General features: G+C 42.6%; 2 protein-coding genes, 1 long non-coding RNA gene and 1 other non-coding gene across 5 annotated transcripts; 2 read left to right on the top strand and 2 right to left on the bottom strand.

The window, feature by feature from the left end:
* Positions 1-20,874: 20,874 nt before the first annotated feature.
* On the bottom strand, positions 20,875-22,425 carry LOC121436599 (DNA-(apurinic or apyrimidinic site) endonuclease 2-like). The gene has a single exon (XM_041636630.1). It carries the CDS (start codon positions 22,423-22,425, stop codon positions 20,875-20,877), a length of 1,551 nt encoding a protein of 516 aa, XP_041492564.1.
* Positions 22,426-26,748: 4,323 nt separating this feature from the next.
* Positions 26,749-66,273, bottom strand: Cd38 (CD38 molecule). Of its 2 annotated transcripts, XM_041636216.1 has the most exons (9): positions 66,125-66,273; positions 65,684-65,950; positions 39,252-39,381; positions 37,935-38,070; positions 35,862-35,947; positions 33,463-33,536; positions 31,459-31,551; positions 31,059-31,145; positions 26,749-28,754 (listed from the first exon to the last, which is right to left on the bottom strand). In XM_041636216.1, the coding sequence occupies exons 2-9, from the start codon at positions 65,923-65,925 to the stop codon at positions 28,691-28,693; spliced, it is 912 nt and encodes a 303-aa protein (XP_041492150.1). In that variant the 5' UTR covers positions 65,926-65,950; positions 66,125-66,273; the 3' UTR covers positions 26,749-28,690. The 2 variants fall into 2 exon arrangements, with proteins under 2 accessions (XP_041492150.1, XP_041492149.1); XM_041636215.1 differs by having other exon boundaries at positions 65,684-66,273.
* Positions 30,097-30,200, top strand: LOC121436611. Its single transcript, XR_005972713.1, has one exon. It is a non-coding gene; the product is annotated as a U6 spliceosomal RNA (small nuclear RNA).
* LOC121436385 lies at positions 65,642-67,716 on the top strand. The gene is made up of 3 exons (XR_005972702.1): positions 65,642-65,755; positions 66,060-66,251; positions 67,391-67,716. It is a non-coding gene; the product is annotated as an uncharacterized LOC121436385 (long non-coding RNA).
* The last annotated feature ends 4,373 nt before the right edge of the window (positions 67,717-72,089 follow it).

The raw sequence follows: 72,089 nt of genomic DNA, 5'->3' as shown, positions 1-72,089 counted from the left end.
GAGTGTGGGCCTGCTGGCCCCGAGGTGTAAGTTCAGAAAAGAACTGCCGAGTCTCTAACTTTCCTACCCTGGGTGTTGCCGGCCCTCTCGTTATGTCTTCGCTCCTGTTTATTATTCCATCACACACTCATCAAACACATGTTGATTACTTCCTCTTCACAGAAATCTTAATGTAAGTAAGCCCTAGGAGAGCATATGGAAAGAACTCCCCGCCGGGCAGGCAAACAATCAGGAGATGTGTCCTCTGAGTTCAGGCTGTCCTCCAAAGAGAAGATCCATGTCTGGGTTACAATAGAGCAGGTCAGAAAAGGTCTTCACGGCACCAGGTGGTAAGAGAGTAAGAAAAGGCGTGGGAAAGACCTCCTCACCGTCATCTTGGTGGCCATGAGATGTAGCCCCAAGCTTCACCAGCCAGGGTTAGTACCCAAAGACCAACCCTCTTCCAGAGCAGGCCAAGTCACTGACTCTGGTGTTTGTGTGCACACCTAGCCTGTATCCGGAGTTGATCAGGGCTGTAGGTTCACAGTGGTCTTATGTAAGCAGGGGAAGCAGAGTTGCTGTCCCCTTGCGGGCTTCGATCTTTTGGAAGATGGGACTCTCTTTCCAGCTGACTCTGGGTTGTTTCAAGTCGACAGCTACCGCAGGGGCTTAGGTGTGGAAAGTGGCCATCAGATATGGCTGAAAGGCACGGTTAGAGTAAATGGAACTCATGACACTCCACCAGGGGACCAGAGAGACACCTGACAATAGTTGTATCAGAGGCTGAGCAAGGTGACGTCTTTCTCTAGTTGTGTACCCGTATTAAGTGTGTGAGTCCCTGGGTCTAGCCAAGACTGGGCTTGGATTCTCTGCAGGATCATGAGCCAAAGAATGTCATTGCCCTATTTTTCTTCCTATCGCTGTGATAAAATAGCCTGACAAAGGCACCTTAGGGGAGAAATGGTGTAATTTGGCTCTCAGTTCTCAGGACAGTCCGTCCTGGTGGCAGTCAAAGCAGCAGAACCTCGGCAGAGCTGGTCGCATTGCATCTGTCATGAGACAGAGAAGGGTGGATGCTTGCTTGCTAGTGCTTGCCCCAGTGGTGCACACCAGCAGCTGCTTCAGAGCACAGGTAGCAGCTTCCTCATCATTCCCAAGGGTTTGTCAACCCATGTGTCACTATCATAGAATCACAGTGCCCTGACATCTAAGGATGAGTCAAATGTCCCATTGGAGGTCTATTGTTCTATAGATGATTCTGAAGTTATGGAAACTTCCCTGTTCAGGAAATGCAGAGGGAAATACCAAGCGATCGAGCATATTGAATGTGTTTGAACATGAAGATGACTGACGGATTATCAAACCTCTGCCTACCGGGAAATTCAGTTTTGACTCACTGGTTCATCTAAGTTTCCCCATGTTGCACTGAAAACTTTGATGATTAAAGAAGTCCACTTGGACTGCGCATGGCACTACATACCTGCAGTCACAATACGTGGGAAACAGAGACAGGAGAATAGGAAGTACCAAATCAACCTTGCCCGCCTAGGGAGTTTTGAAGAGCTCAGAGGATAAAATTGCAAACCCAAAACACATTTTAGGAGGAAAATAAGGTTGTCAGTAGCTGTGAAGCTTTAGCAATCACTTTTTGCCCCAAAGGCAGACATCTCTGTACAGAGGGAAACTTTGAACAATCGTCTCCTGCCTCCCAGCTAAGCAGGCTTCCACCTAGGCAAAGGCTAGCTTCTAGCTATTGCCTTTATGGGACCCTCTGCGTTGTATTGCCTAAATTTTTAACCATCCTCCCAAGTGACTCTACTCTTGATCTTATATTCTTCCAGGGATAGCGAAAAGAGCTGTGTCAGCCACAGGTTTTTGCAAACATTCTCAGTTAACATCATAACTTCTTATAATCAAAAGCTGCAAACCTTAAAAATGTAGCATGACTTTAAGTCTGACCTCAAGGCTGTGGAAGCTCTTTGGCCCACAGCTGGTGCACAATTTTACTATAAGAGGCTCAGAACCTGCTTCCATTGTCACCGTGTCAGAAGCTCGAGCTCTGACCTGTGGCCCCAGTGCACCGGAAGCTGTTTGTGCCACATAATGATTGGAATAAAGTTTGTTTCTGGTCCCTAGACTTTGGTGGTCTGTTCCCAGTTATTTTGCTCGCTCCTGGGACCCAACATTTTGAGATCAGCCTGTGTTATATAGATAGGACCATGCTTCAAAACAAAAATACAAAATTAGCTTTTGTGCACCCAGATCAGCAGTGACAACTTTTCAGTATTGGCAATGAATTGAGTGGAGAACCCATTGTTCCACTCTTCAGAGTCAATCATTTGCTTGAGCCAGCAACTGGTGATACACTGGATATTGTATCATCATCATCATCATCACCACCATCATCATCATCCTGGTCCTCAATAAAAATCCCTTTTAGATCAATCTGGTTTCCCCCCCCCCAAGTTTCCTAAATACCCTTTGTCAATGTGTTGGTATTTTCATTCATTCATGCCTTCATTCATTCATTTGTCCGTTCGTTCATTAGCAAGCATTTACAGTTCTTATGTTATGACAACTGCACACATCCCTCTATCCTCGAAAGAACCGTTGAATGCTAATAAGCAATGGCTCGTGTCAGCACACAACAAACATCATGAAGGAGGAAGCGTCATCAGGAGGAGGGCTGGGTTGGAATAGCAAGTGTTCATTGTCACCCCAGAAAAAAACCTGGGGTGTGGAGGGTGATGGGAGGAAAGTGTATAGTTTCAGCCCTCTCCTCCCTGATGGCAACTGAACATCTCTTCAGGGATTTTAATTAAATTGGTTTCTGAAGTACTGGAGACGGTGACAGCAATACCAACAGGGAAAATTACAGTTCAGTGTTGCCTTACTCCCTACCCCAATGATGGAGAAGATGCAGAAGGTAAACCCCATCACCTTTCTATGCACTAGACACCAGTGTTAGTATTCAGGCATCTGCACTGGCCTGCACTGGGGTCCTGAGAGATATCTTCTCAGCTTTGGTCACTAAGAACACCTGCGTGCAGATTCACTAAGGTCCCTTTTAAAAGGGCACTGCCAGCCAGATAGGATGCCAGGGGTCCTTCCCTATCACTCTCACCCTTGAGACAGGGTCTTTCATTGAACTACGCGCTAGACTGGTAGCTAGCTAAACCCAGTGATTCTCCTGCCTCTGATCCCTGAGTGATGGGGTTAAAGGTGTATGCACAACCATACCAGTCTCTTTATGGGATTCTAACAACCCACTGAGCCAACTCTCAGCCATGAAATTTTATTGTTTAAATAAGAACTTAACAGGGAATGTGCAATTTTGGTGTATTTTCTTCTCACATCTCTTTTGGAAGGGGGTTCATGGGTCAATGTCGTAACTTGCATGAGAAAAAACAGGTGTTAGTCTTGTCATTCACCTTTTCCCTTCACAAGAAAAATTATATAACGATTCCAAAGTCCTTCAGAGCACCTGCGGGACTTTCCAAGAGTTCCGAAGATGCCTTTGTTCAACCATTTGGGTCTCCTAGTCACACTTGGTTGCGTGTGCTACTAGATCTTAACTTTACTCCAGTCTATCACCTAGAGTGTCCAACACCCCACTTTCTTGAAGACAGTAGAAGTCTCTGGTCTCTGAACCTGGGTAATTGATATAAAAAAAAACTTTTTTTCCCCTTTTGGCTCTTCATTCTGGAGGCTTGGGAAATTCAAGATCAGACAACCACAGCAAATGACGGCCCCATGTACCTTCAATGTATGTCAGAAAAAAAAGGAGAAGGAAGTGAGCCCATGAGGAGGAGGGTTGAGTTGAAGTTCCCACTCAGAGCCAGGCCCTTCTGTTGAAGCTTCTACAGACTGATGAACCAATTAGAGATCTGTAGTTGTGGAGAGTTTGGTTGGGATTCAAAACATCTTGGGGTATCATTAGCATCCCTAATAGTTATACATCATCAACTTCCATGACGGGCCTAACATCCTTCCAAGCCAAGGCCAGACCTTTAAATGTATTATCTCAGCAGAGCGCCAGCCTCCACCAATCCAGAGCTAAGGATGTCCTCAGAGGAGCTAGCAGACATCTCCCGGCATTGCTGCAACCTGCCTTCCTGAGGTCTTCCAGATGCATTTAGGAAATACACCGGTAAAGGCCCGTTGTTTGTTCTGTGACTTTCAAAGTTCACATAAGCTCTTGCATGTTGGACCATGGCATTCACTTTTAAAAAGGGTGCATGGATTTGTGAGGATCCAGAACCCACAACTCATACACCTCCGCTTACATGCCACTGCCTAACATTGTCCCAAGAACCAATCATATGTACTGTTGCATTCATGACTTAGCTTTGACACAGGTCTGAGGGAGCAAGTTATATTCAAATGATAACAGGAGAGAAAGAAAGGGAAAAGGACCAGAGGGAGGCTGGGGATAGCTTAGCTATTTCTTTCTTTTCTTTTTTTTTATTTATTCTTCTCTCATATAATACATCCTAACCGTGGCCTCCTCTTCTCCTTGTCCTCCCTATCTCCCTCTCCCCCAGATCCACTGCTCCTCCATTTCCCTTCCTGTCTAAAAAAAAGAAAACAACAACAACAGAAATAAGAAAAGGAAGAAAGAAAGAAAACTTATCTATTTCTTATAAAGCATTTCCCTTCTCATAGAAACTTGGGTCCATCCATCAATACATTGTGAACTGGTAGAATAAGGTCTACTAGTAGAAGAGCAGACAGTCTGTAGCCAGCCAGCAGTACCGCCAGAGTTGCTCACATTCACACTCCATCCACAGCCTCCGAGGTCTCTGCTGCCCGGGTTTCCTAGGCCTCCACGCCACTGCTCTGCCTTCTCAGGCCCTCTTCTTCCATGTGTGCCATCCACGCAATAAATCCTTAGGTATCATTAGGTTTTGTGTACGCCATAGACCAACTTTTCTTTTTTCTTTCATTCTTTTTTGTTTTTCGAGACAGGGTTTCTCTCTGTATCCCTGGCTACCTGGGAACTAGCTTTGTAGTTCAGTCTGTACTCAAACTCAGAGATCCGTTTACCTCTGCCTACAAAGTTCTAGGATTAAAGGCATGTACCACCATGGTTGGCTGTTTTTTTTTTCTTTTTCAAATGATTGAAGGACCTAATAGACTCATGAACTCTGATCAAATAAATTTGTAAGATATAAATAATTTTCATGCAGAATCCACTCAAAATGATGTGAATAAAAGTCAGACTGAGTATTTGTTCCATGGTCCTAGGACTTTCTAGTGAATTGTTTTCTGCAATGAAGACCATCTCCATCCCAGAAAACCAAAGTGTAATTGATATGTGGTTAGTTCTAACATGTGAGTGTTTTAACTGACTGATATAATATTGAGAGTCTGACAGACAAGCCAGCATTAACTGGGGCTTAACATAACAAGAAGAAGCAGGAATTAGCTCCTCCAATCATTAGATAGAAGATACTGAGCAAATCCTCTGATCTCCTTGGAACTAAGTTTGCATGGCTTTAAAATACATATTTGTAAGACCCTCTTTACTCACTTTTCAGAATGAAGACAAAAATGTAATGGAGGTTCCAGGATAATGAAAACTCTAGGAATGTGGAACATCTGATGAACGCCGCAGGAACTGAATGGGTATAACCTAATAGACAGGTCATCTGAGCTGAAAATAACAAGAGGACAGGGGCCAGAAAGACAAGGCCCATCGGAGCTCACAGCACGTGTCAGCCCTACCCCAGCTGGTGAACAGGGAGATACAGAATTTGGTGTTTGTCATTCTGGGTTTTGATCTTGACTTAGTCCAGTTTTTCCTTGTTTTTTTTTTCCTTCTCCCTATCCTTTTTAGAATAGAAATATTTACTTTTTGGCATTGTGTATTGGTTGATGACAAAAGTTTAAAAGAAATTTTTACAGGGTTTTACAAGTAAGAATCCCTGAAGCTCAGAGGAGACTTTGATGCTGGGTTTTCAAACAATATTAGAATTGAGTATGGAAACTCATGGGTCCAACGTGGAGGAGTAGGAAATGAAACCTGAGAGGCGCTGTGGCCTTGACACCCACTATAAGGCTCTCCGCTTTTACTTTTCAATTAATGGAAAATGGTCAATGGCTGAAGAAATGGTAGTACTTATTACCCTGATGAGATTATTTAATACTATATGCATGGATTGAATTTCCATAGGGTACTCTGTAAAATAAGCAAATAAAAATAATAAAAAAGCTCTAGAATGGGGTAAAACTATATTGTTCGAAATTCTCATCAAAGAATAAATGGAAAAGTATATATACATATGCATATATATATATATATGTAAAACCTAGTGTCTATGTGTCTATATTTTTTGTACCTGTGAGGCTGTGCTATGCTCCTTCATTTCTCTGGTATTAGTTTTCTTCTTCATGAAATTCAGTGTTCCAATCAGATTTTATTTAATGTTTATTGGCCTTAAAGTACCTTAACAACATTTGTCCTTTTATCCCTATAGTAGAAGGGGAAAAACACTAAATTATCCCTAAATTTAGAATCCTGTGCTAGTCCACAGTAATCTATACTGCTCAGCCTTTTAATCCTACAGATAATCCGGATTATATAAAATTAATGACAGAAATAAACATATTCTTGGTAACATCTATTTGCAAGATAAGCTGATTTCTTGCCAAAAATGAGGCGTTCCAAGAATGAAAACAAAATATCAACAAGACAAGCAGCCCTGGAGATGGGGGAGGACCCTGCCTCCACTCTTCTTATTTGGTCTTGAATTTGGAGGAAATAGTTGGTGCTTCATCTTCTGCCTCAGTAAGAAAAGTGAGATCTCAGTTCTCTTGGTTGAAAAAGCAATGTCACAAGACCTTGAGGTTTCTCCCCATCTTCCATATTGTTCTGCCTGAGACGGCTAGCTCTCTTCCAATTTTCTATGTCTTTCATTTCTCTGCTTTCCAGAATTTCAAAGTGCTGTACCTTGATCAATGCCCATTTCTTCTTCATCTGGGGTGGTAGCCTGTTCAGACTTTGGAGTCCATGTCCTTCTGTTCAGAAAACAAATGTTTGTCTTCTTTATTTGTGGTTCCTTCCTGCATCGTTTCCTGCAGCCTGGTTCATCAGCTGCAACCTTTTGGTTTGGTTCTCTCATTTTCTTTTCTGTCTCATTTCCAAGGCCTTTTCTTCCTGACTTAACTAAGGATCTTACACTCCTTCCACTGAATTTTTATACTTTTATAGTACTGTTTTTATTTACAACTCTGTTTTTTTCCTCTCAATATTTTTTTCTTTATAAAATTACCTGTGTCCAATGCTTTTCTCATGACAGTGACAAATCATTTCAAAAATGAAAAGGGATTAATTTTGACTCATCATTTAATGGACCACCCACCATAGTATCAGGAGTGTGAGGTGGTTGATTGTATTGTGTCCACAGTCAGGAAATAGAATGCCCAGGCTCAGCTCTCCTTCCAATTCTGGCTAGGACCCCAGCCCATGGAATGATACTGTTACCATTTAGGAAAGACCTTCTTGCCTCAAGTAAGTCAGTCTCCAAACTGGCTCACAGACGTGCCCAATGGTTTGTCTCTAGTGGTGATTCTGGGGCTTGACAAACTGACAAACAGCATTGACCATCACTGTAGTATCTTGTTATTGTTCCATTTTCCTATATCTAAATATATCAGCCTTCTGCTTAAGTTTTCATCTTTTGTTCATTGTCATTCAGGTATTTTCCTATTGGTTTGGGTATCTGGATTTTATTCTAGGGGGTCTCTTCATGTGTTTAGTGTGATCTCTGTCTATCTTGTTTACCCACAGGATGACTTGCTCAGGGTGCCTTCCAAAACAAACTAGAACCTTCAGCAGTTACTGTGTTCACTCATGGGGCACACCCCAACGCTGGTAAGGGTTTTGTTTTTGTTTGTGTTTGTTTGTTTGTTTCGTTTTTCAGCATCTTCTCTCAAGGACATAAGATGCTTTGTGTTCTGCATCAGCTCATGACTGTATGCTCTGAGAGGCAGGACAGCTCACACTGGCCCTCAGAGTCTCTTCTCTGGAGTGACAAGCATTGCCTTCTGCTAGCTATGGTCATGCCATTCTGTGAAGTTCCTGTTTTGGTTGAACTGTGATCATTTTTGAAAAATGAAACTAAATTGATTTTAAGAACTACAGTAATTCATTTCTAGATTCCTGCTCTATCTACAGTAATTCTTGTCTAGATTCCTGCTCTATCTACAGTAATTAATTTCCAGATCCTGCTCCTATCTCTATTGGCTGGAGAGCCAATAGTAGTAGATATCCAGGAGAGATTTTGATTGATCACCTACCATTCTGCAACGGAACACTCACTGGTTACCCCTAGCAAAGACCATCTTCTTCCCACTTGGCTTTCCATAGAAAATTGTAAGAAAAGATTCCCACTCCACCACATAGGGCTGAGCTCTCCCCAGAGCCCCTGACAGGCTGTTATGTCAGGAGTGTTAATGTCTACCTTAAAAGATCTCTTTTAAAAGGACAGTCCAGTGTTATCCATGATCTCTAAGCCCGAAACCTTTCATCTCTTCACATCTCACTCTGTGAGCAAGTTCCATGGGCTCCATATGACAGAGACACATATACTCCTCCCCTCAGGAAGAGGCATGGGAAATAACACTAACGTCTACCACATCTGCTCACGGTATAGAGTAAGGCCACTGGAATGTGACTTGAGAGTTTTCAGTATAGGTGGCAGAGAGTTGTTTTTGTTTTTTGTTTTTTTAATTTTTGAATCATGATGTCTCTGTGTAGCTCAGGCTATCCTCCAACCTCCAAAGTAAATGGAAGAACTGTTTTGTGTCAAAAAATGCTAGCTCCTGGGAGGGATACTTACTGAATGTGAGCTTCACTTTATTTTTTTTTTTGAAAGATTTATTGTATTTATTATGTATACAGGGTTCTGTCTGCAATTTAGGCCAGAAGAGGGCACCAGAATGCATTATAGATGCTTGTGAGTTACTGGGAATTGAACTCGGGACCTCTGGAAGAGCAGTCAGTGTATTTAACCTCTGAGCCATCTCTCCAGCCCCATGACTTGACTGGGCTGTTTATTGATGATACTTCTGATGTTCTGGGCTTCACAGATACTCTAGAGAAGACTCTTCCAGTCTCTTCTGAAGATGCTGTCATTATGAAACCATGTTTCAGTACTCTGATCACTGAGTGGGGGACAGAGGCCGAGAGTGTTGTCCCAGCATCCGGAGCATAAGTTTAACTTACTTCTTCATTTACTTCTTATCCAATAGCATGGCTTTCTTATGTGACTTTGACCCAAGTCTATGGAAGCATGTCTCAGTGCTTAGTTACTTTTTGCTGTGATACAATACCACGATCAAGAGCACGTAGGGAAGAGAGAGTTTATTTGAGTTTATGGCTGCAGAGGATTAGTCCTTAACATCAAGGAAGGCCTGGCAATAGGTAGCCATCCCAAGAAGCCCACAAAAAGCTGGAACTGGGGTGCGGTTATACATTCTCAAAGCCCACCCCCAGTGCTGTACCTCCTCCATCAAGGCTCCACATCCTAAGTTTCATAACTCTCCTGAGTAATGCTGTCTACTGGAATCAAGTGTTCAATTCATGAGCCTATGGGGATGTTTCTCACTGAAACCTTAACACAGGAAAAGAGTAGTAACTTCAGGGAGCCACTGTGAAAATTTCCGCTGATTCTTGTGAAGACTTCCACTCAGCTCTCTGTTTCCAGCAGTTCCCTCTGAGCAATTAGCAGTGCACTGCTCTCCAGGCCTACCATAACAAAGGACCGCAGAGTGGGTAACTATGATTCTGGAATAGAAGAGTCCAAACTTCTGGTTAGTAGGTTTGCTTTGCAGTTTTGTTTTTGTTTTTGTGTGTGTGTTTTGTGTTGGGTTGTTCTCTTTAAAGTATCCCCACCCCCCAAGCCTTCTGTCTGGGTTTTTACATGTCTATATACATCTGTGTCCTGATTGCCCCTTCTTATGAGAAGGCCATGCCCTTTGCACTAGCGACACCCATACAACATCACTTTAAGCTCCTCTTTAAAGGTGGATATATTAAAGACACACTTCCTTAATGGGTTGTGTCCTTCAGGATGGTCTTGAACTTACTATGTGGCCAATGATAAGCTTAAACTTGTGATTTTCCTGCCACGACCTCCTAAGGACTCTGGTGACAGACCATGCCCAGGTTATGCAGTGCTGAGGATCAGACCAGGGGCTTTGGACATGTTTTGCATCTGAAATAATGCCCAGGCCAAGAATTATGGACTGAAGAAGACTTTCTTGATATGCAGCCCCATTACAAACTCCAGAGGGGTATCTTTGTGAGACACGAGGAAAGGGCTGAAGACATTAACTTCTGTACAGGAGAAAGGGAGAATTGCATGGTAGAACCTGTGGTTTGTTTCAAGGTTTTGAAACCCAGTTCCATTCATGCATATTTATGAACTCAGGGGAAAAAGCCATAGCTGGTATTTTAAAAATCAAGCAGAAAATTGTGTATAGTAATTGCCTCAGTTTTGCAAAAATAATTTAAAAATTCACAGAAAATAATAATAAATACCAACAAAGGTCAGTTTACAATTAGTTTTATTTTCATTACACATTTCTGGATTTTTCATGGTAGTTAGTTCATAAAGAGAAAAAAGTTATTTTTTCCTTATGCTAAATAAAATATATTAAACCAAGATCATTGGGTAGAGACAACTATGGGTGTTTTTTCTCCATTGGTTTTCTCCAAGATTTACAATTAATTTGCTTTCTTGTTTTGTTTTGTGTGTGTGTGTGTGTGTGTGTGCGCGCGCGCGTGGGGAGGTGTTTGTTTGTTCGTTTGTTTTAGTAATAGGTTCTAGTGTTCCAAGAAATACCTTCCAGTCGAAAAATAGCGAAGGAAGTCAGGCAAGTGAAGAATAAACTGTCACCCTACAGCTGGTGTTCCAGGTTGAAAATCTACCAGATGTCCACTCAGCTTTGTACTGTGAGGACCACAGCCTTAGGGATCCTTCACACTCCTAAACGTGCAGAGAACCAACCTTGATAGAGAACTAACAAGGGCTGTTGTATCCCGTTGCTAAGTGACCGCTCACAATATTTAGCCTTGAGGCAATAAGAAATGGATCGTGGAAACTCTTGCTAAAGGGACTGCTTAGTAAGCTTGCATAAGTGATTGTTTAAGCACTAAACTGGAAGTGAAATCAAAGACTAGGAATGTAAGTGTGCATGATAGGTATCTGAGCACCGAAGAACATCTAGAACATTGTACAGATTTCTGAGCATCGTGTATTGTTGTCATGGGGATTTCTTAATCAGTGAGCATGCATATCTTACTGTTTCAAGACAAATATTTGAATTCCTAAAAAAGAAATGGGATTGAGGCCCAAGGAGAGACGTCTTAATACAAACCCGCAGAAGCTCTCTGCCCTTTCAATCTTTACTTTCAATGTTAGCAAACCAAATGCTGTATTCACTCAACTTAAAGGGATGCCCTTTAAATTGAACAGATTTCACTCTACACACCAAGACAAAAATCCATATATAACGACATTCCTTTATTTTGTGTTGTTAGTTTTTTGAGACAGGGTTTCTCCGTGTGATCTTGGCTGTCCTGGAACTCATTCTGTAGGTCAGGCTGGCCTTGAACTCAGGTCTCTACCAAGAATGTAGAGTCCAAGGAAGCAGAGGCCAGCCCCCATGGGGCTCCATGAAGAGCTCTTCACTTGCTTTTACATTTGAGTTACTACCAGCTTAACTCACAGCTGCTTGATGCCAAGAATAAGTCCCATACACTACTGAATGCATAGCTCGAGTACTAGGGCTGCATGTGTGAAGCACTCAGAATCTGATGGGTGAAATGTAGGCACAAATTAAAACTCTCCAAATGTAGGTATGCAGTTCCCTTATGCGGACACTGTTTCTGAGAGAGCAGCTCTGATATTGCAATCTAGGGAAATGGAATTTGGATTCTGATATTTCATTTGTAGAATGCTTGATGTTTGTCTACATGAGAGCCCTGGCTTCTGTAGCCCTTTGTAATTTTAGAATCTAACACAAACTTACTCTATTCTCTTTTTTTGTATATATATATATATATATATATATATATACAATATATATATTGTATATATATACACAATATATATATATATTGTATATATATATTATATATATATATATGGATGAGCATGTATGTGAAGGCCAGCAGTCAAAGTCAGGTGTCTTTTTCTATTGACCATCTTTTTGAATCAGGTTCTTGTATTTGGCTAGATTGGCTGGTAGGAAGCACCAGGAATTCTCCCCAGAACTGGAATTGTCAGTATTTGCCACCATTTGTGAATTTTTGCGAGATGTTAGTTATCCAACATTGTGTCTTTATGTTTGTGTAGCAAGCACTTTATAGACTAACCCATCTCCCCAGAACCTCATCAAAAGTAACATTAATTTCTACAATAATAAAGTATCAAAACTGCACAAATATGAGTTTCGAACTGTGGTAAATCCCAGCTTGTTCCTTCCTGGGTCTTTGTATAAATCATCCAACTTCATACACTTCCTCATCTCTAAGATAATAACAATAGTCTATGTTTTGGGGTCTTGACAAGAAGGAGATGGTGGGGTTTGATAGTGGGTTATGCTTTGGTGTCTGTTTGGTTGGGTCATAATGCCCACATATGTCAAACATTATCTTAGATGCTCTGAGTATGTGCTTTTATGAATAACATTTTATTTATGTGTGAATAGATGCACTCAGAATAAAGCATCTCCCATCATCTATATCTCACTTGGAACCTCCTACGGCTTTCTCTGAGTGGTAGACCAGAGCCCTTCCCAGAAGCATGGCCTTCCTTGATATCAGAAAGTAAAGGCGGATACGAATCACAGCACAAATTCTCCTTCCACCCCAGGCACAGTTCCCACATGCGATCCCCACAGCAGCTCCAGGACAGAGGGGCCATCTCCTCCCTGAGAAACCAGGTGACATTCCCAGATTATTACAACTAGCTAAAGGAAAATACACCGACCTCTGCCTTCGAGTGATGTGACTGTTTCACCTGACCAAAAGTGCTTTCTAAATATTGGACTATCGGTGCTAAACTATATCAGCTCTGAGAAAATTGGGACAGATGGGTGACCCTGTGTTTAGTACAGTGTTTTCTATCAGAAGCTCAAGATGAGGGCTTACAAGGGCTGCTGTTATAGAATAGCCTGATCATCTTCTCATTGCCAGTGATTTGGGGCAGGTACCTTAGATGCCTGGCCAGGGGTAATCGCTGCTTTCATGGTCCAGAATGTTTTTTCCAAGATCACATCTGTGATCCAAGTAGCAGGAAAGAGGAAAAGGAAGACAGAGAACCAAAGAATAATACTGCTTGTCTCTTGAGGAAACTACTTGAAAGTTTCCTGGGACATTTCTACTGACACCATTCACTAAAACTCATGTGAATTCACCCAGCCATAGAAGAGGTGATATGATGTTGTTTTGAACTAGATAAGCAAGACATTCTTTTAGACAGAGATGAAAATGGCTGTTGCTAGGTTAACAGGCTCCCGACTACCACAGAGTCCTCATTATTTAGTAAGTATACACAAATGCCTGTTAGCATCTTCATTATTACTATCCAGGTGCAGGCACTTGGCTCATATAGGGAACCACATATGAAAGGCTCTGGTTCAATCCTTAGGACAGAGATAGATAGATAGATAGATAGATAGATAGATAGATAGATAGATACATAGATAGATACATAGATAGATACATAGATAGATAGATAGATAGATAGATAGGCAGACAGATAGATAAAGATAAAATAGAGATATTACCATGAATTACTTCCCCAGGAGGACTTTGATCTGAGTCTTGTATTTATGAGGCAAGGTGTGTCCTACGAGGCATCCTCGTGAAGGAGTCTTCTAGGCATTTTAAATTATTTGAAGAATCAATAAAATTGTACTGTTGATAGCAACAGTCGAGGCATATACTCTTTGGAATGATATTTTTGGAGTAGAAACATTTGTGGTCTTTATGGCTTAAAATGGTTTGTCTTTTTAATTGAGTGAAAATTAGATGTTTCTGGGCTTTTTAACATGAGAGAGACATCAATGTTTCTTATATTAGTCAGTAACTATGATTTTTTTTTACATTATTTTACACTTGCATTTATTAACTCTTATTCAGATCCCAGGAACCCTTCAAAGTAAGCATTGTACAATGTTACAGTGAATGAAAAAAAAAAAAATCTTTGTCCTATCCAGCAGAAGCATTGGAATCCTCAAAGCTAACAAGGTGCCTCCTCCACAAGGTCCTCTGCTGCCCTCTCGTGCCTCTCTTCTCCCTCTCACCCTCATTTTCCCCACAGCATGACAGAATGAACTCTTGAAAATAATGACAATCAAAACCACCGTCTTCCAGTTCTTAGGGCCTGCATCATGTTCTGCTTAACAAAACTAAACACTAGAGAAGCTAAATACATTGGCCAACATCACCCTCATACAGATTAAATGGAATCCAAACCTGGTCTTACTTGACCAGTGACTGTCACTGCCAGACACGTGTGTGTCAGGCAGCGAGCACTGTGTGCTGAGGAACGACCACACTGAAGGAGTGAGATGATTGGTCAAGGAAGAATAAAATGAGGCACGAGCATGTGCTGCAAAGACAGGGAGGGCTGCAGGCTTCCTTCAGTTGTCACCGCTGGTCTTAGTCACTGTTCCTGATGTTCAGGAATGAGGGGATTTCTCATCCTACAAAGGAGAGCTGCCAAGCTGACCTTTCATGTTGCCAGAGTGGTCAGCCATGGTCAGGAGAGCAGGAACTGGGTTAGAAATGCCAAGGCGAGCAGCAGAAGTCCTCGTTGTCTTAAGGAATGAAAATAACAGATCTCAAATTCTTAGATGTGGGGTAGGACAGTTCTGTCTTTGTCTTTGTCAAAGGAGGAGGGATTTGGAAGGGATCTCACTTGAGATGGAGCCAACTGTAAAGAAAATCTTCTCAGAGAATAGCTGAATATTTCTCCCTTGGTTGGGAAAGTGTTAACCATTTAGCATGATTCAAAGCCAGTGAAAGATTGTAGCTGGTTTAACAGGAGCCTTAAAAGTTCTAGCCTTTAAGGCTTCCATTTAGGGCTTAATTAAAGACACCAGGCTAAGCTAAAGGAGGGTTAAATATTTGAGCATAAAGAAGTCTACTCACAAAAGATTCTGTCTGTTTCTTTATTCTTCTCTCTTCAATCCGTCATTCTTCATTGTTTCTTCTTGTTCTTCCTTGTTCTACCCATTACCAATGTTCCCAGTCATATATATCCTTAAAACCGACAATTCCTCAGCCCTAGCATGTATTGGGGTTGGAATTCTTTTGTCCTATAGAAAATCAGATAAGGGTTTTCACACACACAGAGATCTGTGCACATCCAGTAAACTCCTTAATGGAGAAAGTTAGCTAAGAAAGGAATCAAATCATCAGGGGGTCTAAAAGGGAAAGTTACATTTATAGATGGTAGATGCTTTCATCTTTTAAAAGGTTTATTTTCAGTAAAATTATGAATAAGGCACAGATTGTTTAAATTGGTATGCTGCTTTTTTCCTCCCAGCATGCTTAGGATTGGGTACCCAAGCAACCTACATAAATAGTCTCTTGATTGGATTAGCACATTCACCAGACACTGCAGTTTCTATGGGCCTAAGTCTAGAGTTAGACTTACTTCTCTAAGCAAGCAAGAGACCTAGACCTTTAAATTACCAGTTCCTGACTATGCTGTTATCAGCTGTTATTATTGTGGGTGTTGTTGGGTCTTTTTCTGGGTTGCAATTAATTGTCTTTTCTGCTGTCCCTGAGAGTAAAATACAAGCTGTAAATTTCCTGAATTAAAATCATCAGTAAACTGAGGCAAAGGTGAGTGTAAGGAGTTAAGAATCTTTAAGTGAGGTAAAACTAGAACAGCAGTTTGGATAGTAATTCTATGTCCTTGAAGATTTGTGAATATCTTAAATGGAATGTTTAATGCCTGGTCCCTAAGCACTGACCAAATGCCTGCTGATAAAGATAATTTCAGGAAGACAGATCTCTGCATTTATCTAGAAGAGAGGAAGAAGGCCTTGCAGTAGGAAACTGTTCTGAACTAGGGAATTAATTCCCAATTATGTAACAGAAAGGGAGTTAGCTACAATGAAAAATCTACAGCAATCTTTATTTATTCATTTATTTAGTCATTTATTCACAAAGCAATAATACCAAAAAGCCTTGCCTTTTTGTTTTAGCCTTTATCAGATCCCTTGGTTTTGGCAAGAGAATCAATCACTATTTTTCATTCCCACCCCACCCTTTAAGGTCCTAAGGTGGTGTGGAAAGTCCTTCTGTATATGTGTTGCTTTTATTGGTTAATGAATAAAGAAACTGCTTTGGCCTGTGATAGGGAAGAATAGAGCTAGGTGGGGAAAAACTAAACTGAATGCTGGGAGAAAGAAGGAGGAGTCAAGAGAAGCCATGTAGCCCCACTGGAGAAAGACACTGGATGGAACCTTGCTGGTAAGTCACTATGTGATGATACATAGATTAATAGAAATGGGTTAACCAAAGATATAAGAGATATCTATCAATATGCTTAAGAATTGGACAAGCAGCAATTTAAATAATATCATTTCAGTGTGATTATTTTGAGCCAGGGGGGTCAGGAAATGAATGAGTGGCCTCCTACTACAATGGGCACACCAATGTGGTCGACTATATCCACATAAAACCTGAGGAAGTTTAAAAAGGAATTTAACACAGCTTCTTCTGTTTCGTGGTGGTGTATCACAGCTCCTTTAAGAGAGGTCTTCCTGATTCAGTGGTAGAAAAAAAACAAAACCAAAATAAAATGTGGTTTCAAAACGGTGGCTTCCTAGGCCATGCTGCTAGCATAAACAACTCTGACTCCTTCAGGAAGTCTGGCTATAGAGCATTTAAACAGGGTCTGTGAGCAGAGTGCTACAACTTGCTTAATGGCAACATAGACCCACTGTGTGCCTAAAAATGGGGCAATGTATATGGTTCTCAGATGAAGCAAACATGCCTCTGCCATTTTGGACTGGGTGGAGCAAACAGGCAGGACCATATTGGCCCTAGTCATGCCCACTTAGCATTAAAAAAAGGTGCTTCTGGTCAAGGAGTAATTACAGATACACATTAAAAAGAGATTCAAAGAGATATAGACCTCTAAATGGGTCACAGTGTTGGATAAATGTAAGTAGGCTTGGGAGAGAGAAGAAAAAGAATATAGAGAGTTATAAATGAAAGTAAATGGTTTTAAAAAATAAGACAAAGTCTTTAAAGAGACAGTATAGATAGTCATAGATTAAAGAAGTAAAGACAATAAAATAAATATTAAAAGTAATAGAGTAAAAACAAATAAGTCATGTAAAGATAAAAAATACACAGAGTCTGGATTATGTATATTATTGTGTTTTCTTTGAATTTTTTGACTGTGAAGGAGTTAAGTATAAAAGACATTTCATTATATGAGCTGCTAAGTTAAACCAACATATATATTTTAAAGGTGAATTGACTCCAGAATTTGGGTATGAGAATTTGTTACTTTGGAGAAGAGGTTCTTCTTTTGTTTCCACAGAAGATGAGAACCTATGGATTTCTTCCAGACTAATGTGTTTTGATGAACTAAGGACCCCTGAAAAGTCACCGCAAACACCCCCAAAAATTACTTCACCCAACAAAAAGTAGGAAACAGTTTAGAAAGAACTATGCTCAATTCCCAAATATTGTTTATAAACATTTACATTTAAAGGGGGATATGATATAGAGATTAATATTTTGCATTGGTATGGATCTTGGTTTATTGATACAAATTTAAGATCAATTTTGTTATATGTGCATTTCTGCTCTTGGTTAAGGTTTGTGCAGCTCATTTGGAAATATAATGTATAGTTAAGAAATACAGGTTAATAGTCATCTATAATAATCAAGCTTGTAGTCATGTTAGTTAAGTTTTCTAGATACAGAGATATATTTCAGATGGATAGATATTCTTCAAATCTTTCAAAGACTAACAGAATATGGCACTTAAAATGTTTTAAGAACTTAGGACTTTTCATAACAATGAGACGCAATAGGCACCAATCTACTTCAAGAGAATGATGATCATTGAAGAGGCTCCTCATGGAGTTTGTTATTCATTTGGGCAAGAAACTGCTCTTGCTTGAACTGCTTGACTGGACTTGCAGGACCCACAGAGAGATGACTGCTGAACTTTCCTAAAGAAGGTGAGACAGTCCTTTGGGGTTCCTAGTTCATGAAAGAGTCTGCCAAACATTCTGCAGGACACAGAAGAAGATGACTGACAAACTGCCAATATAGGTGGAACTGTCTGTCTGATTTCCTGCTTCATGGGAAAGTCTTTTGGATACTATGGGCCTATAGGCTGAAGATGGATGCTCCAATGATAAAGAAGAACTTTGGGTGACTGTCTAGGCAGCATGATGTCTCTGTCCATTCTAGAGTTTTTGAAGTTGCTTACAATGCACTTCCTGCTAACTTAGGTAGTATTATATTCTTCTGTGGTCTTTGATGGAGTTGAAAAATAGATATCTATATAGTTATAGTTTTCCTTAGTTATGATAAAAGATAAAGTAGATATAAAGTTGTAACTGTAATTCTTATTTATTATTCTGTTTTGTTATATGTAATTTTACTATATTAAAGTTAAAACCTACCTTTTTATTTAAACAGAAAATGGGAAATTGTGTGGGAAGTCATCCTGCACTTGAGTTGCTTTTATTTGTTAGTGAATCAAGAAGCTGCTTTAGCTTGTGATAGAATATAGTAGAGCTAAGTGGGGAAAACTAAACTGAATGCTGGGAGAAAGAAGGTGGAGTCAAGAGAAGCCATGTAGCCCCACCAGAGACAGACACTGGATGGAACCTTGCTGGTAAGCCATAGCCATGTTATGATACACAGATTAATAGAATGGGTTAACCAAAGATATACGAGATATCTAGCAATATGCTTAAGTGATTGGCCAAGCAGCAATTTAAATAATGTAGTTTCAATGTGATTATTTTGAGTCAGAGAGTCAGGAAACAAATGAGCAGCCTCCTACTACACTAAGATATCAAGGTCTAATCTAAGCTTGCTTGATGAGGGATTTTCTCTAGAACAAACACAAGCACCAACACCCTTCTGAAAATCAGAACTGGTAAGTGTTTCCACAAGTGTCGATTAAGAAGTTCATAAAATTTTTACACATTTCTTCCTACATGTGATAGGGCATAGTAGAGCTAGGTGGGGAAAACTAAACTGAATGCTGGGAGAAACAATGGGATAAACAATGCAACAGGTAGACGTTCTACTTTCCTTTCTGTTGCTGTAATGAAATACTCTGGCCAAAAATGATTTGGGGGGGGGGGGGTTATTTTAGCTCACAGTTCCAGTCAGAGGGAGGTCAAGGCAGGAGCTCAAGGCAGGAACTTGCTATTCCAAGCAGCATTACCTTCAACAAAGGAACTCACTTCTCAGGCAAAGAGGTGTGGCAGGAGCCACATGGGACACTGCTTGCTAGCTGATAAACAGGTTTATGCTAAGTTACATTTTTTACATAGTTCAGGACCATCTGCACAGGAAATAGTGCTGCCCACAGGGGGTAGGCCTAATTATTGATTAAGACAATCCCCACAGATATACCTACAGCTCCTTGACTGAAGTTCTCCCCTCTCTTATATGACTATAGGCTGTGTCAAGTTTACACTTGAAGCTGACCATGATGTTGGGTATTACTGTGACTACCATTTTAAAAGGCAAATTAGAGCTTATTCTAAGAAGTAATTTATATCACGTCTTCACATCAGACAGATCTATGCAATGAGTTTGAGACTGAAATAGCAATCAAGTACCAGGACCGTCCATTGCATGCTGCTCAGCTCTTTTAATTCTATTTCCAGACATAGTCATTCTAGCACTGAAGGATCTTTCATTGTCTAGAAGGCAAACAAAGAATCTTTTCCTCACCCTTGCATAGTGGACTAACTGGGGATGATATCTTTGCCTGGGTGACTCCCAAAGCTGTTTCTTGACCTCCTGAAGAACCCTAAAATTCAAATAGCAGAAAGTTTATATTCACTCAAAGCATTCTGCTGTTGCAAAAGAGGTGCCTGACAGTTGCACTGTGTGCAGTGCCTAGTGCAATGACTGATCGTTTTCGCTTCTCTGGTGGTCTGCTCTTTGCATCAAGTGTTTAACTGTGGTCTCACATTTGTGTCACTTGGCAAGAAGTACACACGTTGTTATGTCATTGTACAATATCCTTAGAGGGGTGTAGGTGAGTTTTCTGCATAGAGAACAGATACACCATTGTTTGGTTCTCAAACCAAAGACACTTTTATTTGTACCACTGAAAAATAGCACAAACTTTGTTTATGAACAAATACACTGCACATCGAGGGCATCGGGGTTTAACATTACAACTTTCTGGGAGGTTGGTTATTGTATGGACAAAGAGGAAGGAAGGGAGGAGCGAGAAGAGGAATGTCTTAGGGGAGAAGAGAAGCTAGGGCAGGGAATGGAGAAAAGAAAGCAAAAGAAGGAAGGAAGGAAGGAAGGAAGGAGGAAGGAAGGAAGGAAGGAAGGAGGAAGGAAGGAGGAAGGAAGGAGGAAGGAAGGAAGGAAGGAGGAAGGAAGGAGGAAGGAGGAAGGAAGGAGGAAGGAAGGAAGGAAGAAGGAAGGAGGAAGGAAGGAGGAAGGAAGGAGGAAGGAAGGAGGAAGGAAGGAAGTAAGGAAGGAAGGAAGGAGGAAGGAAGGAGGAAGGAAGGAAGGAAGGAAGGAAGGAAGGAAGCAACCCACCCTCGGGGGAGAAGGCAACTTAGGAGGTGGAGACCTGGCATCAGAACCTGCGCATGGATGACCAGGCCAGACATCCCCAGGCCTCAGTTAGTTCAGCTGGTCCTGCTCCAGAGGAAGAAGTTGCAGCTTGATGAGGGGTCATTAGGAGGACCTTGTGGCCTGGCACACACATAGAAATGGCGGCCCAGGTTGGGTCCTGATTTTTTCACAATCCGCATCACACATGGCTCCCTGTGGCCTCTGCAGAGGGGTGCGGGTGAGGGCCCACTCAGCACAGATTTCCAGAACGAGGCCTGTACCTCCTTCTCGTCTTTGACCTTAGCATCCTTGGCTTGCTCATCCACCATGGTGGTTGTCATATCCTCTTCTGGAGACTTTGGGGTAAGAAGTCTGGTCACCAGAGGCAGCCTAGGTAGTTCTACATCAGAAGTTTGCGAAAGGCTAGCAGAAGGCTGAAAATAACTCATCAGGTCTTTCTGGAGTCTTCTGGAGCCACCTTGACGTTTTGGAGGCCTGGATGAATGCCTGTGGGCCTGTGTTTTTTGCTGTTTCTGGACCTGGGCTTGATGGTTGGTCTGCAGGACTGGCTGCCCCCACTTGAGCGCTTGTTCACGAGGAACTAGGAAGCCAAGAATCTTGAGCTGGGTACCTGCAAACTCAGGGAGGAAACGGGTGCACAGAGCTGGACACTGTTTTGCTGGTACACAGGACACATTCAAGACAGCTCCCACAGGGCAGTGGTCAGAGCCCATAACTTGAGGAAGCAGGAAGGCATCTTGGAAAGTGTCTACGATTAGAGTCCGGTCTCCCAGTATATAGTCAAGTCTGGTACCATAGTTGAGACGGCGGGCACCAGTGATCACTGACCAGCAGGTGAAGGCTCTCTCCTGTTTTGGATAGAAATAACGGTAGCTGTCTATAAAAGACCCTATATGGGACTCAGCCTGGTACTCCCCACCGACCAAGCCATCCATCCACCTACGCCCTGGGTCTTCTTCGAAGCACTCTAGATTTCCAGCATCACAGTGGTCAATGGAGCGGTGGGCTGTATTCAGGTCCCCCAGGATTATAACATGGCAGCCAGCAGCCAGGAGCGCTTCTGCCCTGATCTGCAGCAGGCGATAGAAACGCATCTTAAAGGTCAGCCGCTCAGGCCTCCCAGGATTCGCATATGGGCAGTACACGTTGATCAGGGTCAAGGGCTTCTCCTTCCCTTCCCATGTGCAGATCTTATGCTGCGTCAGGAGAGCCCGGCCCTCACTATCCAGAGCCCGGAGCTGCTCTTGGGTGAACTCAGTCATGTTTCCATAGCAACCAATATCCCCATTCAGAGTGGCAAACAGACCACTTAGGCCTTCTTCAGCAGCCACTGGGGTAGCACTGTCCTTACAGAAAGTGGCTACACCAGAATAGCCACTTGGGCCGCGGCTGAAGCTGAAATAGGAATTATAGCCCTCAATGACAGCCAGGGGCTCCATCAGTGCGTCTCTGGTCACTTTGGTCTCCTGGAGACAGACAATATCCGCATCTAGCTCTTCCAAAACGTGTCGCAAGACTGTTGAACAGTTACCGGGTACCTGGCATCCCAGATCATGCAGATGCCTCCGGATCCCGTTGATATTCCAGCTTACCACGCGCAACATTTTGGCAGACTGTACTGTTTCACAAACTGTATGTATAGGCATAGTCAGACTTTTATCCGGAAGTTAACTGGCTCCCACCTTCCTCGTGCATTTGCGCAGGTGTTCTTAGCCCCCAAAGTACCGGACTGCTTGCGGGGGCTTCAAGTTCAGTTCTGTTTGGTGAGAAATGAACTATGGTGAGAACAGATTCCAACGAGGAAGGAAAGCTGGGTTGTATAAGCTGGTGACGTCATCACTCAGAAAACTGACGCAGGGGTTTGCAAGTGTAAGACCTATCTGGGCTATGCAGCAAGACCATGTCCAAATTCCAGGGAAGAGTCAATGGCAAGAGGAACGTCTATGGTCCTTTTTTTCTGGCTGCACACAGGCCAGACTCCTGAGTCCCCGATTTCCTTCCTCCTCTACTCAAAAGTCCCTTTGATGCATCAGTTTACAATTGGCTTTCCAAAGACTATTACTAAAAAGCAAACAGTGTTCTTCCTAACATTTAACAATCAACCAAGCAGAGTCTTCCCAAGACACCCAAGTTACAAACATGAGAATTTCTTTTTGGGATACACCAGTCACTGAAGAGGCAGTCTTAGCGTGTAGTGTTGTCTTTTGTATCTGAGAGCATGCCGACTTGAGTTGGGCTGCTTTCACACAGTAGAAGAACAACATGGAGGGTAGCTGAGGCAAAGGTAAGGAAAATATGTACTTTGCCCAAATATTTGGTAGTTTTGCTTGTCAGGTAAGAATACTGATTCATATAATTAGTGTACATTGCCACAGACAAACACACACACGCACATACACACACCCTTTCAAGCACTCAGTCTACCACTTCAGAACTCTCTTTGAAACTATTCTTTTTTTAAAAAAAAAAATTTATTTATTTATTTATTATTTATACAATATTACAGAATAATACAGGCCAGAAGAGGGCACCAGACCCCATTACAGATGGTTGCGAGCCACCATGTGGTTACTGGGAATTGAACTCAGGACCTTTGGAGGAGCAGGCAATGCTCTTAACCTCTGAGCCATCTCTCTAGCCCGAAACTATTCTTCAAATACTGTAAAATCAGAAGTCACCACAGTAGGAAAAGGGTGAGCCTAAGGAAATTGGAAGAGGGACATGAGGTCTCAGGTTATTTCTCCACCCTTTGGCTTGCTATGATGAAAGACAAAGTAGGGGAAGTGAGAGAAGTTTATAAAGCAAAACAGAGTGTGGAGAGAGGAAACAGAAGGTCTGTGAGCAAACAGTCATCCATCAGTCACAAAGAAGAGGAACATGATCCCAAAAATTCTACCATGGATCTTTTACAACTCATAAACACTTTCAGTAACATAGCAGGATACAAGATAAACTCAAAAAAAAATAGTAGTCCTCCTTTACACAGATAATAAACAGACTGAGAAAGAAATCAGAGAAACATCACCCTTCACAATAGCCATAAATAGTATAAAATATATCAGAGTAACTCTAACCAAACAAGAGGAAGACTTGTATGATAAGAACTTTAACTCTTTGAAGACAGAAATTAAAGAAGACCAGAAAGTGGAAAGCTCTCCTATGCTCTTGGGTTGGTAGAATTAACATAGCAAAAATGGCAATCTTACTAAAAAGCAATCTACAGATTCAATGCAATGCCCAACAAATTCCCAGCAAAATTCTTCACAGACCTCAAAAGAATAGTACTCAACTTCATATAGAAAAGCAAAAAACCCAGGATATCAAAAATAACCCTGTACAATAAAAGAACTTCTGGAGGCATCACAGTTCCTTACTTCAAACTCTACTACAGAGCTACGGTACTGAAAACAGCCTGCTATTGGCATAAAAACACACAGGAGGACCAATGAAACCAAATTGAAGACTCAGATATTAATCCACACACCTATGAACACCTGATTTTTGACAAAGAAGCAAAAAAATATCAAATGGAAAAAAGAAAGCATATTTAACATGTGGTGCTGGCATAACTGGATATCAATATGTAGAAGAATGAAAATAGAATTATATCTATCACCATGCACAAAACTCAAGTCCAAATGGATCAAAGACCTCAATATAAAGCCAGTCACAATGAACCTTATAGAAGAAAAAGTGGAATGTATACTTGAACGCATTGGCACAGGAGACCACTTCCTAAATATAACCCCAGTAGCACAGACACTGAGAGAAACAATTAATAAATGTGATCTTTTGAAACTGAAAAGCTTCTGTAAAGCAAAGGACATGGTCAACAAGACAAAACAACAGCCTACAAAATGGAAAAAGATCTTCACTAACCCCACATTAGACAGAGGTCTGATCTCCAAAATATACAAAGAACTCAAGAAATTGGTCATCAAAAGAACAAATAATCCAATTAAAAAATGGAGTACAGACCTAAACAGAGAACTCTCAATAAAGGAATCTAAAATGGCTGAAAAACACATAAGGAAATGCTCAACATCCTTAGTCATCAGAGAAATGCAAATCAAAAGAACTCTGAGCTTCCATCTTACACCTGTAAGAATGGCCAAGATCAAAACCATTGATGACAACTTATGCTGGAGAGGATGTGGGGTAAAGGGAACACTTATGCAATGCATTGCATTGGGAATGCAAGCTTGTACATTCCCTTTGGACATCAATGTGGCAATTTCTCAGAAAATTAGGAAACAACCTTCCTCAAGACCCAGCAGCCGGGCTGTGGTGGCGCACGCCTTTAATCCCAGCACTCGGGAGGCAGAGGCAGGCGGATCTCTGTGAGTTCGAGGCCAGCCTGGTCTACAAGAGCTAGTTCCAGGAAAGGAACCAAAAGCTACAGAGAAACCCTGTCTCGAAAAATCAAAAAAAAAAAAAAAAGACCCAGCAATACCACTTTTTGGTATATATCCAAAGGATGCTCAATTTTACCACAAGGACATATGCTCAACTATGCTCATAGCATCATTGTTTGTCATAGCCAGAACCTGGAAACAACTTAAATGTCTCTCGACTGAAGAATGGGTAAGGAAAATATGGTACTTTTCCACAATGGAGTACCACACAGCAGAAAAAAATGATGACACCTTGAAATTTGCAGGCAAATGGATGGAGTTAGAAAACATCATATTAAGTGAAGTAACTCAGACCCAGAAAGACAATCATCACATGTACTCACTCATAAGTAGTTTTTAAACATAAAGCAAAGAAAACCAGCCTACAAATCACAATCCCAGAGAACCTAGACAACAATGAGGACCCTAAGAGAGACATACATGGATCTAATCTACATGGGAAGTAGAATAAGACAAGATCTCCTGAGTAAATTGGGAGCATGAGGACCTTGGGAGAAGGGGAGAGGAAAAGCAGGGAGAGGAGCAGAGGAAAATGTAGAGCTCAATAAAATCAATTTAAAGAAAAAGAAGAGGAACACAGAATATTTTTGTGCATGTAGGTCATCAAGCCCTTAGGGCTGGAAATAGCTGCAGGGTCAATGGTCTAGATGCTCAAAGTTAGAACTACAGAGAGAACAGATTCAGGGTTCTGTGCTATGGTGATGAAAGGTGGGGTAAGAAGAAGGAACACCCTAGCCCCAAGCCATCTCTGTGCCTCCGCCCTAAGGGCCCTCTTCAGCACCATATGAAAACCTTGTGATTTGTCTCCTCTGAGATTTCCACTGGCTTAAAACTTGACCTCAGAGGAGTCTCCATGGGCTTGCCTTACAAGTTTATTTCTACACTATACATGTCATCTTGGAGGGGATGTGAAGGCCAAGTAGTTCCTGACACAAGCAGCCACTTGCAAAGTATGTTCGTGAGCAAGAACATTAGTGAACCCTGAATCTGGTAACCACCTTCACAGTAAAGCAGAAGAGTCTAGTGTAAAAGCTCTAGGCTGCAGGCTTCACTGTCACGGATCTGGTTCTGAGGACATTCTGTCATAGGAGCTACTTGAAAGCTGGGACCAATGTGAATGTTGGACTATCTGAACCACAGCCTGTAAGCCAAGCAAATAAATCGTGTGTGTGTGTGTGTGTGTGTGTGTGTGTGTGTGTGTTGGTGAGTTCGTATGGGATTTACGAGAATGTATGTATCCTGACTAATGCAATACAAATTTGTCAAGGCTTTATGACATATTGCCAATTTTCATTATACAGGTTATTACCATACTTCTTCTCTCTTTCTCCCTCTCTGTGTATGTGTGCCGGTTCACATGTATTCATACATGAAAAGGCTACAGAAAGAACTCAATTGTCTTCCCTTAGATACCTTCTACCTTGATTTTTGAGAGATTCTCTCTTTGGGACTTGGGCAGTGCCTGTCTCCAACATGTATGCTATTTTCAATAAACCAAGGAAATTCTTTGAGGCTGTAACAATTTAGTTTTATTAATATCTACAAAACACACTTATTTTTAAAGACAAACTAAAAATATTCTCTGGATGTTGAGAAGTAAATAACGCGTTTCTAAATCACAGTGGAACCAGGAACGATTTTAAACTGAATGGCAACCAATACAGGCATACAGAGAACTTCAGTGCTGCAGCAAAAGCGGGACTCAGAGGAAACCGCCAGCACTAAAATACATGTGTAAGAAAAGAAAACAGGCTGCGATATCAATGATCTGAGCATCTGTCTCAAAACAGTTGAACAAAGATATCCAAGGAAGCTAGAAGAAATAAGACATTTTTATATTTCTAAAAATAGAGAAAAAAAAGCACAATTAGATAAAATAAAGAAAGAAAGCTAAAGATTGTAGGTTTGAAAACAGCAGCAACAATTGGTAATCCCAAAGCAAGGCTGATCTAAGAGAAAAAGGATAGAAAACAAATCGCCAATATCAGCAACAAATGTAGTTTAACTCAAATTTAACTCAATATTTTTTTGTTTCGTTTTGTTTTTTGGGTTTGTTTGTTTGTTTGTTTTTGTTTTTCTGTTTTGTTTTGTTCTTTTGAGACAGGGTTTCTGTGTGTAATAGTCCTGGCTGTTCTAGAACTCACTATGTAGACCAGTAGACCTGCAACTCAGAGATCTGCCTGCCTCTGCCTTCCAAGTGCTGGGATTACAAGTATGTGCTACCAACATCTGGCTCACTAACTCAATATTTCAACAAAAATATTTTACTACCTATAAAGGGTACCAAGTATGAGCAGGAAAGGAAATAGGATGCAATGAATTAGTTTTGAAAGTGTCCATAAAATTCACATTTCAGGCTGGGCAGTGGTGGCACACGCCTTTAATCTATCTCAGCACTCGAGAGGCAGAGGCACGCATATCTCTGTGAGTTCAATGCCGGCCTGGTCTTCAGAGTGAGTTTCAGGACAGCCATGACTGTTACACAGAGAAGCCCTGTCCCAAGAAACAAAAGAAAACAATCACATTTCCAATTCCATTACATTCAATTTAGCGCAACAACATTCTCTGGACAATAATACAGGCTACTATCAATTTGGTGATAAAGGCCTAGAAAAGAAGAAATATCATATGTTGTGAAGTTTGAAAGACCAGAGTCAGCACCAGCTCTAATCACGATCCCCAGAATGTGACTTCAGGAACGTTTATAACCTCTCTAAGCTCCATTATCTCATTTTTTTTTTAAAAAAAAGGAAAACAATAGTCAAACTTATTGGCACATGTTGGAAGGGTGAAAGATTAAAACAGCAAGCATGTTCAAGTTCCCACAGAACACCTTCCCCGTAATAACCCATGACCTCAGGTTTACCATTTGAATATTTGTAGGAAAAAGAAACATTGAAAAAAAATAAGGCCATTCATTTGAAAAGCTTGACGTTTCATTTTCTTTGTCCCTTTTGACAGGGAGGTTTGATTGCCTATTTATTTATTATTTATTCTCATTCCACAGTCCTCCCACCCACTCCTCCTGCTCCCCCATGGATTGTCAGTTGTTCAATAAAAATGATATTACCAGCTGTGCTGAGGATGGAGCTCAATGGTATTCAGGCTTAACTACCATGTGTGAAAATTTTCGGGTTTGCTTTTCAGTTTCATTAAAAGAGGGGAAAAAAAGAGAGTTAACAATATATGAACAAAATACAGCACCACATGAGAAAGTTAAAGTGAAATAACAATATACAAGTTTAGCTCTGTTTCATGGCGTAGTTTTTTTCTTGAGTAGTAAACAGTAAGAACTAAACCGATCGTGTAACGCTGCCCAACTTTGTTGGGAAGTCCTTCCATCTTGAGTGCTGGCGTTATACAAGAGCGCGCTCTCTGATAGCTCCGGCTGTGTGCCCGTGTAGTTTCTGAGTGACTCTCATCTTGACCAGCAACAGGGGGTCTAGGATCCAAATCACATGCCAGAACGGCATGACGAATGCTCAGGGTTCTTCACACACTGAACAAACCTGACAGGCCTGTGGGAGAGAAGTAAGAAAGGAAATCAAGGGACAGGTTGAGGACTGGCAAGATGGGTCATGGGGTAAAGGGACTCACTGCCATGCCATGCCCGATGACCGGAGAGCTTGATCTCCAGAGTTCATGTGGTGGAACAAAGCCCTGATTCCTACAAGTTGTCTTCAGATGCTCACATGAAAGCTATGGTATGTGCACACATGTGCAGATGTACATACATACAGTAAATAAACATAAATGTAACAAAAATTTAAGAGGAAAGAGACTGAACGATGTACCTTATGGTCCAACTCATCAATGAAAGAAGACCTTTTGGCAACCAAAGGAAAACGGACCACTGACCATCTACACACATGCCTCTCCTCAGCATCAACACAGAGAACTGCTTAGCCCAGGAGTAAACGACTTGAAAAGGTGCCTCATACGGGTGCAGTTCACTTGTAAGGCCACAGAAATCAATGCCAAGGACGGAGTGTGATGGAAATATATGGAGGTGAAAAGTGAACCTCTGGTTCAAATGTGTCACAAATCTTTGACAGCTGCTGATCACAAGATAGCAGATGTGGCCACAGAGAGCAGGCCCACCCACATTCTTGAGGATTCTGCCTTCCCCAGTTAGGGAGCTTCCTGATGACTTCTGGGGGAAAACAAGAGACAGCACAGAACTCAGGGACTGTCCTTAAGAGGTATGGATGCGGTCAGAGGGCAACGCTTCCTCTACACGTAGCACACTTTAGTATCTAACTGGTAAATTTAAAGGACTGTCATTTTCATAAATGTGAGCTCACAAAACCACTGAGTCTATGTTCCGCAACCTCCTCCAGCCTGCCAGCACTCTTTCCCGTTCAAAACGTCTTTGCATCTTCGCCTCATCAGCTGTCTATGGAGTTTCTTTTATAGCTGGTCTTTTCTTCTGCTTTTTTTTTTTCATTTAACTTCTGCAGCATGTTGATTTTTTTTCCTGGCAGTTTCCAAAGAAGAGCCAGCTTGATTGATGGAAAATTAAGGTCATCTGGGAAATGAGCCACCCATCCTTTAAATCTGCCTTTGAGGTATGGTAGGCAACGTAAAGAGGCATAAAATTACTCTGCCTCTTCAGCCAGTGCATACGTCACAGAGCCTTTTCTCTGGGCTTTGGTCTTGGTTGAAGCTGCTCCTCATGGGAAAGCTTCAAAAGTCCTGCTCACTCTGTAGAAAGTGGCTGGCTGTCCCTGTCTAAATCATTGGCCATAACTGGTCAAAAACAATAAGGGGACCGCCCCCCCCCCCCCAGTTACAGGTGACTTTAAAGATATATGCCAGTCCATAGGTTAATGCTAAGTTCTTGTTAAGAATTTACATTAGGTGCTCACTTCGGTAGCACTGACACTAAAATTGGAACAATACAGAGAAGATTAGTATGACCCTCGCAGGAGGATGACACACAAATTGTGACGCATTCAATTAAAAAAAAGAATTTACATTGGTTTTGATTTTTATCTAGAAAAGATAAGTCTTTGTAGACTGCCGGGTGAAAATTTACCAAAAAAAATAGGCATTTACATTTGAATCTAACCAAGGAGATTTCACATGCAAATTTATAGCCAGTCACGGAATCTTAAAACTTGGGAGAAAAGTCTTGGCGAGGCATGTTTCTGTTCCCCTGAAGCCCAGTAGGAAAGCAGGAAGTGTGTCCTCCGAGCATCAGTCAGCGTCTGGGGCAAGTCACTGCTTAGGGCTGGCACGAACGGAGGAAGAGGATGAATGGCCAGGCAGCCAGAGTGAAGCCATTGGCTAGGGAGACAAGCTAGGTTTGGTGGCACAGCAGAAGCTATCACATATCATATGCCACCAAGGCCTGAGAGGCATCGCTGAAGCCTGCTCAGGTCACACAGCTGCTTTGTTCACAAGAGATCATTTACTGGCCTGGATACATGGCTCGGTGATTAAGAGCACTGACTGGTCTTCCAGAGGATCCATGTTCAATGTCAGACTCTCACATGGTGAGTCACAAATGTAATTCCAGCTCTGGGGACCTGGAGGCCCTCTTCGGCCTCCAGGCACAAATGTCATGCACAGACATGGATGCAAGCAAAATACTCATATATTAAAAGATAAAATATTTAGAGGGTTGGATAGATAGCTCAGAGGTTAAGAGCACTGGCTGCTCTTACAGAGGTCCTGAGTTCAATTCTCACAAGCCACATGGTGGCTCACATCTATCTCTCGTAAGATCGGGCTCCCTCTTCTGGCCTGCAGACACACATGCCGGCAAAATACTGTTTACATTAATAAACAAATCTTAAAAAATAAAAGAAATCAATTACCTGTAGTTATCCTGGCAGGAAAATGCAATATTCCTTTTTTGCACAATCAGCTTCAGTTCATTTATGGAGGATCCTGAGCATGAGTTACTAGGGAAGAAAGAAAATATTCAAGTAATATGATCTTTCAAAGACCCTCTGAGTGTCTGACTTCCTCTGCATAACTGCTCCTGGGAACAGCAATGAGTAGAGGTGGAACAGAGGTCCACCTCTTGGGTTCTCAGGTCAGCGGGAGCAGAGGTGGGAAGCCGACACTGTCCTTTGTGAAGACAGAATTAAGACATTGGAAGGAGGACTCAGAGCAGAGTGAGCACGCAGGTCTGTCCCCGCTGCGCTCTCGTGACCTTGCATTTCTTCACAGGCTGACTCAGAGACTATCAGTCTGCTACAGACAGTGGCATACCTGGAACGTGCTTCGATGTTATGCATCACCCAGGCCTGGAGTTTATGAACCTTATTTGGGTCCAGATTAAGGACTTCCACACTTCCAAAGGTACTAAAACAGAAGAGATAAAGAACATCCTTGATCCCAGGTCAGCTGTCAGAACTCACCCAGCTGGACACCATTGAGCAGAACATATCTTGCCTCCTACCTTTCCCCATTTGACATGACTCTTGGTTTCCAAATTTAAAGATAAGATTTTTTTTTCAAGACAGGGTTTCTCTGTGTTACAACTCTGGCTGTCCTGGAACTCACCAAGATCACCTGCCTCTGCCTCCCATGCTAGGATCGAAGGCTTGCAGTGGAGACTGCCCAGCCCAGATGAGATTTTAACTATACTTCGGTGCTGATTAATACATATGAGATACTTAATGTAGCACTACCAGAGAGCCGCTTGCAACCACAGAATCTCTGCTCACCGATGCCTTTTTAGATTAGTCCTTGTTAGTGTGGACAGCTACCTTCCCTGTGGCAGGGACTTAGCTCTCTAATATCAGATGACAAGATTCTGAATGCTAGCTAGCATCTTCACCCAGAACCCATAGGAAACGAGGGTCAGAAGAAGACAAAAGAGTTAATGTTGCTTTGTAAAATTAAATATTGAAACAGGAGAGAGGAACAATTAACAAGGGGTACCTAGAGTGCCCAGAAAAAAATTAATACATGCTTCCATCTTCAGAAGTATTATTTTTGATTTTTTGAGACAGGGTTTCTCCGTAGCTTTTTGGTTCCTGTCCTGGAACTAGCTCTTGTAGACCAGGCTGGCCTCGAACTCATAGAGATCCTCCTGCCTCTGCCTCCGAGTGCTGGGATTAAAGGCGTGCGCCACCAACGCCCAGCTCTCCAGAAGTATTTTTATCAGAGAAAAATTAGAGAACAAAGGCCATTGACATGATAGAAACAAAGACGAGAAGGAGGCCTGGGACGGGAGGCTTGAGGGTGGACCAATTCAGTCTTGAGGAATAAATGAGAAAATAATAGCTGATATGCCCTGGGGAGTTTTCATTAGACATGGAACTCTCTCTTGGTTTAGCTCTATAACATCCTCGCCTTATCACTTATGCATACAGGGACTCCCAGAGGTTAGCTGTCTGCCCAAGGTCACACAGGGTGTGTGCGATGACCTCTGGTGTCCACCCTGTTAAATCATTAGTGCTTTGCTGACAGTACTGCCATTAGACAGTGAAGAGCAGAGCCCAGCATGGCTTCTGATGCCCCAGGACACCTCTGCTGCTGAACTGGAGAGACAAGTGAGCCATTATTCCTGAATGGTGGGGATGCAGACAGGGAGAAGTGGGGAGGCAAGCCAGACAGTATGGGTAAAATGGGAGGACAGAATGCATGGGGGAAAGAGAGCTGAGAAGACTAGGTGAGACCTCAGAAAGTGAAGAGCAGTAGCTGCTAACCATATAATGGTCCTTAGGAACGGTGGAGGATTTCAGACAAAGGAGAAAACAGAGAAAACATTAACCCAGGAAGAGAAACATCTTCCAAGAATACAAAACACTCCTTTTTTAAGATCAGCTTACTCAGAGACAGATATTGGGGTTCAACCTGAAGACAGAAAAGTAAAGCAGCCAGCCACTGGGACTTATCTCAAACCTCTGTCCAAAAATGGTGATCCTGCTTCTAGGAGACCTCAGATTGAGACTGAAACTGAGGACTGTCTCCTCTGGTTTTATAACCCTCTCTACGTCTTGGATTAAGGATGTGTACCACTACCACCTGGTTTCTATGGCGAGCTAGTGTAGCTACTGAGGTTAAAGGTGTATGTCATTGTGGCTACTGGGATTAAAGGTGTGTGTCATTGCTGCCTGGTCCGTAAGACTGGCCAGGGTGGCTGTTTTACTTTTCTGATCCTCAGGCAATCTTTATTTATTAAACTACAAATGAAACACGACTATAACTATGGTAACTGTGATAACTAACCCTTGTAAACAGGCTACAAGGAAAGGAAAGAAGTACCTGTTTTTGTAAAATGGCTCACTGAGAGACCCATTGAGCATCACTTGGACCACACCACAGGCAGTTTCTGCAAACTTAAAAAAAGAAGTCCATCATTATTCTCCAGTAATTCCATTCAAAAGAGTACGTATATTAGCTAGGAGGGAGAAAATAGCCCCTACACTTCCAGCCCAGGAATGGTGAATCTATCCAATAGTCTAACACATTGAGAATATTTTCTTTGCATGAGTTCTTGATGCAGCCTTGCTAGTCTGTAAGTGATGTGGAAGTTGAAAGTCTAGAGTGAGAAACAGAGGATCTCTAGAGGAAGGAAATGAAGGTACTCAACTACTGTCATGTACTGTAGAGGCTACGCCTTATTTAGCCGAAGCAAGATGGACAATTTAGGGGCAAGGGAAATGGAACACTGTGGAAAGAGAAACTTAGGTAAGAGCCAATGACCCCAAGGCTCTAGAAAAGACACCAAGAGAAAAAGAAGATGGCCTGAAGAACCCCCTCTGTAGACCAGGCTGGCCTTTGAATAGAGAGAGTTTTATTTCCTCAAGCAACCAACTTTCATCTGGAAAATTCGTTAAGAACTGGAGCGAACCATGTGAATGTTCTGGAACCTGGGTCTCCTTCCGTGACATTTGTGCACAGTACCTAATACATTTCATTGTAGCGATGGGTGGAACAGCTTTAGCCATCAATTATGAAGAGCTCCGTGAGAAACGAGAGCTTGGCTTCCCAGGATCTTGTAGAGTCTTTAGTGATCTATACCTGGTACATGGCAGAGGGGAAGTTTTGCTCAGTAAAATTCCAAGGAAAGAAAAGATGGCAGGAAAAAAAGACGATACTTTGTACTAGCGATTAGGAAAGAACGAGGAAGCGCCGTATAGGAGACAAAATCCTTGTCCCAAAGACTAGGTGGGATTCAAATGAAGATGTGACAGGAAAGGGCTGTAGGTTTCAGAAAGCAGTGGTGTTTATCTGGGAAGCATCAGTGGATGCTGTAAAGTCAGTTCACGGAAGGCCATGTATGCAGCTGAGGAAATTGACATTATTCTGCAGGTGACTTCTACACTGCTGAGTGATCTGGAGTGGAATTATGAAGTCCATTGGTGCTTGTCTTGCTACAGAGGGAGATTAGCAGATGGGCAACCCTAACACTGATGAATCATCATTAAACTCTGACCCAGAAGAGCACTGGACCTCACAAGGTAGAATTTTCATGAGTCCCCTGACACAAGGAAAGCTTGGCTCAGTTGACCTCAAGGTCACATGACTTAGCAGCAAGATGACCTGAAGATTCAAACCTGTAAGAAGAACCATCTTTACTGTCAAAGATAGGGACTAGACTTTTTGCCTTCTTCCATGAGGCCAGGATCAAGGTGCTCATGCTGCAGTGTCTCAGAAGTCAGGGTGTCTTCAGTCGCCCTCACCATTTAACTCTTAGTACCAAGGGTTGAAATGGGAGTACAAGAAAGCAATACATATATATATATCACATGACCTGCTGTAGAAAGTTTTAATGATGGTGTGGCTGTAAAACATATCCCAGAGTTGATGGCATAAATGAAAAGCATTCTCTTAAAAAGCAATAAAAAAAATACAGTGTCTCTGAGTGCTCAAAACATGTAGTAAGTGTTCAACAATACTAGGCCAACCAGCTATAATTAATGTAGACCTCTGTGTGTTTCTTTGGGACTGAACAGCTGTGGAATCTGGTGGGATAGAAATCTCTGTCAACAAATATGTTTGGATTTTTTCTTTTCCTTTCACTGTTTTTCTTGATCATTTTCATTTTTCCCCCATTGGTCTACTTACAAAGGAATTTTTATTACTGAGGCACAACTAATGGGTAAAAAAGTAAATATGCTTATGCAATTTCAAGTGAAGTTATCTGTATGGTGTGAGGTGAGGGAGCTAGTGTTTCTCAGCCCAGACTCGAGATCTGGAATCAACTAGTAGCTTCCATGATTGCTTGCACCTCCATGGTGCTGCTCCAAACTGGCCATGGTATTCATGATATTTTATTTGGCTATTGTGAAGACAGAGCTCTTAACTCCTGCAAAGAGTTGGGAACATATTAAGTGGTCCAAAAACTCAAATTATTAAAACTTTCCCAGAAATCCAGCCAAAGCCTGGGTCCCAAGATTAAACCAAACCTAGCTTCCTGATAGACATGGCCAATGAATATTATGCACTCGTTGGGGGTAGGGATTCTTTTTCTGAGCTTGCAAAGTTTCTGTGGGTGGGAAAGTCATCTAGCATGTATCTCTGAGCTTTTGTTCTCAGAAAAGGTTTCCACACTTTCACACCTACAAAGATCTGTGACCCAAAAAGGGTCCAAATCAACCAACCATTGACCAGACAGTGCCTTCAGTCAAAACTCTGGAACTGAACTACTTGGAGCTTACCTTTAGGGAAATCTCTTTCCAGAACACCGTGACAGGATTGTTGGGACAGTTTTCACTCCAGTGTGGGCAAGAGTCATAGTTCAGGTCTAAAACACATAGTTTATAGGAAATAGTTAAAGTGGAAATGGAAATGTACCTTTGGGCTCGTTCTTGGCTGACAATGACAGTGGGAGTGTTTTCCAATGACATCTTTGCCAAGGCTGAGGCTGGAGAATGGACATATCTTGACCCAATTTGACTAAGTGTCCCCTGAATTCCTTCCAACTGCTTGCCTTCCCTTCCAGATCCCAGACAGGAACAGTGTGATGGGTTTTGACTCATCATTCTGGGAAATGACAATAAAAATTTGCCCTAAAGAGACCAACCCCCATCACTCCCCTGGAGTCCAGGAACACTTAGAGAGAGAGAAGGCCAGGCCTTTGCTGGAAGAAGATATATCCGTAAGAACACTTCTCTGGTTTCTGGCAGTTCTCTCTGTGGAGAGTTTCCTTCTCAACCCCCAGAAGTTTGGGGGCTCAGGTGGTCTCGGGTTTTCTACAGGCAGCCCCATAAGAATAGATTCAGCCCTTAGGGCTGTACAAAGCCTAGAGTGTGGCTACATGGTTTCTATGACACTGTAGGCAAGGTTATCTACCTTAGTATATAAACATTTGCTGAGGGTTAGCATCTGGAGATAGAGGGTTGAATCAGTGGGAGCCCTGCCTCCTACAGCACGTCATGTAGCAAAGACCAATACCCAGAGAAAGATTAACTTCTGCTGTGCAACATTACCAGAAAAATTCAGGTTGAATTTTTGCCTTGGACAAGAATCACTTTAGACAGACTCTAAAGAGGAGGAGGGTACCTTTTGCAGATGGCACATGCAGAGGCAAAGAGCTGTGCTGGGCTCTGATCAGAAAAGGGGAACGATAAAAGATGATGCCCCTGATATACAGAAGCCATGCCAACATAAGGAACTTAGACCATTAGTCTAGAGGTGAGGAGAGAAAATTAGGTTTTCAAAGGAGATAGACACGGTCAGATGTTTACTGTAAGGAAACCTCTGTGGTGTCAGATCTCACGGAGACTGATCCAGAGGGGTAAAGAGTCTTCAGTGCAGCACTCCCAGCAAGAGTGGGTGCCAGTGTGCTGGACTCAGACAGTGTGAGCAGAGATGAAGAACAGATGGGTTTCTGGGCACATAGATTGCTTTGCTATGAAGAGAAAAGAAGGGGTGATCACAATAAAGAATGGGGATGATACCTTAAGATTCTCATGCTAAATATTTCAATATAATAATCAGTTCACTATGTCTATTTATAACCAAACATTCCACTGCACACCTTTAAGTATATATAATTTCAGTTTCAAAATGACTTTAAAAGTGACTCATAGTTATGTTCAAGAATGCATGATTCAGAATGCATTAAGATATACAGGTTAAGGAGGCCACTACTTGTAAAAAAAATGAGAAGAGAAAGAGGAGAGGGAAGGAGTGGATAAGGGAGGAGAGCAGGAGGGACAGGGAAAGGAAGGAGTAGGAAGGAGAACTGGATTTGGGGATGTCTGACCTCAACAGCATTATAAACTAGGACTGTGCTTTGATACAGCTTGGCTTGCCAACACTCACATTACCTTAATTCTCTATTGTAATGTGTTGAGTTGATGGGACCTCTTAGAGGAGTTGGGATCATGAGGAAATCTACCCTCATGAATGGATTAATGACTGCTATGGAGATTGGGTTGATTTCCTCTAGACTGTATTAGATCTCATGGAACTGTCACAAAAATAAATAATAACTAATGTCTTTCTCAGCTCTCTCTCTCTCTGGCTTCCTCCCTTATGGGAGGATTTCTGATCAGTCATCTCCTCCACATGTACTACTTCCCATCCCTCAGAGGCCAACAGCAGTCCTAAGCTCTGAAGCTGATATTTCCAGAGGACAGGGATTGCTGTTCTCTAAGAGCCTGACTTGCCATTAAGGGTACCAATGGCATTAGGGCATGTGCCTATTGACCTTTCAAGGTCTATTTCCCAGCTCAAAGATCCATTCTTCTGCACCCTGAGCCACCCCAGGTGATTGAGATCCTTACCAGAAGTGCTGGGGTCTCCACACCAACTGAGATCATCAGCAATGTAGCCCAGCAGTGTGTCCTCCAGGGTAAACATCTTCCCCTGGACCGAGGTATACTGATGAGCCAGGTGTTTGGATTTGCTCCAAAAGAGAGTCTGAGAAAGAATAAACACACAATTAAGTAGGTCCAAGAATAAATCCATGGGTTGGGGATGTGGCTCAGCAGTGGAATGACTGCTAGCACAAACGAGGTTCTGGGTTCCATCCGCAGAACAGCAGTCAATCGATCATTCCATCAATCAACCTTCTCTAAATAAAACTATCAAAGTAAATCACACCCACTACCTATTCAGAGAAGTCAGTTTGGTTATTGTCTGCCCTCCACGTCCTCTGTTCAGAGCAATGCACTTGGTACTCCTGGGGTAGGAGACACAGCAATCTCCAGGTCACTTAAAAATGGGACAGGTGGTGATAACCATGAGTGGGTTGAGGGCTTTACTTAGCTTCAGACATGAGCAATTTTGCTTTTAACGCAGACTTTGAAAGAGTTGTACTCATAAGAGACCTTACCCAGAATATTCAAAGGACTGGAAACCAGGCTTCTAGGTCTCCAGGGCTTGTTCTATTTACATTTCAGTGGGTTTACGTTTTTTTGTTTTGTTTTGTTTTTTGTTTGATAGTTTTGTTTTTTAAGACAGAGTTTTTCTGTGTAGCTTTTGGGGCCTGTCCTGGAACTCTTTCTGTAGACTAGGCTGGCCTTGAACTCACAAAGATCCACCAAAGTCTGCCTCCCAGATGCTGGGATTAAAGGCATGTGCCACCACAATCTGGCCTTCAGCTGGTTTACATTTCTTATACCTGGGCAATTTCTTTTCACCAAGCCTGAGATTCCTCACTGGTGATAAAAGACTGATCTCTGGCTTGCCTACTCCATAGGATGGCTCTGAAGAACTAAGAAGGTGAGGGCTAGGAGAGTAAAAATCACTCTTCAAATGCAAATTGGCCTTGTGTTACCATCTACTTGTCTATTCTATCATAATCCAGGAGAAGTTCCATAAGTATGTAAGTCTGGGTTACTTTTGTTCTTATGGGGTGGGGTTGATGTTAGATTCTTTTCTCTGTTCCTATCTCCTCTCTCTTACCCTCCTTCCCCAGATAGCCTAAACCCTGAGGGTCTCCTAGTTCTCCAAAGCCCACCCTCTACCAATACTACCCCACCAACTGTATCAAATGATGCCCAATGCCAAGATTGCCTCTCTTTCTGCATCCTAACTCTGGTCCTGGGACCTCTTCCCTTTGGCTTTTATTCTCAAATGCGAAAGGAATAGCTTGTTACCTTGTTACATGGTACGGTCTGAGTGACCAACTTAATTAGTGGCTCATAGTCTTCTCCTGTGATGTTGCATGGATTCTTGGAAACAAATGCTCTTTTGAATGTACTCAGTATCTTCTTGCAGTCGTGATCGCTATAAAAGGAAATGTGGAAAACAGATTTTTCACTGGGTTTGGTCCTCAGCACCTACACAGTGGCTCACAACTGTGTGTTCAGTTCCAGAGGACACGACACCTTCATCTGGCCTCCATGGGCACTGCACACACACACAGGCAAAACAACAAGACACATAAAACAAAAATAAGTCTTAGAAATATTTTTGGAGCATAAATAATAGCAAGAAATGCTCCTCCTCTGCAAACCATGCACCTAGGGCAGTCAGCCTTGTCCATCATCCTACCAGATGTGTACCGTATCCTCCCGGATGGAAATCAACCTCCATGCAGAGGCTCACTGAGGGTAAAATGGCCCAAGTGCTGAATAAAATTAAGAAGAAAATATGAAGAAAACTGGTTTTGTTTGTTCTTATCCTACATCTTATATAAAATCACTTATGGTTTCTTAATGCCTTCAGATAGGACAAGATTTCAAAATGCCTAGCAGAGAGGACTAGACGTTCTCAACACAGAGAAGTCATAAATGCTGAGGTGATAAACATGTGCCAATCACTCTAATCTGATCATTATATAGTAGTGTATATGTGGGCCAAAATGCCATGTTGTGCCCATAAATATATCCAATACTATGTGTCAATTAAAACTTCAAATAAGTAGGGCTATTGCAGTTGGACTTGATAACGTAGGACAGGGTTCAATGGTCTGTGCTCCCACGGCTTCCCTTGCCCCCAGGCAATGCTGGCCCCAGTTATGTTTGAGAATCAGTGGACACAAATGAAAATGTAAGGTTCAATAATATTTCTATCCAAAGTCTAGACCAGAGTAGTTTAAGTCCATCAGCACCTGCCTTTGAAAACTATGCCAGGAAAACATTAGTTTTTACACACACAAACAGAAAAAGTTATGATGTTATGTACTTTAATGTCAATCAAAATTTATGGGGTACTATCATGGGCAATTTAGAAAATAGACGTTTGGCGGCTACTTTGCTTTCAGTAGGGTTTATGTTTTAATTCCAGCAATTGCTGCAGTGGCCTTCTCAAGAACTCTCTGTTCTAAGTTCCAGCTGTTGTAGAACCCCTCTATTTTCCCCCTTGGGAACATCTACAGCCCTTGAGGCCGAATAAGACAGGAGACAGAGGCAGAAGAAGACGCAAGGCTGAGAGTGTTTCCCACTTTGAAGAAGGCCTGGTGGAAAGGGAAGTTATCAGCATTGAGAACCTGCCACACATCAGAATTCCTCATCAGCAAGCTCTTACTTAATCAGCAAAACTCACAATGTTCCCCAAATTATTCTTATATGCATCTCTTAGGTCTTATACTCCAGTTCAAATTACAGTAAAGATTGGAGCAACCCGGGGCTAAAACCTGAGTTCTCTTTTTAGGAGTGGAAACTGGAGCAATACTGCTGGATCTGACATGAAAGAGTTGATTCTGCTTGGAAGAATTTGTATTTCAAAGAGAAAAACAAAAGCATCATCTTGCATATATCATAAAAATCGTTTTCAAAATCTTTTTACCCACTCTTTTCAAAAAAAATTGTAGCCAAATAGAAATATGTTAGGATTTAAGTTTTAGGGGAAAACCCCTAAGAAACACACTTTCAAAGTGTCCTTTCCTTTACTGCTAAAACCTTTTGTTGTTTCTCTCTCTCTCTCTCTCTCTCTCTCTCTCTCTCTCTCCCTATCTAATCTATCTATCTATCTATCTATCTATCTATCTATCTATCTATAAAACTGAGGTTGCCCAGAGGTGTTACTGGCTGCCATATTTATCATTCAAGCCAAGCATGACCAGAAGTGCTCCTGTCCGCCATTTTAATCCCACAAACATATGCTTCACAGTCTTTACTTAAGCATGCCCCCAGACTTGTGCACCATCTTTTTCCTTCTTGAACCTGCTCTCTATCGTAAATCTTTCCCAACCTTATTTCTCAACTATGCTTGTCTTTAGTTTGTACTCATCAAGACACAATCTCCTCTTTTCTTATAATAACAAAATTTCGGAGTAGCTGGGACTACAGACACACAACACCATGACAGTGGTGGCATTGGGTGATTTCACTTTGGTTTTTGTAGTGCTAGGAACTAAACTCCCTGCACCACACATGCTGGGCAAGTGCTCTACCACTGAGATTCACTTTCCAGTCCATCCTGACTGTTTTTACACATACAGATAAATAGAGTCATTACACTTTGCAACCCATTAGCATTAACACCCTGACCTTCCTCTACCCTACCCTTGGCTACAATTCTTTCTGTTTCATTTTAACTATGCTAGGTACCTCATGCAACTGGAATCTTTATATATGTCTTACTTTACTTAGCATGATGTTCTTAGGATATTCATGCTGTATTATATCTTAATTAGAGTTAGTATTGTTATGATAAAACCATGACGAAAACAGATTATAAAAGAAAGCTGTTAACTGGGGCTGGCTTAGAGCTTCAGACTGAGTCAGTCCATGAGCATCATGGCGGGAAGCATGGTGGCAGATGGGCAGGCTCAGTGTTGGAGCAGTAGCTGAGAGCTTACATCCTGATCTGCAAGCAGAAGGCAGAGAGAGCAAGAACGAGTCTGGCATTGATCTTTTGAAACCATAAAGCTTCCTCACAGTGGCATATCTCCAATAAGGCCACACCTCCAAATCATTCCTAAGCAGTTCAACTAGGAACCAACTGTTCAAATATACAAGTCTATGGGGGCCATTCCCATTCAAAACACCACATAGTATGTATTGACTCTTCTCCCCTTGGAAGGCTGGACAATACCCCATTGTGTAATGTATCAATTTGTCTTCAGTCAATGGGCATGTAGGTTGTTTCTTCTATATGTTCTTTCATTTCATATTTTCTTAGGGGCTGCCGTAAGTTCTACAATGTGTCCCAGCTGGTATCAAGAAAGATAAGCATATCTGTCCATGGGACACTTAAACATACACAAGAAAAACACTACTCAGTATTGGAGCAAATATGCATGGTCCTGACCTGAATGTTAGCTCTCGCCACAGGGTTTTTGGTTCCAGAACCCATAATCTTTTCACATGCATTATCCGGTTAAGGAGCACAGAATCAGCTAATACGGCATCCCTCATCCTGGACCTCAAGGATGTGAACTCTGGGGTAAGGAAAGTAACCTGCAGACCTGTTTATGCAATGAACTTTTCCCTCCAGCTTTAAAATACTCCCTTGTTAAATCACACACGAAACACAGGTGGACTCCAAGGCCAGACTTTGTCAACAAGGTCAAGGAGATGGGTAATAAAAAATCTCAGACAAAACACAGAAAAGATGGCCACTCTGCTAAGTCCCCTGAGTTTCCCTTTCTATCCTGCCTATGGCACATGCTTTTTAGACCGGAATAGAAGGTAAGATCATGTGGTTCTTCGTTAGCTAGAAGGACGTGGTTCAATTTCATTCCCCTAGAGGTCTTCATTTTGTGTGACTTTTCTGAAAGCCATACCTTACAGATTCTGAATATGTTTCCTGGAAATGATGCTAGAAGCATAATACACTCAAGGGCATTCTGCTAAGGGTCTAAAAATAATAAGGTTCTCTTCTGGGTGCTATGGTCAGTCTATCTACCCAGGGTCCATATGACAAGGAAACTGGTCAAGTTCCCAGGTTTCTTTCTTTCCCTTGGGAACACTTCTTCCCAGACTGAGTCACTAATGATAAGCTAGTTGCCTTAGCTGCTCCTCCCCTGGACAGGAAATGCATAGGTTGTTTGTGAAGATATTGGGGAGAAGGGGGAAATGAAGAAGAAACGGCTCTGAATTCAGAGAGGTGGAGCAATGTGACCTCATACCTAAACCACATCTTAAGTTTCTTCAGTTCATCTCAAGCAATTCTACAGAACACCAGCATCAGACAAAGCGATGGTAGATTGTAATTCAAATGCAGACAGAAAGAAATCACACACATGAGGAAACGATGTAGAACGATCTTTGCACATGGCTGATAGAAGTGACAGCCACTTCTTAACCTGTACCGACCTGAGCTTCATGCTTCCAGCCTGGTGGAGAGAATTCATCAAGATTTCATATCAAAGAATTCAGATGCAGCCTGTCATCTCCCTAACATTGCACAGGTAAAGCCAGTCTCCTTGAATCTTCCCTTGAACCGCAAAACCAAGTCAGACCCCACATGTTTCCTGGAAACCACACCTGCCTGCCCCTCCCCCCCTTCATGATGAGTATTTTGCCTTTCACAGAGGGCAATAAACCCAACTCACACAATCCTAGAATGTTCCCAGTGGTCCTGGGTTAAGGTCTAGACAGTAATGAACCATCTTGGGGTACCAGAGAATCTAAAAGCGTATGACAGCTGGAATGCCTTGGTGCATGTGTGAGCTGAACAGAAGTTCCACAAGAAACCCCAGGCAGCCTTTTGACTTGCTGGAAGGAAGGTTTTCTGGTGGAGGAGAATCTTGGTCTAAGGGCAGTTTTTTCCCCTCTCTTTCAAGCTGGAGGCTTGGAGGCTTGGCATGGAGTAAGTTAGCCTGCATGTCAGGCCTTGAGGTCAATGATGGGTACTCCCCTTTGCTACCCCTCTGCTCCTGTCAATGGCCCTTCACTCTACTGCTCCCACCTCCATGGACCACTTCTTATAGTCTACCCTCGCTCCTTCCCTCTCCACTAAGTTACTCAGGGTTGGTTGATTCCAGGTGGCCGAAGTTAGAAAGCAGCAATAGAGAAAAAGGGTGGCAGTCGTGACCATACTATAATGATCCTGTGAGCCGGATGCTGCTCAAGATCCCATGGCTCATGCTTCCATCAGAATCTCCCACCAGCCACCGAGGGGCACTCTAGTCTCTTAGAAGAGATTGGAGCTCAGAGCCACTTAGGCCCTGCCCAAGGGCAACTAGCCAGCAACAGAACTGCTTTGCAGGTCAAATGTTCTCTCTTTTCTAATTGTTTTTAGAATTAGAAAAAAAGCTATACATTTCTCTTCACTCCTCTTCTTTCCTCCCCTCTTCACTTCTACCCTCTCCCATGACCCCAATCTTCTCTTTTTTTTCCTTCCTGTGTAGATCCTTGTATGTCTCTGTTAAGGTCCTCTTTGTTATTTAGGTTCTCTGAGGCTGTGGACTGTAGGTTGGTTTTTCTTTGTTTTAAGTCTTTCTTATTTGTCTTTCTGAGTCTGGGTTACCCCACTCAATAAGGTGTTTTTCTAGATCCATCCATTGCCTGCAAATTTCAAGATGTCATTATTTTCTACCTCTGACTAATACTCCATTCTGTAAATGTACCATTTTCTTTATCCATTTTTTTTTTTTTTGGTTGAGGGACATCTAGGTTGTTTCCAGGTTCTGGCTATTCATATCACAAGGACATGTGTGCAGCTATGTTCACAGCAGCAGATCTTCTCTTTTTGATAGACAATGCTGCCTCCCACAGGAAAAATAAAATTATGCATCTATGTTTAAAATAGGCTTCTAGAAGAAAAAGTTATGATTCCCAGGGGAGTTGTGTCTCTAGACCATAGGAGATAGTCAAGAATAGAACTGGGTAGTCATTTCTAGATGCTAGAATAACATGAGTTTGGAAGGAAAAGGTAAAGGGTTATGCTGAGGGGAGACACATATATGTGTGTGATTGTTAAACCCGGTTTTTATGTGGACAGCCTGCACTGGGTATCCATCTCTATTCTAAATGTAAACCACTTCCATAATAATGGCATTTCCACCTCCATTAGGTGCCACTCCTGTGGGAGGCTTTGACACCTACGCCCCCATTCCTTCAACACATTTAGCTCTCGAGGGGGTAGGGATACACGTTTTATGAACTCTTCAGCTGTCAAGCTGTCTGCCCAAAGAAAACAAACACGGTCACTAAGGCCACTCCAGCCTGAATTTAATGGAAAGACTGCCACCTTGTGGGCGAAGTGAATGATTGGCGAGACGCAGAAAGCAATGAGGAATTTCTAAACAGGGTCTCAAGAAAAACAGCTCTTTATTTATGGCTAGAAACCAATTATGAGCGAGTACATCCCATATTCATCTTTTTGGGTCTGGGTTACCTCACTCAGGATAGTGTTTTCTATTTCCATCCATTTGCATGCAAAATTCACGAAGTCATTGTTTTTTACCGCAGCGTAGTACTCTAATATGTATATATTCCACACTTTCTTCATCCATTCTTCCATTGAAGGGCATCTAGGTTGTTTCCAGGTTTTGGCTATTACAAATAATGCTGCTATGAACATAGTTGAACAAATGCTTTTGTCATATGATAGGGCATCTCTTGGGTATATTCCCAAGAGTGGTATTACTGGATCTTGGGGTAGGTTGATCCCAAATTTCCTGAGAAATCGCCACACTGATTGCCAAAGTAGTTGCACAAGTTGGCATTCCCACCAGCAATGGATGAGTGTGCCCCTTACTCCACAAATAAAGGACATTGCGCATATAATTTGTGATCCTAGAGAAGCTAAATAAGAAAGTGAACCCATAGAAAAACATATAGTCATCCGCCGGGATATGGGAAGTAGACAAGATTGCCGGGCAAAAACTGGGAACTTGGTGGTGAGGTGGCATGGGGCTAAGGGGAAATGGGGTGAGAAACGTGAGAAGAGGAGGATGGGGGGGCAGTTTGGGGGAATGGGATGGTTGTGATAAAGGAAGGGTGGATACGGGAGCAGAGAAATATATATCCTAATCAAGGGAGACATCTTAGGGTTGGGAAGAGACTTGACTCTAGAGGGGCTCACAGGTGTCCAGGGAGATGTCCCCAGATAGTACCTTGGGCAACTGAGGAGAGGGAACCTGAAATGACCCTATCCTATAGCCATACTGATGAATATCTTGCATATCACCTTAGAACCTTCATCTGGCGATGGGTCAAGATAGAGACAGAGACCCAAATTGGAGCACTGGACTGAGCTCAAGATCCAAATGAGGAGCAAAAGGAGGGAGAACATGAGCAAGGAAGTCAGGACCACGAGGGGTGCACCCAACCACTGTGAGGAACTGATCTATTGGGAGCTCACCAAGGCCAGCAGGACTGGGACTGAATAAGCATGGGATGAAACTGGACTTTCTGAACATGGCGGACAATGAAGGCTGATGAGAAGCCAAGGATAATGGCACTAGGTTTCAATCCTAATACATGAGCTGGCTTTGTGGGAGCCTAGCCTGTTTGGATTCTCACCTTCCTGGACCTGGATAGAAGTGGGAGGACCTTGAACTTCTTGCAGGGCAGGGAATATGAACTGCTCTTCATTCTCGTGAGGGAGGGGGAATGGAGTGGGGGGGGAGGGGGAGAGGGGGAGGGGAGTGGGGGGAGGAGCGATGTGTGGGAGGAGGGGGAGGGAAATGGGAAACGGGGAGGAGGCAGAAATATTTTTTTCAACAACTAAAAAAACAAAAAAATAAAAATAAATAAATTTCAAAAAAAAAAGAAAAGAAAAATGTAGAGTTAAGCCCAGCCTTAGGGGGCGTGTTCGCCTCGGGCTAATGTTTACCTATAAATCTGCTGGGGTGTGCCAAGCCGCCCCTTCTGCTTCCTGTTCTCCCCGGGAACCTTGGTACTGTAAGTCTATTTCCCCATTAAAGCTGTATATATTTTTTACAATCTGTCTGCATTCATTTACGCCACAACAGAAAAAAGAAAAACAGCTCACCGAATCAATTAACCAGGGCTCAGAGTGCTCAGAAAAACTCGACTATCAAACAGAGATCCTGTATGGGTCTGACCCAGGTCTTCTGTATATACGTCATGGTTATGTAGCTTAGTGTTCTTATGGAACTCCTAACAGAGGGAGTGGGGACTGTCTCTAACTCTTTTGTCTGCTTTCAGTATCCTTTTCCTCCTACTGGGTTGCCTCATCCAGTCTTAATATGAGGGGATGTGCCTAGTCTTATTAATATAACTAGATAAGCCATGCTTGTTTGATATCAATCCCTGTGAGGCCAGCCTTTTTCTGAAGGGAAAGGAGGAGGAATGGATCTGGGGGTGATGGGAGGTGTGGGGGGGGGGAGGCTAAGAGGAGAAGAGGGAGGAGAAACTTTGATTAGGATGTAATATATGGGAAAATTTTTTTTAAAAAAAAGGAAACTCCAGTTTGAAGGGGTTCCTGGAAATGGCCAAATCAGAAATCTTGAAAATACTTAGTTAAAATTTTCCATGTGTGAAATGCAGAGGGAAAATCAGAGAATGAGATAAAGACCGTGAAAGTCATAAAGCGCGTTAGAAAGCCATGGGACGGACAGAAGCTTAGAGCACTGACATCTGCAGGAAGAATGTTCTAGAAAGAAGGTCCTAATAGTTGATGTGTGGAAAGGAACCTTTTGGCTGGAGCAAAGCAAGCAGGGAGGAACTGATGGAAACAAGGAAGAAATGCAAATTTGACCTTCACTGTGGACTTCTCCTTAGGGCAGAGTTATGGCGACAGAAGACTTCCTGCACAGGAAGTAGAAGAGATAACGTAAGTTCAAAAGAATTCCCTGCCCTTTTTGCTGGCGGGATTCTGAGAGAAGGTGGGGGCAGAGGCAGGAAGATCAGAACTCCTGACAAGAAGGGCCAACTTTGCACTGTGGTGGGGTAAGGGAGGATATCTGGTCAGGATGGAAAAAGCAGTCCGGACATAGTGATACATACTTTTAATCCCAGTACTCAGGAGACAGAGGCAAGAAAATCTCTGAGTTCAAGGCCGGCCTGGTCTACAGAGTAAGTTCCAGGACAGCCAGAGCTAACACAAAGGGGAAAGGAGAGGAAAAGAAAAAAAAATGATAGATTCTAAGTTCACTGTGGATTTCTAGTGGACGAAGTATACGTGAGCATAAGGTGTTGGACGAGTTTTCGGGTCAGTAACTAGAGGGCTGGTGACTGAGGTATTAGAAGGATAGAGAGGCCATCAATTGGAAGAGAGTTTCCAGCAGAAGTGGCCTTGAAATGGATTCAATTTGGGAGGGCTGGAGCTTGAAATGCCCATAAGATGTTCACAGGAAGTCATAGACCAGAGAAAGGGGCTTGTGAGAAGGACAAAGAAGAGAAGATGGTGGTGGTGGTGGTGGTGGTGGTGGTGGTGGTGGTAGTGGTGGTGGGCTCAATAGAAGGACTGAGCTTTCGGGCTTGCCAACGTGAAGACTGTGGAAGATAAAACATGCACGCCATCAAAAAGCAAAATGAAGAGTTGTGAAAAATGCTTAGTGAACACAATGTGTCAAGCTGAAGGAAGGGCTTCACAGTGACAGGTCCACCTGATACCAAAGGAAGAGGAAGACTGAGACAAGATCGTTTCAAGTACTGGAAAGAAAGTTGTGCCAAGAACTGCGTGGCTTCTACATGTAGTGCAGGGGAGGCACAGAGATGATCTGTTTCTTTGCTTATATCATATACTGTATCTTGAGAATTTATTTGGGAGGACACTACTTTCACTTAAATATAACGTACATGTGTCATGAAGAAAGCAACATGTACAAACACACCTTCCATGTCCTCATTTTCCTTGCCCATTTCAAAGCTTAGCATATTTTCTTTTAGGATAATAACTAAACTTCCTTATCAGTCATCGGTTTGGTTAGAAATTTTCCTGAAAGTGTAAATCAGAATGATACATCAAAAAATTTTAGGCTTAGCAATTCTGCAACAGTCATTTGTAACCTCTTTAAATTCCTGTATTCCTGAAAACCTACTTATCATTCTCTCTGAAAAGTTTCCAATGTCTTGTGGGCAGTGGTAGCACATGCCTTTAATCCCAGTCCTCTGGAGGCAGAGACAGGTGGATATCAGTGAGTTTGAGGCTAGCCTGGTCTACAGAGTGAGTTTAAGGACACCCAAGGCTACTGAAAAACCCTGTCTTGAAAAAACAAACAGCAACAACAGTTTCCCAATGTCACGAGAGCAAATTTATACTTATACTTTATCAGTACAGTATAACTTGATTGTTTTTAATGTGGAAGAGATCACATCCTGATCAAGGAGCCCGTAAAGAGCCCCTTTCCCATTTCTCTTCTTGTTTTAGAGGCAGTATCTCATGTATCTCAGGCTGGCGTTGAATTCATGGTGTAACTGGGGATGCTCTCTTACTACTGATTCTCCTGCCTCAACCTTCCAAGTGTTGTGATTATCGCATATCAAGTTTTATAGAGTGTTAAAAATAGAACCCAGGGCTTAGTACATGTTAGATAAGCCTCTACTTAAAGAGCTACATCCCCAGCCCTTAGTCTTGTTCTTTCCATAACCCCGTCTTAGGGACTAACCCTCCACAGGAGATGCGCACAGTCTCTTCTATGAGCCTAATGACTTTGTCACTTCCACTTGGCCCTGCCCCCTGAAGGTTTTCCCACCTCTTACATCACCACAGTGCGGACTAAGCTGTGAACACATGCTCTTGAGCAATGTACGCAAACCTTATCTATCCCTTCCAAAACATTATCCTTTAAAACTGTGTCCATACCTTTAACACTATCCCAGCACCATTGAAGACAGTTTGGTGGTTTCTTAAGAAGTTAAACAGTCTATTGCCATTTGGTCCAACTCTTTACTTCTGGATGTTTGCCACCTCCAAATGAAACTATATGTCCATACAATAATTTACACATTAATGTCTAGAACACCTTCTTTTATCATATTCAAAATGTCAAGTGTCCGCCATCCAGTAAGTTGATAAACAAATTATGGTATACACATACAGTTGACTTAGTGATAAAAAGTAACCAAATATTAAAATAAAGTGTACATGTGCAAGTTTGGTGTATGTATATATGAAGTATATGCACATGTGTGCAGATGCATACACTTTTTAAAAAGATTTATTTATTTATTTATTTATTTATTTATTTATTATATATACAACATTCTGCCTCCATGTATGCCCGCATGCCAGAAGAGGGCACCAGATCTTGTTACAGATAGTTGTGAGCCACCATGTGGTTGCTGGAAATTGAACTCAGGACCTCTGGAAGAGCAGCCAGTGCTCTTAACCACTGAGTCATCTCTCCAGCCCCGATGCATACACTTTTGCACACACTCACAGAGGCTCAAGGAGGACAAGGTGTCCTGCCCCATGACCCTTCACTTTATTCCCTTGAGATAGGGTCTCTTACTGACCTGGGGCTAAGCTTATGGCCAGCAAACCTCAATGATCCCCTGTCTCCACTCCCCACAGCTTTGGATGACAGGCCTTAGTGCAGCTACATCTAGCTTCTCACATATGTGCTGGGATTTTAGCTCAAATAGGCAGTGGAGGTGGCATTACCAACTCTGGGTCACGTGAAATATTCAATGAATAGCATTCGTATAACTGATTATCTACCTGAAGGTGGGGATGGAATTATTTTTCTAATTTCACAATACACAAAGATAAAGATAGCTAAGGGACTTCACTGCAAAAAGTAGCAGCTTGTCATTTTTAAAGTCATACCACTCTTTATAATGTCACATTAAAAATATCTATTCTTGAGTAAGATACAGAGGCACAGCCATAAGAGAAAACATAATTGCAACAACATTTAGGTTTTCAGGATAAAGGGTACTGTAGTGATGAGGTGAGCAGGCCTGCTTTTCATCCCGCCCGGCTCCTGCACGGCTAGCTTTACCCAAAATAATTACACGGAAACTGTATTCTTTTAAACACTGTTTGGCACATTAGTTCTAGCCTCTTATTGGCTAACTCTCACATCTTGATTAACCCATTTCTAATAATCTGTGTAGCACCACAAGGTGGTGGCTTACTGGGAAAGATTCAGCATGTCTGACCTGGCGGCTGGCTCCATGGCGTCTAACTCACTTTCCTTCTTCCCAGCATTCTGTTCTGTCTACTCCGCTCACCTAATTTTCTTCCCTATTAAAAGGCCAAAGCAGTCTCTTTATTAACCAAAGAAAGTAACACATAGACAGATGACCCTCCTATATCAGGGTACCAAAGATAAAGTCAAGAATGAAGCCACAGATTGGGAGACTATGTTGACCATCCATATATTTGACAAGAGATTAGATGTTGAATGTAGAAAGATGGGCAAAGCAAAAGAAGTCTGGATGACCAATGGATGCATAAAAGATGATCAGTTGACATAATTGATCAGGGAAATGAAACCAAAATTCAGCACCACAATTCCAAAGAAAGTTCAGAGCAATCATACAGAGGCTTGATTCTGAAAGTTTGGAGTATACATGTCAATATTGCGTCGCCATGTGATGTGGCAGATACAATTGGTCCTGGTCAAACAGATTTCCTTTACCTTCTTCTCTGGATAGCATGTCTCCAATGAAGATTTCAAAACATTTCTCAAACTTCCTTACACACTGGTCTAGCCAAGTGGGTCACTTCTGGCCAATGAAATTTAAGAAGAGATCAGAAGCATGAAGGAAGGATTCTGAGAAAAATATTCTTATCTGATGAGAAGCATCCTGAAATCAAGCCCAGCCTCCCTGACCTTTGCTCCTTAGATGTGATTATGGGAGGACACAATGGCTACAATTGCTGAAACCGTTCTCTGACAAGAAGCTTGAGGATAAAATCACATCTCAGGATACAAGACTAGAAAGGAAGGGTCTGACTCTTACTGACTGTGGGGTCAATTCACTACTTCACTTCTGGGTATCTCATTGTGTGTGTGTGTGTGTGTGTGTGTGTGTGTGTGTATGTGTGTGTGTGTGTGTGTACCACAAAGTTGTTGTTGAAACCTTCACCTAGTATTTCTGAATGTATCCTTATTTAGGAAGAAGAGCTTTGTAGAATACACACACACAACACAGAATACACACACACACATTTTTTTTGAGTACATTTAATGTGGTTTGGGACTACATTATTTCAGGACTGGCCACCTTGTGCTGGATAACCAACTGGGGCCACATTTAAGGGAGAGGTTAATTCATTCAAAGAGGCCTTCAACTGGAGAGGGAATATTAGAGGAGGAACATGGGAGGAGATGGAGGGAAGAAAGGTAAGAAAAATATGATGTGGTGATATTTTACTTCTAATAATTTTTTAAAAATTAAAAAGCTAAAAACCATCTTTGTAGATGATCAATTTTATATTAAGTCACTGGGGAAGTTCCACATCCCATATCTCTGGGCTGATGTAGAAAAGAAGAAACTGGGGCTGGAGAAACGGCTCCGTGGGTAAAGCACATGTAGTGCCTGAGACGCTGGGCATGCGTGTCAAAGTTAGGCACAGGAGCATAAGGAAAGCAGAGACAAAGAACCCCAGCCTCCAGTGGCCAGCCAGTCTACCCAAAACCCAGGTTCAGTGTGAGCATTTGTCTCACAAAATAAAATGAATAACAATAGAAAAAAATACCCAGCCTTGTTCGCTGGTCTACGCATGGGCACGCACGCACACACATACCCAGTAAGAGTTAGATGTAGAAATAGACATGTACAGAGAAATACAGTATAAAGACCCACCTCCCACCTTCCAGGGAAGCCTTTCCACTCAGCCAAGGATGTCTATAGATCCCAGGACTTGGTAGAAGGGCATGGGACAGAGTCCCGCAGAGCCACCCTGCATCGATCTCCTCTTTTGACTTCCGACCTCCAGACTGTCAGATAGTAGTACATTTCTGTTGTTAAGGCCATCCGTGTAGTAAATACCTTGTTAGGGCGGCTCTAGCAATTTAAGAAGCCAGTGAAAGTAACCATGGCACGTTCTGTGACTCATATTTGTACACAGATAAATGCCATCAAAATTGTAAAATACCCTTCATTGGAAAACACAGTTAACCCCATCGAACCATAGTGTGCAATAAACACAAAATAAGAACAGCCTGGAGGCGGTACCTTTTCTCATTGTACTGGTGATCAGCAAGCTAAAGACACCTGACAGAGTTGGGGGGTGTGAGGAAATGGAAACACCCGCTGTGTCAAGAAGGGAACCACCCCAAGAAGAGAAATTGGGCATTTTTTTTAATTAAAAAATAATGTATGTCTTAATTTAGCAAACTTATTCCTAGGATTTTCTATCTTACACACACACACACACACACACACACACACACATTTTATCCTAGCATTTCTTAGGAACTGTTACAAATATTAAAGCACTGAAAATGCCCCCGTGTAAATCTAGTGTACAGAGAATTCATCAAGTGTGACTCCTTTAACTGTGGAAATGAGAACCAGCTGGGCTCATCGACAAGAACCCTGTTCAGTGCAGAGGAAGAGGAAAGTGAGGCACAGAGAGAAAACATGTTGAAAACAAGAGTCTGTGCTGCCTTGTGCTGGGAGCATTTCTCGAGAGCTCTGAGAAGAAACAAATGGCAGGGTTGGCCTCTGAGAAAAGGGGAAAGAAATGGAGAGAGGTGTTTTGTGAGCTGTGTCTGCAACCAGCTACTTTTTAAAAAACTGAAAGAATGCTATGACACGGTATGGCATTTTTTTCTATTGTGTTATTGATCAAAAAGGGAACTTCCTAATATCCCATGGACATCTCAATGTGTTTAAAATATTCACGACTTAACTTCCTTAGCTTTAAGACATTGACAGAAGATTGTGGTTGAGGCGCATGAAATTGGGAGTGAATCCTTTGGTGTACTAAGAGTGAGGAAAAGCTAACTTGGTAAAGGAGAAACACACTTCTTGGTGGGAAGTGATCTGCTCCAACCCTGAGATTACATAATGCCTTTGAAAAAAAGGGTTACAGCAAGAAAGTAGGTCTCAAACTCCTACTATCTGCCCTTACCTCTGTCTGAGCATCCTTTGAAATCTCTACCAATTGTGTGTGTTTTCTGTCTGTGTCCTTGAAGGACTTCCAAGGAGATTTCATCACTGGCGGCTTAGATACCTCGACAGATGACAGATAATTCAACTTGTAATAAACAACTGCTCCCAGGAACCGAGATGACCTGCTTTACTATGAATTTCATCCCATTTAACCTATGAATGAAGAGATGACTTCATAATATTTGTTTGACAGTCATAATAAGAGGAGGGAGGGAGAGGGGGGAAGAAGACAAAGAGGAAGAAGAAGGGAGGGAGGGAGGGAGGGAGGGAGGGAGGGAGGGAGGGAGAGAGGGAGGGAGAGAGCGAGCATTTGAACAGTGCAGGGAGAATCTGGTGGTAGCCATGAGAGGATATCCCTTTCGTATACCTTGAGTGAAATTCTTTCTTCAAACTCAATTAGAGTAATCATTGCTAAAGACTCCACGCTCGTTGTGCTTGTGAATTTTGATCAACTTGACACATGCTATCCATACCTGGGAGGAGGGAAGTTTAGCTAAGGAATTGCCTCCATTAGATTGGGCCTGTGGGAACATCTGGGGGACATTTACTCAATTGCCAATTGATGTGTTTCAGATCACTGTGGACAGTCCCACCCTGGGCTGATGGGTCTGGGCTATATAAGAAAGATAGCAGAGCAAGTCAGAGTCCAAGTCAGTAAGGAGTGTTCCTCGATGGCTCTGCTTCATTTCCTGCCTTGATGTCCCTCTCTGAGTTCCTGTCTCCTTCAGTACTGGGCTGTGACCTGGAAGAGCAAATATTCTCCTTTTCTCACTAGGCTGGTTTTGGTCATGGTGATTATCACAGTAACAGAAAACAGACCAGGACAGTAATATATGTAAAGTCAAACTTCTCCCGTGTGTGTATACCACATCTGACATGTTCTGGTAAGGAGAACACACCATACAATTAAAAATTAATTCATTACAAAATATTTTAAGTGCAGTGTGTAAACTACTCGATGTGGAAGCCATCTATCTGGTTAAGCTGCCATGGACTGCTTTTGTCCTTCATTTTAAACTTTATTCATTTTTTAAGTGGTAGGGCCACCCACTATTTAGGATTCTAACTGGGGGTTAATTTTAAATTTTTAAGCAAGCATTCTATAGCGGGCATGCTTCCTTTTCATTGTTTGAGAAAAATAAGTCCTTAAGGGGAATAAAAATATTAGTCTCTTGCTTGGCTGACTCCATATTTCTGACTCAGCTGTCACTCTCCTGTTTCCTCATCGCCTCTCTCAGAGTGAGTACCTATTGGCAAAAACTATCTCTGCGTCCATCCATATCAGCGTATGAATATAACCACCTTTCTCTTTCTGACCCTTCCTAACACATGTGCACAGGAAACCAATTCTTTATCTTTCACTCGGTTTCCTGTTTTGTTGTTTTCTCAATGTCTTAAATCTATTCTTGCCACCCACTTCTCCTTTGAGAAAGCTGATCTTTTCAATATCCTGACACAATCAGTTTCCAAGTAGTTTCTCAAAGAACGATACTCATAGCTGTTCAGTTCTCGAGTCGTTTTGCCAGAAAACCATGTCCACACCAATTCAGTAACTGAAACCCTCTCCACTCCAGGTTGCTTTGGGTCATGGCGTTTATCCCAGCAACAGAAAGCAAAGGAGGGCAGTCATAGATGTAGTACCACCTTTCCCATGTGGCTATTCCTGGTCTGATACTTTCTCTGTAAAAGAAGCTGTCTTCACCTCAATTCCCAGACACCTCTGGAGCACAGGCAAGAACTTCTGTTCCCACCAACTTGGATGCGTATTTACCTTTTTGTAAATACGTTTGTGCTTTGTATTTTTAATTATATAATTCTATTAAATTGTATGTAAGTAAATTAGGTAAGAGAAAATTAAAAATAATACTTCCTATGAAAATTAAGTGCTTGTTTCAGAAAATAATGACCTGTGTGAGTCCATTGAAAAAGTGCTGCGTTTGGCATAGAAATGCCAATTGTAATGACTGTTGGACATTATGGATTTCTGGAGGCCTTCCTCACTTAGATGACTTCTTAACCTACTTAAAAGGCTCTGCCTCTCCAGTAACTCCTCAGTTTCTTCCAATTTGCATACCAGCTGTTCTGTTAGCTATTTTTGTTCTTCCCAAAGAAATGCAGTTGCAAGAGTACTATGATTTGGAGAGAGAGCGGCAGATGTAGTGAGAAGTGGATATACTCTGGGTACATTTGGTACAGGGAACAGACAAGACTCATGCCCAGGCTGTTCTCAAACTCACCATATAACACAGGCTAACCTTAAACAGCAGTCCTCGGCTTCTTAATGATGGGATGAACAAATGCACCCACACCAACCTGAATATATTTAACACTAGAACCATTTCATTAAGTGTGTGAATGTATATGGAATGTGGAGGGGAAAAAGGAGAGAAAAGTGATGTCAAGATATTTTTAGTTGAGCTACTGGAAAATAAGTTGCTATTTCAAATAGGGAAAGAACAGAGTAGAACAAATTGAGAAATGCAACAGAGATTTGGATTTGTACAAATGAGTTTTGTAACTCCCACTGCTGTCCAAGTGGGGATTTTTCAATAGGAAGTTGGGTTGTGTCAGTCTTGAGGCTGTGAAGTTTTGGGTGAAGCTACGAATTTGAAAGTAAACTGTTAAGAGATAAGGAAGAAAATGTTTCACAAGGAGGGTGTGAAGTCAACTTTGTCTAGTGATTCTGATTGGTCAAGTGAGATGAAGGCAGGCGACTAAGAGCAGATTGATGAATCTGTTAAGACTGGCTTGAGTAGTAGCGTTACCGAAATGAACTAAAGAAAAATTAATAAGAGCCTCTGGATGACTTTCTTAGTTCCATTCTTGTCTTGCTACTGTCTATTCAAAGTTGGTGTGGGACAACTGTCTTCTGTCAATTATATTTTAAATAAACACTGATTGATCAGTAGCCAGGCATGAAGTATAGGTGGGACAACTGGACAGGAAGTAGAGGCAGGTCAATAATAGCAGGAGTATTCTGGAAGAAGGAAGCTCTTTCTGCAGTTGTGAGCCAGCCACAGAAGAAGCAAGATATGACTGCCAAGCTAAAAAAAGGTACCGAACCATGTGGCTAACATACTAGAATAACGGGCTATATAAGTTATAAGAGTTAATAAGAAGCCTGAGCTAATGGGCCAATCAGTTTATAGTTAATGTAGACTTCTGTGTGATTTCTTTGGGACTTAATGACGGCAGGAACTAGGCAGGACAGAAAACTCAGTCAACACTAAGTGAGACAGCCAACATGGTTTTTCTTTACTTAAACAGTGATATGCCAGTACAGAGTACTTTCAACACACAACACTAGTGGCATTTATCTTGTCTGGGAAGGTCAAAAAATAGCGTTGACAATAGCTCACGTCACTTAAAATACAGAGTGCTTACAAGAACGATGATGACATGAGCGTAAAACAAATGTATACCAATTAGATGTTGCATAGCCAGAGATAAAGCAAATACACAATTATGTTGTCACTAGGAGCTACGATTTTCAGTATAAGAGAAGTAAAACACAAACATAAAATTAATAATATCAAAGCCTTGTACTCTTGTTCTGAATTGAGGTTATAGATATGAACTCATAACGTTTATGTCTCTCCTGTCTTCTAGTGACCAAAGGGATGACTCAGCTGTTAGAGCAGGCACTGCTTTTCCAGGGGACTTGAGTTTGGCTCCCAGCACCCATATCAGGCAACTCAAAACTGCCTGTAACTCCACCTTCAGGGGATCCAGTACTCTTTTGTGGCCTCCACGAGCACTGGACTCATGAGCACAAACACACATACACACATACACACATGTATATAACTTCAAAAATAAAATATTAAAAATACTATCTTCTAGAACTAGCCACTAAAGTCCAGAAAACCCAAGCCAGATGGCAGGGAGTAGCCCTGACACACTCTCTAAGTTTTGTTTCTACCAGCAGCGGGCATGGTTCCACAGAATAGTAGACAGTCCCGTCTCTAGGGCAGGATAGTTACAAGGTATGTTTAGGACACTGAGGATTAAGCATTGGTTCTTGCCCTGAGAATGCTCTCCTGCCTTGTATATCAGTGGTTCAGGATCTACGGCCTTGGGAGTCCAGGCTTTATACCAGTAGTTGTAGCCAGATCGATCCTCTGGAATTTGGTCTGAGATTGTGTCACATCATTGGCTACTCTGGTTCTAAGGCCTCAGATGTGGGACCGAGTAATTCTGCTGGCATCCTTTGGTCACCAGCCTGCAAAGGTCTATTTGAGACTTCCCAGTCATTAGAATTACACAAGCCAGTTCTACTAGCAAATTTTTCTCTTGTCTCCCCATCTACATCTTTTCACTGGCTCTGTTTCTACGAAAAGTCCTGACTAATAGATTTGCCATCCGACTAACAAGGAGAAAGAATCACGTACTTACCAGTCTTTTTTTTTTTTTTATGAACTCTCTTTCAAGACAACTAATGGTGAAAGCTCTCTCCTCAGAAGAAATAAAGTAAATAAATGTCAAAGGACTCTCCCAGTTAGAAAATAGTGAACTGCTAACCCTGTGGAACTGGTCAACCTTGGCCATGATCATCAGATGCTACCAAACTAATGGGGTGAAAAGTCACTGTGGAACTTGAGAACAGATGGCCCAGGTGTACTATGGGACAATATGACATTATGGGTCTTTGGATGTGATGTTGCAAGGGAAGCTACCTCTGTGAAATATTCCTGCTCCATCCCCAAACCTAACTGACTCTAACATGGCTGTGGGCTCACAGGCAACACTGCTTCCGAAGAGCATGCTAACCAGCAGCACTCGCTGGGCTGCAGCGAGGTGACGCAGCAGATCACAGCGCTGTCTGCACAAGCTTGACAGCCCGAGTGTATTCCATGGCACCCACATGAAGGTGGAAGGAGAAAACTGACCTCCACACACGCTCCATGATACCTGTGTGCCCATGCACATACATATGCGCTCACACACTTCATACACATATAGGCAATAACAATAAATCAAATTAAAGTATAGAAATAAGCAAAGAGCAACACCATAATGCAAGCATCCAAATGCAAGGTAAGAACCAGTGACCGAATGCTTTACTTTTCTAATCTTCAGGTTGAACCCCAATTTCTGTCTCTGAGTTTTTATTAGTCATGCTACATAAAAGATAGATAGCATTTGTTTGCAGTGTCATATTATAATTTGCCATAGTTTGGATATGGTCTGTGTCTGCACCCCAACAGTTTTCATACTGGGAGCCTGGTCCACCATGTGGCGATGTTGAGTTTGTGGAACCTTTAAGAGATGGGACCTCATAGAAGGTGCCTAGGTCATGGGTAATCACTCTCTGAATAAATGAATCCTGTTCTGAATGTGGGAGTTGATTCTGATGAGGATTGCGTGGTCCTTCTCTAGTCTCTGACTTCCTGGATGACGGAGCCATATCTTCTGCAGTTCTCATCATCATGAGGCCGCCTACCATGCTATGATGTAGCCAGAAGGCTGCCATCAGAGCCCAGGAGCTGCAGCTCTATGTTCTTAGACTTGTGAAATTGTGAGCTCAACTTATCTTTCCTTCATCTGTTTCCAAACATCCTGTACTTTATTATACCAGAGTCAAAGGACTAAGACAGGTACTGTTGGAAAGACTTACTCAAAAAACTCTTGCCTAGCGGAATGTGGTTTTCATGTGAAGTTATAGCTCCAACCTTTTACATTAGATGGTAGTTTGTCATTCTTGTCTGTTAGAGATACAAATAATTTCTGTGCATCAATGAGAAAATCTCAGAGTTTCTGCTTTGCACTGCCTTCTAGAACATTAGCTAGCTTTTGCCTAACCTATTCCTCTAAGTCTAATATTCCTTTCAAATACTAGCAGATATAAAGTGCTTCACAATATTCCTTGTAGAGAATTTTCACTTTATTGACCTCCCCGTAAATGAATATTTAAAGTCAGGTCTTTCTGACTCCAAGTACTGTTCTTGTTACATTTTACCTGGTCACATCCAAGCCTGTCACAAATAAATAATAGATCTCTAACGTGTGTAGCTCTCTGAGCTATGAATGTCACTTTCTTGTAGAAACTTACACTTCGGAAAATGTTTTCAAATTGTCACGAGATGGGCCACCCGCTGTTGAATCTGGCAGTTGTTTGAGACTTTTCCCTGGTTAATCAGTTTTCTGTCACTGTAATGAAATGCCTGACACAATCTTATATGAAAAGCAAGAGTTTACTTTGGTTCATGGGTCTGGCAGTTACATCCAAGATCAGGAAGTCCTTACCCTGTGTTTGTACTGACTTTCTGCTTTCATCAAAACTTAAATAAATGCTGAGACTATCAAAGTGGAAATCATAGGGAAGTAAAATGCCCAGACTTGGCCTCTAAGAAAACCCAGACATTTTGAAGAAGAAGAAGCAGCAAAGGACAATTTTAAAAATTATAACCTGAAAACAAAAGAATGAGGAAAGCCAGCTAATGTGAGAAAGAAATGATCAGTAAAACAGAGGAGAATATTCTCTCTTTTATCACTTATGTTTGCATCCAGCCATCTTGACATTGTCCTAAAGTGAGTTCAATTTTAAAGACTTTGACAAAGAGACCAGAATATAATGAGCAACATATAAGGTAAGCAGGGGTGGTGAGGTGAATTAGAACCCCACCTCCCTGGCTCTCAGCACTCCCTGTGGCTGTACTGAGATCTTTCATATGCATGTTCTTTATATCCCTGTATTCTTACCTGAACCTCCAGTTTCTGTAACCGCAATAAATGACTGACATCCCCAAAATCCATGGGGGAAGCCGATCTTCACCAAGATGTGAGAGTCATGGGATTTAAGTCATACCAACCAAATCCCTCTCCAGAGACCCATCTTGTTCTGTGTGCTGGATCTCCATCCCATTCCCAGGCTCTCACCGACCACCTCACACACTCTAAGTCCTGACTGTCACATGAACACTTAACACTCTCCCATGGTACCAAGAGCCACTGTCAGTGCTGACAGCCTGTGCACACTTTGGTGAATCCTGGACGTGTGTCTCTCAGCTTGTTGAGGGCCATCTTAGCCAGAAGATAGTTCCTATGTGTAGCCTTCAAGGGGAACCAAACGTGATTCTTCAAGCATATTCTACATTTAATGTCCCTGGTTCAACTTAGAGTTGAGTTTCATTTTTAAAGTCAAGCCTTGATATCCATCTTCCCATGGGGCAGGGGGTGTAACTCATCCATAGAGTGTGTGCTTAGCTTTAATCTGAGAGCTCAAAATACATCACTGGTAGAAGGATATCACCCATCACAATTGTTAGTGGCTCACACCTTACCAGGCTTTAAGAAAAAGACTAAAGTTCCAGGAAGTAAAGGGATCATGCCAGTCTGTCTTAGGATTAAGCTGTAGCATCAGCAGTTCTATAGCTTCCAATCTATTATCTCAGACTGTAAGTGTTTCAGATTGCCAGCCTCCATGACTACACGGACCAATTCCACCCACTCACCCACCCACCCCACGCCCCACACACACTATTTCCATTTCTCTGGAGACCCTGTGACATCAGCACTGGCACTGGATGTCTCGCAGAAGAAAGGTCTCAAGGAGAGACTGTTCACGTTGACTTGACGGACACACAGGAAGTGGTTACTGGAGCTGGCAATAGAAAGGCAGTCCCTTGCAGAAGTGACATAAGATGTGGCAACCCTGTCAACTGCAAAAGTAACACCCTCAGGAACCTAAAGCTGAAGAGTCCAGTCTTTTTTTTTTTTTAATCGTTTTGGTTGTACAAGAGAAAGTGCAGATACAGAGGGAAGAATTCTGGATCGAGAATTGGCAGAATCAACGTTTCCGATTTGCTAGGTTTGAAAATAAAAACCGCCATTCTGTGTTTCTTGATAAGGGCGCCAAAATAAGAAACAATCCCAGGATAATCATGAAACTCAGGGTGTTGTCAGTAAACTGTGTCCTCAGAGCAGAGGTCTTAACGATGTGGCTGTAAGGCGCTTTGTGTATATGTGTGTGTAAATATTATCTAGAAACATAAAGAACCCCCCAAACACATAAGTAAGTAATTCAACAAAAAGAGTGAAGATCTGAACAAAGTTTAAATGGACAAAAAAACAGACGAGGAAAAGGACTTGCTGGCAAATAGGGAAACTTAGATACTGTTTTTCTATTTTTCTCATAATTAAAAAAAAAGTTGAAGACATTCAAGAGTGGTCAGCTTGTGGAGAAGTGGGCCCTGTAGACTGATGAGTAGGTGTGAAATAACAAAGCTATTTCAGAAGGGATTCGGAAACATCTGGATTTCAAAAACCATTAAAACTTAAAGCCTGCACTGTGGTAGCTGGAATGAAAATGACCCCATAGGTTCATAGGGAGTGGCACTAGCAGGAGGTACGGCATTGTTGGAGGTGTGGCCTTGTAGCAGGAAGTGTGTCACTGTGGGGGTGGGTTTCAAGGTTTCAGAGGCTCAAGCCAGCCCAACTCTCTCTCTCTCTCTCTCTCTCTCTCTCTCTCTCTCTCTCTCTCTGTGTGTGTGTGTGTGTGTGTGTGTGTGTGTGTGTGTTTCTTCTTGCTGTCTGCTGATTCAGATGTAGAACTCTCCCCTTCTTCTCCAGGACCATGTCTGCCTGTGAACCACCATGATGATAATTGACTAAACCTCTGAACTACAAGCCAGCCCTAGTTAAATTGTTTTCCTTTATAAGAGTTGCTGTGGTCATGGTGTCTCTTCATAGCAATATAAACCCTATCTAAGGCAGGCACAATATCTCATTTTACCCAGGAATTTTATCTCTGGGCATCTGTCATACAGAACATTCCAGTATAAACGTGAAAAGTTAAAGGTGTTCACTGCAGAACGAAAGTTTCACAAAAAAAATGGAACTCTGTCATTCCTGTCCGTTAGTAGCCAGATCACTGCCTGGAACATAGTAGGGGCTCAAAATAATTTATTGAATGAATGAATGAGTGGGATTGAAAAACTGTAAAATGGGCCAGTAAGATGGCTCACTGCTATCAAGCCTGAAGGCCTGAGCTTGATCTCCAGAACCTACGCAGTGGGAGACAGAACTCACACTGATTGTTCTCCTGCTGCCACACACGTCCTGTAGCCCATGGCCCCCAAATGTAACAGGGATACATGATTAAAATTTGGAAGTTAAATTTTTGTCAACTAGAAATGATTATATCTACCCTATAAGGAATGAGGTAGACTTGTGTGTACCAATATGAATGACCCCCACCACCAAGTGTTAGGTTAACAAGATAGTTCAATAAAGCAGAAAAAATGTAACTTTCAGCATTGGCAGACTGAATTATGGAACTAGGATTTGATACATGGATGATTGGACTTAATCCATACTTGTTTTGTGGAGTGGTATCTGCATCACTACACTTGCACAGCAGTAAACTTCAGACATTTTCCATGACAAGATTATTCCCTAGCGCTCTTCCTTTCCTCAGGTGCTGGGTGCAGTCACTACTGTTTCCATTGTATGTGGAGAGAACACACCACAGCACAAATACATTGAAGACCTGATCTAAGGTCATGCTGCAGCAGAGCCAAGATCCAAGCTCAGATGATCTGGCTTCAGAGTACACATTCTCAAACCACGGGAGGATAAGGTGTCATGTTTTCAGGTTAAACTTGTTGGCTCATTTTGCTTATAATATTGTTTCTTTCTCTTTCAAAGGTCTCTGTACATGGCCTATAAACTTCACAGCCACTCTGCCTACAAACATGCACAGGCAGTTAATTTAGAGGTTTGGGAATTCAAACCCTACAATCACGTGTAGATTTTACTCAAACTTTCCGACTCAATTTGCTTATCTGTAACGTGGAGATACCAATTGTAACTCCCTCTGCGCCATTTCTGTTCCATTCATCCATTCACTGTGATGCTGGGGATGCACCCAATGCACTGTGTAAACTGAGAGAGCCCCTGCCTCCGAGCTGCCTCTCAGCTCCGATGTGCTTGCTAAAGGACTACACAATTGGCTGTTTTTAAGTGCCTGGCACACAATAAGTATCTATCACTAATCTATCCACATAAAACACATGTGCATGCATGCGTATCAAGTGCATGTGTGTGTGAAAAGATGAACATCACAATATTAACAGGTTAGGCCAATGAGGGGGACCAGTTGGTAGGGATGCTTGCTTCTAAACCCAATGACTTGAATTGGATTTCCAGAGTCTACATTGTGAGTGAGAAAGCTGATGTTATGACCTTCAATTGTATGTGGTGGGACATGTGTACACACGCATGTGCACACACACACATGAAGTAAATATGCGCGATTTTATTAATCAATCCTGTTATTTTTGGATTGATTATGATCTGACAGACACAAATAATTTGTACCTGCTGAATGCTTATACATACACGTGAGTGGATCGGTAGAGCCAGCACTTGTCAATCTACACTCCACAGGGTTAATACTAATCACACATCATGCCAATTTCACACATCCGGTTTGCGAAGCACAGTGAATTTACCCGAAATTATCGAACAACCAATATCATTTAAAAATCAGTAAACAAAACACTTAGCAGGACTCTGAAAGTAATTCTACTCGTACACTTTCAAGTAAAACCAGGACCCACACCACAGCATCTAGCTTGTGCCTCTGACGACGGGATGTGAAAGCAGGCTCTGGGCATGCCTTCCCAGCCTGTGGCGCTTCTGTTTGACTTCAGACATCAGTTCTACACTAAGATGCCTGGGGGGTAGACATGCAACAAACCCTCCATCCCTTTGGTGGAAGTGGGTATTTGGGCTGATTCCTTTGGGCTGATGAAGGCACTGTTCCCCAGGGTCTGCACAGGTCCACCAGGCTGATTCAGTGTATCTGATGGGCAATATTTCAGTTTTTAAAGTCTGATTGCTTTGTTTTATTTAAGATCAAGTGCAAAGAGTCACGATGCTGTCTCAGCTAGGTTTTTGTTTGCTGTGTGTTTTGATTAATTAATGCACTTATTTTAAGGTTGGTCTCCCTTTGCAACTCAAGTCAGTCCCAGAATTTACAGTGTAGCTATGCAGCCCCGGATAATCTTGAACTCACAGCAATCTTCCTGTACCAGCCTCCTTAGTGCTGGGGTTACATGCATGAACTACCACCTCAGGATGCTGTTTTATAAAGATAAATAAAATTCAAGAGAGACATCTGTTCTTTCTGACTCCCTCCATTCCCACAGCATGCTCAGTAAACTACTTGGTCAAGTGTCACCTGTGACCATAAATTTCCGGGCACGGACAGTGGCAGATAGAAACCGCAAGTCAAGTGACCATGTCAAGTCCCTGTGCCTGCGAGTCATATTCTGTTCCTGCAGTGCAGCTGTGGCCAAGGATGGCCCCCAAAACCCAGCTCAGGACCCGCTGTGGGGGGTCAAGTATCTTTGGGGAGCTCAGCAAGAATCAGCACCCACCTCGTATGTCCTGAAACCCCCCGCCCCCAGGTGGTTGGGGGGAGGGGCTGTGCTCTGGTAATTTGCACATGGAATTTGGGGCTCATCCCAATCCTCATCACTGCCCCCTCGGCTCCCAGCTGACCCGCAACACAAGATTCTTTGTTTGGAACAGTCGGAACGCTCCCCCGCGCGCACGAGCTCCAGCTGAGTCACAGCCAGCCTCCCCGGAGTTCAGCTGTGCGCCCCACCGCCGTGACCAGCGTGTGCTTCCCAATGCCAACTCACCTCATCTCAGGCCGGAGGATTTGAGTGTAAACGAGACACCGTCCCAGGAAGAGCTCAGAAAAGTGCTTCGGGGTAGGCTTGCCTTTCCACACCATGGGTGCCCGCGGCCACAGAACTATGACCACTGTCACTACCGAGGCAATCAGGACCACGAGACCCACTCCGAGACAGATCTTGGCTTTCCTAGAGAGATGGCAGCAGGGTCTGTCCCCAGACACCTGGCTAAATTCGTAGTCGGCCATGGGGCTCCTTGGAGATCAGCCCAGGCTAGGCAGGAAGAGAGCACAGTGCTGACAGGGTCAAAGCCTGCCCCTCCTCCTTTCTTTCACTTGCCTTTTATCGGTTTCCTTTCCCACCCTCTACCCCTTCTTTAAAGCGTCAAGGGGTGACTGGAGGACGAATGAAACTTTAAGGATGGCAACAGGCACTCCAGCTGCTTACTTCCAGACTCCGGAGCCTCAGTTTCCAGAGGAAGCCGGCACTTGAGCCTCTTCAGGTGCACAAACAGCTTGGGAACACTCCTGGGCAGGCACCTTCTGTCACCTGTGCACCTGATGCTCCCTGGAGGGTAAAGTCTCTCTCTCTCTCTCTCCCTCTCCCTCTCCCTCTCCCTCTCCCTCTCCCTCTCCCTCCCTCCCTTTCCTCTCCACTTTGTCTTCCTCCCTCCCTCCCTCCTTCCCCCCTCCCTCCCTCTCTCCCTCCTTACCCCATCTCCCTCTTCCTCCCTCCCCCTCCCTCTTCTCCTCTCTCTCTCTCTCCCTCTCCCTCTCTCTCTCCCTCCCTCTATTCACTGGATGGCTGGCAATGAATGCCCCAACCTCTACTTCTGAGCTTTGGTAAAATCCTGCCCCAAGATCTTTAAGGTACAGAAGAGCAGCCTCGAAGTTGCGCTTTGACCTCCACTCACATGTGTCCCATGGAAATCATGCATTATGATCCACTTGTGACAGTCATGTTCCAGGCATAGGGAATATTAGATGTAAAAGCTGAGGTAGTAAAGCCACTGGATTTGTTTTAAGATGCACAAGAGCAGCCATTGTAGCTAGACTAGAGCATCAAGAGGGGATAGTGTTGAGGGCAGCAGGAGAGCCGGGCTCTGCAGCTCTGGGGGACAGGAGGATTCTATTTTTTGTTTTAGTGCTTTTACATTTTTTAAAATTTTTGTTGCCATTTTGCTTCTCCATTTGCCATCTCTCTCTCTCTCTCTCTCTCTCTCTCTCTCTCTCTCTCTGTGTGTGTGTGTGTGTGTGTGTGTGAGAGAGAGAGAGAGAGAGAGAGAGAGAGAGAGAGAGAGAGAGAATATATGCCACAAAAGCAAGTAGAGGTCAAAGGACAACCTTGAGGTGTCCTTTCTCTCCCTCTACTATGGGTGTCCCAGAGGCTGAATTCGGGTCATCAGTACCGACTGTAGTAATATGATCCTTTTTACTCTTTTTGGCTTTTTTGAGGGGGAGGGCAACCAAATAAATCACACCGAGGTTTATTTTTAGTTATAAATGTCCAGTTGTAGACTAGCTTGTTTCTTGCCAGCTTTCTCATATTATCCCCTCTGCCTTTTGTCTCTGGGCTTTTCCCATTCTCTCACTTCTGTAAATCTTACTCTTACTCAGGGAAAGTTTAAAAAAAAATCGTGTGTGTGTGTGTGTGTGTGTGTGTGTGTGTGTGTGTGTTTGTGTATTCAGGCTCATATGTGTGGTGCCCATACAGGTCAAAATAAGGCATCAGGTGCCCCAGAGTTGAAGCTGCAAATGGTTGGAAACTGCCTGATGTAGATGCAGGAACAAACTCCAGTGCAAGAGCAGCAAACACTCAAAGGCTGACCCTTCTTCCCATCCTCCAGAGGGAGCATTTTCAGAGGAGGACACAGCCCAGCACAGAGGGTTCAAGAGAACGTGAAGGTGATATCAGTGAGTTAGAGGGCAACTATATTAAAAAGGGGAGTTTGCTTGTCGTTTGCTTGTTTGGGTCAAAGGGAACAGAGAAATAAGGACACAAGTGGACGGTGCTTGGCACTGTGATCGGGATGGGTAACATCCTTTGGAGGTTATTGATTTTTGAACTCTTGGGACTCAGGCAGGGGTGCTATTTTGGAAGACTGTGTATGTTTAGGAGTCGGGGTTGAGATGGAGGAATTGAGTCACTGAATAAAGGTCTTTCATGCTGTGTTATCCCTGGCAACTTGCTGTCCAGTTCTGTGTTTCCAGGTTAGTAATGAAATCAACAACTCTCCTACGCCACATAATATTCTACCCAAAGCACACGGCCGAGAGATCATGAACTGACCCCTCTAAAGCTTGAGCTAAAGTGAATTTTTTTCTCTTTTCAGTTATTCTGTTGGCTATTTTTTCACAACGATAAGAAAGTAACACTCTGGGATTCAGGAAAGAGCATGCTGTTCTGAGATCAGACTTCTCGAGCACTTTTGGAGGCCCACAAGCTGACTCACGGGTCCAGTAACATTTGACAAATGCACGAGAGGGGGGCGAGGAATCCGAGGCATGGTGGGGGTGGGGTGGAGAATACAGCTTGGGGGTTGAGATTGTAGAAGTTTTGGTGATAATGACCGAAGGGCGTTCTCTCCCGATTTCCTTTTTCCACAGAGTAAAAGGAAAGCTCCAGCAGGGATAGGGATAGCGGAACACTGATGGAGACTAATCAGGCTTATGCGTTGGGTGGGGGGATGGATGAGTTCTCAGGGTGTCATTAAATGGTCAAAAGTTCAAGGAAAGGCTAGTGTTTGTTTGTCCAGCCACACCCACTTCTCAGACAAAAACCGGAAAAAGGCTGCAGCTGGGGACACACTGGGTCAGTAGTCATCCGCTAGAGAGCCCATAACAGCACCGTACATTGGATGGCTGCAGCAAAAGAAACTTATTGTCTTACAGTTCTGGAGGCTGGAAGTTCAAGACCAAGGTGTTTGCACAGCTGGTCCACTCGGCTTTCAGGCTGCCCCTTCTTCTGTGTCTGTGTTAGCGGAGGAGGTCTCTCTGCAACAGCCTAGTTTGAAGTTTGTATAAAAACACCAAATGATTCATTTGAGCCCTCCCTCAAGGACCTCATTCTAATTACTTCTACTCGGGTAACTAGGCTATCTCTACTGGGATTAGGGTTTAGCCATAAGAATTGGGGGAGTCAACATGAAGCCCTGCAGTCCTTAACACTGGGTAAAGACAGAGAGCTGAGAACGTGAGTGAGGATGGGGTTTAAATAGTAGCCCATGGCTCCTAAGTCCTACAGAGACTGAAGTGAGAACAAACAGACAATGAGAAACCATGAAAAGACACATGATATTACTACCATGATGCTGACGGGCCTGCAGGGTTATTAGAGCAGGGACATCTATAGTAGGTCAAACTCAACATGAAGTTTCTCCTCTAACGTGCATTCCTCCTGGTCTTTATTTAAGTAATAAGCATCAATATCCTGGGCACACAATTGCTTAAACTGGGAACTTCCAAGGCGCCCCCCTCCCTCAAACCACAAAACCCTGGGTGAGGTTGGTCCCTGCTGCCTGCAAATGAGTCATGAGACACTATATTCTTCCTCTCCAATCCAACTTAATCCACTCTTTTTCACCTCAGAGTGGGCTTTCAACTCTTTCCCCAAATCCAGCCTGCTCAGGGGTCTCCATCTATTCTCCACACCACAGCTGGGGAGGTGGTCCAGGTGTCATGATTTTCAAGAGGTAATTTCCCCAACATGATTGTCTTTCTCACTTTCCAGCTTGCTCTAGACACTTCCCACAGCATGTGGTTCCCTCTCAGCGCATCCCTCTTTCATAGTCACCTTGGTTCCCAACCTCCACAGCCCTCCAGTGCCCTTGGCCTTCTCTGTCCCCAGTCAGCCCAAATTCTCCTCTGCCTTTGACCTCCACAGATGTCATATACCGACCCATCAAGTCCCAATCTCAGTGCACACTCTCCAGGAAGCCTTCCCATATGGAGGCAGGCATATTAGGTGCTTTAGTCGTTGCTGTGATGAAAACAGCTTCAGAACAGAAAGGGCTGATGCGGGCTCATGGCTTGAAAGTCTTGTTCACCATGGCGAAGAAGGTACCGAGGTAGCATGAGATGCCTAGCCCTTTTGCATCTTCAGTCAGGAAGTGCAGGGCAATGAGAGCTAGCACTCAGTTCTAGACTGGGGTCCCAACCCATAGCATGGTGCTGTGCATAGTTAGGGTGGATCTTGCTACCCCAATTAGAAAATCCTATCTAGAAAATTTCCCAGAAACAGGCCCATTGGCTTGTCCCCTAGACGATTTTAGAGTTGAAATTAGCCATCACAGTGGGTTTCCAAGTCGTTCACTCTCCTGGATGAGTAACACAGATCTCCTGAAACAAGACAGATCTCAGAGGCTTAGCACCACCCAGCCACCAAACACAAGTTTGGAGAGTTCCTCCTAGTCTTCCTTCCCACCAAACAAGGTGTTTGCTAAGAGTGTGGTTGGTAAGGATTGATCTGTTTTTTGTAGGTTTTTTTCCTGGAATTCAGCTTGAAGTTGATGCTCCTGTTTACTCCCAGGATCCATTTTTCCTGAGAACTGGGGAGTTTTTCCCTCATGCCAGATCTAAGCTGTAGACCTGAAAGTGGAGCGGGAAATGCTGGTCTTGCTTTGCTTCAAGTCTGCTTTCCTTATCTCTGACCCTTTCGCCCCACGTTCCTTCACCAGTTTGCTCTGTGCTTTCTTTCATGTCACCTGTAAGGGCAAAGTTCAAAAATAGTTACTGTGTAACAGCTCTTTGCCTCCTTCTTGCCTACAAAATAAGATGAGACCTTCCCCCCACCCACCCACGACCATCCGTTTACAACATCCGTTGCTAATTTTTTCTAAGACAGGTTTATTTTTATTGATATGTGTCTGTGTGAGCCTACATGTGTTTGTGTGCACCAAGTGTGTTCAGGAGCCTTTGGAGGTTAGAAGAGGGCACCAGATTCCCTGAAGCTGGAGGTAAAGATGGCTGTGAGCCATCCAAACTGGGGTCTGGTGTGTGAATTCAGATTCTCTCAAGCACTCTTAACCACCGATCCATTTCTCTTGCCCTAAGTACTGTTTTTGGCAATAAACACAATAAATACACTTGGAGCAAAGTGATAGATATAGAAAATAAATTTTTCCTTCCTTGGCCTCTTCTTATATTAATGAACAAATAAAACACATATTTACATATATACATATTTACACACATGTACACATGTATCCACACATATATAGACAGGTCTTCATCGTGTCACAAAAGCATAGCATACCATGTCCTATTGGTTACATGATTTCTTCCCATGTTGCTTCCATTGACAGCATTCAATATGCTGACTACTGAAATAAAATCTTCTAAATGACCTCTGATATTCCAGTATCCAGTACACCACAGCTAGCTTACCTAGACCCATAGTCATGGGCACTTAGGTGAGCTACATCTCTGTTGCTACATTAAACATTACAGTATACCTCCTTGGGTTAATATATTTTTCTATATCCAAGTGCATGCTTTCTCCAAAAAGTAGACTTTGTGATCAAAGGGCACAAAGTTTGAATATACTTTGATAAGATTGCCAGTCCAAAGGGTTGTACCAAGTGAATACACACTGTGTCTCCAATGTGGGTTTCCCAGCATTCACATGAGTAAAACTGCTGTTTTCAATGCCTTCATTTCCTGTCATTAATCCTCAATGAGATGAGGAAACTTTGGCTTTTAGTTCCTCTTTCTGTCAAATATAACAAGCACAGGAGAAAAAGAATCCAAAAGGGAGCCTGAAACCCTGACTTCTGTTAAATCTCTCTGAGTTTGGGTTTTATCTTTCTCAACGATGGTCAGCTACAGTGCCTGACATTGATACAGACGTAGAGAGGAAAAGTACATCTGCACAAAAGTTGTCCATCTCTTCCACCCATAACAAAATGTTGGTTTCCCTTCAGCTTGAATACCCATGTTACGTCTAATCGAACTGAGGTGGGGCTAATGGGAGAGAATCTGCCCACCTAAAATGGACACGGTCCTGCTATGATGGTCTTATTTGTACACAGTTAACACACTGAGACTCAAAACAAAGTGTATTGTAGTATTCATTCACTTACTCAACAAATATTGAGGACCTACTGTATGCAAGGCTCTATGAAAGGGACCTTGATCTCTGTGTCACACAATGAAAAATACAGGCTCTGTGGTCAGGAAAGAGGACTCAGTCATTCCAGCAGATTATAAATCTTCTCTGAAACACAAATTCCTCTTCTGTACTATGAGATTAAAAGAGTCTTTGGACTCCTTAGAATTCCTTTGCTAGGTACTACCTCCAGCATGGGTTCCAAGAGTAAGCTCAGACACTGCAGCCGCTCTGTGGTTGGCACCAGGGATGCCAGGGAGTTCCAGCAGCTTTAAGAGAAGCTTAGAGAAGACAAGTTACTGCCTTT

The sequence above is a fragment of the Microtus oregoni genome, unplaced genomic scaffold, assembly GCF_018167655.1.
Source record: "Microtus oregoni isolate MIOR12 unplaced genomic scaffold, Mior012 000049F_ref0000343, whole genome shotgun sequence".
Lineage (NCBI taxonomy): Eukaryota > Metazoa > Chordata > Mammalia > Rodentia > Cricetidae > Microtus > Microtus oregoni.
Note: the sequence above shows the minus strand (reverse complement) of the source record. Positions and strands in the feature narration are given on the sequence as shown.

Coding starts and splice junctions, on each gene's coding strand:
- LOC121436599 (XM_041636630.1), bottom strand. CDS start 22,425: ATGTTGCGCGTGGTAAGCTGGAATATCAACGGGATCCGGAGGCATCTG.
- Cd38 (XM_041636215.1), bottom strand. CDS start 65,925: ATGGCCGACTACGAATTTAGCCAGGTGTCTGGGGACAGACCCTGCTGC. Junction 39,382..65,683: donor ATCCTCCGGCCTGAGATGAG/GTGAGTTGGCAT, acceptor TTCCTTTTATAG/CGATCACGACTGCAAGAAGA. Junction 31,146..31,458: donor AACATCGAAGCACGTTCCAG/GTATGCCACTGT, acceptor TTTCTTCCCTAG/TAACTCATGCTCAGGATCCT.